The 72,089-nt window shown below is 38.8% G+C and overlaps 3 protein-coding genes across 6 annotated transcripts in view; all 3 read left to right on the top strand.

The window, feature by feature from the left end:
- Positions 1–2,585: 2,585 nt before the first annotated feature.
- On the top strand, positions 2,586–10,668 carry gorab (golgin, rab6-interacting). Its single transcript, XM_084910763.1, has 5 exons — positions 2,586–2,767; positions 2,881–3,205; positions 5,421–5,522; positions 5,707–5,847; positions 8,731–10,668. Exons 1-5 carry the CDS (start codon positions 2,713–2,715, stop codon positions 9,131–9,133), a joined length of 1,026 nt encoding a protein of 341 aa, XP_084766889.1. The 5' UTR covers positions 2,586–2,712; the 3' UTR covers positions 9,134–10,668.
- An 8,075-nt stretch (positions 10,669–18,743) lies between these two features.
- prrx1b (paired related homeobox 1b) lies at positions 18,744–32,701 on the top strand. Of its 2 annotated transcripts, XM_084910995.1 has the most exons (5): positions 18,744–19,394; positions 24,718–24,893; positions 28,704–28,885; positions 30,849–30,883; positions 31,826–32,701. In XM_084910995.1, the coding sequence occupies exons 1-5, from the start codon at positions 19,148–19,150 to the stop codon at positions 31,879–31,881; spliced, it is 696 nt and encodes a 231-aa protein (XP_084767121.1). In that variant the 5' UTR covers positions 18,744–19,147; the 3' UTR covers positions 31,882–32,701. The 2 variants fall into 2 exon arrangements, with proteins under 2 accessions (XP_084767121.1, XP_084767120.1); XM_084910994.1 differs by lacking the exon at positions 30,849–30,883.
- Positions 32,702–48,927: 16,226 nt separating this feature from the next.
- pde4dip (phosphodiesterase 4D interacting protein) overlaps positions 48,928–72,089 on the top strand; it is a 96,712-nt gene continuing 73,550 nt past the window's right edge. For 2 of the 3 annotated variants that reach the window (XM_084911194.1, XM_084911195.1), the window contains exons 1-3: positions 56,420–56,922; positions 62,453–62,496; positions 63,800–63,867. In XM_084911194.1, coding sequence (XP_084767320.1) covers positions 56,897–56,922; positions 62,453–62,496; positions 63,800–63,867 — 138 coding nt within the window. In that variant the 5' untranslated portion in view covers positions 56,420–56,896. Of the gene's footprint in view, positions 49,168–56,419; positions 56,923–62,452; positions 62,497–63,799; positions 63,868–72,089 lie in introns of those variants that run through there. The other variant, XM_084911196.1, reaches the window with a different exon arrangement.

Consider the following 72,089-nt stretch of genomic DNA (forward strand, 5'->3'; position numbering starts at 1 on the left):
TGGCATCAAGCTGGCACTTCTGACTGACTGGTGTCATGGCTGAGTGTATGTCAACAGATGTGGGCCAGGTCTGGCAATGATGGCAATATTTATGTTACTATTTACCTATTTTAGTTAGAAAACCCAAATGCCATGTTGCAACACTATAGTGCTATGGTAGCCAGTGTTTCAAATGCAGGTTTGACAGGTTTGTGAGTGTACACTTTATCCAAAACCTAGTGAGGGTTTACTCATGGCTACCACTGGGTGGCTCTAGCTCAGGAAGTAGAGCAGGTCACCTACTGATCAGAGGGTTAGTGGTTCAATCCCTAGCTCCTTCACTCTGCATGAATGTAGTTAGGAAGCACTCAGTTTACAGAAAGTGGGTGAATGTTGTATAGAGTGATCTGTGAGAGTAGAAAAGTGCTGTGTGAGATTCACTGTCTGAGTTTTGTCATGTTACTTTTGCACTATTATGTTCCGGCACATGTTGTTATTACATGGCTTGATTAAGGTACACTTTAGGCTGACATCCGGGGCCAGAGCTGAAACTGTTCTGGGCCAGCACAGGGCCAGCAGTGTGTATGAAACTGGCCCATGGCTGCACACAACTTACTCATGGCCCACATATTGCAAAGAATGATGGTCCTTTGGTGGCCCAGATCTGGTTTGCCAGAGGTAATCCACACATAGGCCAGTACAGTGTGTCTCCAACTGGCTTTGTGCTGGCCCATGTATGGGCCCACCTCTGGCAAACCAGATCTGGGTCACCAAAGGGCCGTCATTCTTTGCGGTATGTGGGCCATGTGTAAGCACATTGTGTGGGCCAGATCCGGGCCATGCCAATTTTGCTATGTGGGAGTTTGCCACGCACTCTGGTTTCCCATCAGATTACTGCCAAAGACCTGGGGTTTATCCACAACCCACATGCACAAAGTACAAGAAAGAATCTGCTGGCCTCTCCGCTAGCCCCCATTCATTGTGAGCTGTACCTGGCTACACCCTCAGTGACAGAGACATTTTTCTATAAGATTGAATTAAGCACAGCTTTCAGCGACGTGTAAACGATGGATGCACATATTAACTGAGAGGGGATTAGCTTTATTGCAGCGCTGTCTGAGATATAAGGAGAGAGATCGCTTTACTTCGGAACTGTTTCATTCATGACTATTTTTAGATTTGACGCTTGTCCTGACTGAACCTGGTTTAATTACTGCCACCTTACAAACATGTGGTATGTAGGCCATTAATAGAAAGATGAATATTTAAGATCAAAGTGCTAATTAATGGTAGGACTTCTTTGAGTGTGAGTATGATTGTTTTTTCTCTAATTGTTACATTTTTTCTTGAAGAAATGTATTAAGTCACAGCTAGTTACTGTGAGAGGAAAGTTCAAAGAGCTCTAACTCTTTGTCACCCGGGCTATAGTACTGAAGAAAAACATGGGGTTGTTCTTCTTTTCTTGAATCAGTGATACAAGTAAGATGTCCCAGCTTTAGGAAAGCCTTTGTTGTTATCATTGTTTTTCCTTTGTTTATGGAGCAACAAACTCTTTTTGTGGGCTAAATAAAGATCTTCTAATTTAGTGAGATGCCATTTCCTCTCTAGCTTACTGTTTGTCTGGCTTAAGGTGCACGTTTGAGAGTCATGCCTGGGAGTCAAGTGCTTTTAATTTGAAGCTTTATTTTCAGTGGAGCCACAGTATCAAAGGTCATATGCAGTGAGGTAGTAGCACTACTAATGAGATAACTGAGGTAGATCTGGGGTAGTTGTTCTGTACTGTGTCAGCACATGGTATTGAAGAGAGTAACAATGGAGGAATTAAACATCCTTAATATAATCCTTAATAACCTTAAATTTAGTTTACTTCCTGAAAGATGCCTACTGTACTGAAATGTATTCCCCACTGCTGTGTGAATTTTAAAATGTTATTAAGAGAGTATAGCCCTGTAGACTTGTTCATCTTGCTGACGTAAACTCTGTCTTTGAATTAATAAATGTATCTCATGGCTGTAGATACTTCAATGAAAGTGTTCTTCATTTGGTGAGATATTTTCAGGAGAGTTTTTTCCCCCATAGAAGAGAAAGGGAACCTGTAATTATCCACTTCAGTTGCCTTCCATAGTATTCCCATTCATTGAACTTGCAAGTGCATTCTTTAATTTTAGGAAGTAATCAAATTGTTGTATAAAGTCCTAAAAGTTTCTACTAGCTCTCAGTTTTCGTTTGTTTTGTTTTGTGATAAATAATGCATCCTAGGACGTGTGTGTGTGTGTGTGTGTGTAAAAAATCAATTAATTAATCAACAACACTTAATGACCATCAAGCCACAAGCACAGAACACAAGAACATTTTCAGTCTGTTGATCAGGTGTTCAGAACGTTGCCTTTTATCTTTTTTATACAAATGATATTAAGTTGCGAAGATAAATAAAATAACTCGAAGCACATTTTAAGCTCATCAACGTATAATTATCTAAAGAATATACTGCTATTATTCTTGTTGATGATCTCAATTAGATTTCAAGTTAGTGCGTTCTTCTTCGTTGTTTTAATTCAGGCGATATGTAGGACTTCAATTTCGTGGGTCTTTTTGGGGTCCTTGACGTGGCATTAATAAACAAAGATGGCGGTGGCGTTTACACCTCCGTTGAACTTTACTCTGAATTAAAAACTTTGTAGTCTTAAGTAATTTGAGTATTTCCTACATGTTTCTCGTTAGTCGAGTTGCAAAATGAGCGGTTGGGCCGGTTTTTCAGACGAGGAGCTGCGCAGGATACAGCAAAAGGGTGCGCTAACCTTTCTTGCTGCTAGTGAGAGTCGGAACACTCAGCACTTCATTCTGATATTTTATTCCTACTTCTTTTTTTTAGTAGTAACCATGGTCACGTGTACTTTTCAGACTCTACTGTATCTGCACCTCCAGTGCGGGGTCGAAAACCAGCTTCAGGTAACCGGAGTCGGCAGCAGTTGCAGCGAGAAAGAGCTCTGCAGTCAGCAGCCCAGAAAAACGTAGCAGCCGAGTCACTGGTTCTTTCACCCGAACAACAACTCACCAAACCGTCCCCGAGGGAAGAGCCTAAACCCACAGCCCCGGCGACAACACCCACTGTCAAACAAGAGGTGCAGCAGAAGCCCGCTATAATGAAGCACAATGAAAACAACCAACTGACTACAGAAGAAGAAACCCCAGTGGTTAAAGAGCTGGATAAGCAAGAGATTGAATTGTTAGTATGATTTTGTTCTCATGTGCACTGTAAAGATGACAGGTAAACTGACCAATATTTACATAGTAGGTATAATACCAGGGTAGCAAACATGCCCAAATATGTAAACATAATTGTGTGTTTTCATGCACATGCTGGGCCATTCTGTGCCCTTCTTTGAGACTGTATCACAGTGAATCTAAATACACAAATAGATCCAAAATTTGTTGGACAAAACACATTTTTTGCAGTTTTACCACAAAGGATTTTAAAACAATCAAGACGTGATTGAAGTGCAGACTTTCAGCTTTGATTAATAACATTTTTAGAAAAAGTTATCATCAACTGTTTAGAAACCATACCCATTTTTATGCATAGTCCCCCATATTCAAAGGCTCAAAAGCATTTGGACAAATTTAATTTTAAATATAAGGATAATTTTTAATAATTGGAAACAGTCTTCCTGCATATTTTTATCTGGTCGTCTTTCTGATACAAATTCATGTTGATTTTATTTAGCCAAAGAATTAATTTTCAGCAGGCTCTTTCAGATGTTTTTTTGGTAAAGTCTACTCTGGTCTTCTTGTTCTTGAATGTAATTAGTAGTAGTAAAGCTTTGCATTTCCCCACATAAAAGTACCTCTTGATTTCAGACGTTGATAATGATACCCACCTCCTTGGGAGTGTTCTTGACTTTCTTAGAAGTATGCAATGCCCCCTTAATAATGTAGTACCGAATGGGTTATCACGTACCTCCTCCGGCTAGGAAATGTTGACATTCAATTGTGACATTGATTTGAGATCATATCAACTGACTCTAGTTAATACGTCTTTAAAAATAAAAGTCTAGGAAAGTTTTTCATATATAAAGCTAACATTTCACAGCAATCATTATATATGTCATTGGGTTTCAGAGACAGTCCTGCGGAAAATGTTCCAAAAAGATTAGTAGCTGAAATTATCCTTCTGTTAATCCATTAAAATAAATTGAAGATCTGCGCTTTGGTCACATGCAGATCATTTGATCCAAAATCCACTGTGGTGTTGTACAAAGAGAAAACTGATTTTAAAAGAAATCTCACTTTGTCCAATAAATTATGGACCTAACTGTAATTCTGTATATTTGGTTTCTAGCAGTGATTTGTATCATTAATGTGTGTTGTGGTTTTGCGTGTATCTGCAGTCTATCTGGGTGAGAAACAAAACTTTAACTTACCACAGTAGATGGCTCCTCTCTGCCCCAACTTTGCGGTTGGATGCATAGCACTCATCAGTGCTGTATCAATGTTTAGTTAATGTTCTAGTCAAACATAAAAGTGATGGTTGTGGAAAATAAACGCCTGTGCTTCTGTATAGACAAATCATTGGAAATTAGTCAAAAAAAGTCGTAGTCAAAATTCCTTTGACTACGATGACCTGGATGACTGAGAACCTTCACAGACACATTGGAAATTATTGATTTCCATACTTCCAGGACACAGGACTTGTCAGGGTATCCTGTCATTGTAACAGTGGCTGTGGATCCTTTGGTTCCTGTGGGTTTCCAAAATATGGCCTCTATGGAACAGACTTGTTTCAGATTTGGAACAGATTTAGATGTGTGTAGTTTGGGAGACCTGTAAAAACTCTGGGTTCTTTGTCCTGCTCCTTTAACGCTTCCTGAGGAGTGTTTTTTGCACTGCAAGTGTTGAACTTTCTTGCAGAAGCAGGACGATTTTGCTAGGGACTGTTGTTCTCATGGAGGGTGTGGGGCCTTGGTTGGTGGGTGATGTGGATCAACGTGATATCCACAAGAATGATGCATGATTCTTTTGGTTATCTTTGGCTGTCAAAGCAAGCATATTATATGATGCATGTGATTTGAGTGATGTATAAATGACAGTACTGTCGGTCTTGTACACATGTGGCTCACATTTCATTAAATTCATGCATACTACCTCAGCACTGTCCACATCTTACTCAGTTTCTCTCTGGGATGAATAAGGTTTCTCTGATTCAGATTCTGATCTGCACCAGATACTTGGAAAAAACGGAATCAGAATATCAACACACAATGATCAAAATCTTAATAATAATAATTTGCCAAACCCATACCATACGGTGCTGTTGTGTTTGTAAATTAGAACGATTTTGAAAGACACTGCTCCTTTCATAATCCTGATGTTTTTTTTGTTTGGTCTTTCGGAGATGAAATTGCAAATGCATTTGTTTAAATTCTCATTTTGTGTGATGGCAGACGGGAAAAGACGCGTCTGGAGCAACTTCAGCAAGAGCAAAAAATCATCGAAGAGAGGAACAAACGCAAGAAAGCTCTGCTGGCAAAAACTATCGCTGAGAAGTAAGTGTATATATAGTTTCATTCTTTTGATAGTTGTTATGAACACAGAGGCTCAAAAGAGGCCCCCTTTAAATATCACTAGAGTAACAAGTCAACATGATGAATATAAATGTGCCTCAAAACTGCAACGATTAAGGTCAAGGCAAAAAAACAATATGTGTGAATGGTTTATTATTTTCCACAGATCCAAACAGACTCAGGAAGAGACTGTAAAGCTAAAGAGAATCCAGAAAGAGCTGCAAGCCCTCGACGACATGGTGTCTTGTGACATTGGCATCCTGAGAGGAAAGATAGAGCAAGCCAGTTGGGACTACACAGCTGCAAGGTAGCCTTAACATCAGGAAAAAATATAAAAGAAAGTGTCAGTAAACCTTTTTCCACAGCTGATGTGAATTTGTCACAATATTAAAAGCACAGATGTGTTTTTAATGACTTCATGGCCCACCAGTACACTTATGCCCAATTCACACCTGGTACCTGTGATCCAATCACATTAGTTAGGTCACACCTTAGGCATTAGAATGCATCCACACATACATGTCAGTTGACCAGTTGAAGTGTTACTCTCCACTAGGGATGAATATTGACAAAAATTTCCTTGATCCCAATGCAAGTGGCTGAAAATAAACATGGAAATACCAAAACTGCAGTTCCTCCATTCAGCTGTGTTTGTTCAACTGCTTATCACCTGACAGTAACTCTGTGCTACAGACCATCCAAGAATTTTGTGCTAGTTTTTCCTGAGTGAATTTTTAATGATTTTTATTAGTCTTCTACATTGTGCTGATTAGCAGTACTGTGTATGTGAACCTCTGTAGTGAATCTGCACAGTTTAAAAAGGCAGACTGCTAAATAAACTTGCTAGTGTTATCCCTTGAAGCTTGGTTTAGCAGTCCACCATCTGATCTAAATACAGGCAGTCCTGGCTTTCAGAAAAATCATCATGGAAACAGCCATAATACAAGTGTCGATGATTCAAAATGCAGAGTCTGAATCAGTGGGTGATGTTACAGTGACTTTGTTTTTCTTTTAGATACAGTATGGATATCAGTGCCATTATAGATTGTGGTTATATTTCAGATTGTTGTAGACCATCAAAGGTTGTTTTTAATATCAACACTTCATATGGGGCGATCGTGGCTCAAGAGTTGGCAGTTTGTCTTGTAATCGGAAGGTTTCCGGTTCGAGCCCCGGCTCAGACAGTCTCGGTCGTTGTGTCCTTGGGCAAGACACTTCACCTGTTGCCTACTGGTGGTGGTCAGAGGGCCCGGTGGCGCCAGTGTCCGGCAGCCTCGCCTCTGTCAGGGCAGCTGTTGTTACAATGTAGCTTGCCATCACCAGTGTGTGAATGGGTGGATGACTGGATGTGTAAAGCGCTTTGGGGTCCTTAGGGACTAGTAAAGCGCTATACAAATATAGGCCATTTACCATTTCATTTATTCTTTGCCCCGAGTCAGATCTATATATGACACAGTGATGAGAGTGGAGAAAAATGCTGTGTGAAACAGCCATTGGAGCCTTAGCGTCACGTTGATGTTCTTCCTGGAGCCTCTCCGAAAACCGTTTCTGCTGTCATTCAATTTGTTGAACAGTAACTCCTAAGGGGTGTGTTGCTTTTTATTGCTTTTATTTTCAAAAGTATAAATTCTTGCTAGTACAGGCTGTGCTTTGAAACCATAGAAACACTGCCCCCTACAGTACTCATGTAACCTTTCACAATATATGTGCCATGCTTCAACATACAGAGGACAGAACCGCTAAAATCATGATTCATTTATCATGAAATGCAGGAAGTTAAACCTGTATCTTGTATTATGGTGTTTTACTTTCCCAGTGTAAACAGTCTTCTGTCCTGTGATATGGTAACTCTGTATTTGACCTAGTTCATGAAGCTGCAGCCTGTCGTGTAGTGACATTATCCCTATATCATTACAGGTGTTTGTATAATGAAAAGACAAACCCGACCTTCACACACTCGGTACACTGGATTCTGTTATGATTATGCTGATTTAGTCAGTTGTTAAGATGTTGCTGAGATGCAACATAATAGCTAGAGGTGAAATTTGATTTTTGGAAATGTTTGCCATCATCTGGTTTGTTACCACAGTGTTTCCAAACACCATGTGGTCTTCTGTCCTTTGCAATTAAAACAATATTTCTGCATTCAAACATTCTGAGAGAATAAGCATCTGCTCTCAGCAGGTTACGAGACACTGCCAGTACAGTCGGTTTTAGTTCAGTCACCAACTCTGCATGTGATTTTTATGCATTCATTGAAGTGCACGGTGTTCCAGACATAATAAGCACCAAATGAAAGAAAATTTAAAAAAAAAAACTAAAGTATATGCAAGCACTGTTGAATTTACCTTTTTGTTGGTTGCTGAATAAGTAAAGTGTGTGTGTGTGTGTGTAGTTTCTAAACATTAATTTTAACAAACTTCATCATCAAAGAAATCACCATCTTTTCACAGTCCATGAACTCTGGTCTCCAGTATTTGTCAGTCCCAGTATTGGTGATTGCATTCTGTGAAGACATGCCCTCACTGTGCCTCCGGCTGACTAGCGTGTATTGGTACAGTTAGATGGTTAGGGTAAGGCAGAATGGAAGACGGTCTTCACGAAATGTGAGAGAGGAAAATAACTAATGCTGTGTGCTGTGACACAGAGAGCAGAGAACGTAAGCTCTGTTCCCAAAATGGAGAAACTTTTTATTAAGCAGGCTTTTGATATTTACTCACTAAATGAAGAGTTCAGTAGGAATTGAAGTTATTAGTTACTGCGTTAACTTTATTTACTTTAGTCCATTATTTAATGTCACTATTAACAATAGCAACTGTGTTTATTTGTTGAATCATTATTAATTTAAGTTTGAGTTTATTCTTATATAAATTCTCAGGATTATTTTTCTTGAAAAATGTTGTGAACTCCATTTGTGTTCCTAAGTGGTTAAGGTTTGACAAAAAGCAGAAAGAACAAATGAACACATTTCCTAACACATTGGTCATATGACCAAGGATATTTGGTCATAGCACTTATGAAATATAAATGAACAGGCATACTTGGATCTTTTTCAGCACATATTCTAAATAAAATAAAATAGTTACTTATTCGTGAGGGAAGTTGAGCTCAAAAACTGCATATCATTTCTGAGTGTACTGTTTTGAGCCTCTTCATGTTTCTTAGTCATTTTCTTCTTTTTTCTCCACAGAAAGCGTTATGAGAGGGCAGAAGCTGAATACGTGATAGCCAAGCTGGACCTTCACAAGAAAACGGAGGTGAAGGAACAGCTGACGGAGCATCTCTGCGCCATCATCCAGCAAAATGAGCTGCGCAAAGCCCACAAGCTGGAGGAACTGATGCAGCAGCTACAGCTTCAGGCTTCTGAAGAGGAGCTGGAGAGGCAAAAGGGAGAGGAGAGGAGAAACTTAGAGATGCAGAAAGACGTGGAAAAGGAAAATGGCTCTGTGGAGAGTCAGGAGGTAAAGGTGGAATCAACTAAAAATTGTGGACCTAAGCAGAAAGAGACTGTGAAGGAAGAGACTGGAGATTCTGAGCAAGACTGTAAAACACTAGAAAACTGTCTTCAGAGTGAATCTGTGGCTGTGTCGTGAGGCAATCTTAATCTGTTATGTGCTCTATAAATATCTGTTATATACTGATGGGTGACAAATTGAACAAAGATGTTGTATCAAGTGTCTGTATCAAGGTGTTGACCATCACATGTGGGCAGAACAGCTGATGAGATTGTGGCGATCACTGCCACATACCTCAGTCTAAAATCTGATGACTGTTGAGGCCAGAGCACACGAGTCACGTCATTGTTATCATCTAGTTAAACATGGCATTTGCATCAAATAACTTTGTACTGTAGCTATGACAGAAAAATATTCCCCACAGCATAGTATGCCTGTTTAAAATCAGTACTTATTTTATTTTTTATTTTTAAATTACAACTTTACACTGACAAGACCACGACTGATTGCTAGCAAAGCATCGTTTCCAGATCGACGAAGGGGAGGGGGAAAAAAGACACAATACAAAGTGAAAAACACTTACAACATGATTCTCCAGCTGACAAGTTTTCCATGTTGGCATCCTTGACAGCCTTGGTTAATACAGAAGAAGCATCGTTATGTTTTGGGTTGTATTTTTGTTTTAAAAAGTCGCAGCTCATAGAAAGCTGTATGTTACTAACACGATTGGTTAGTCTGAAAAACTCATGTTTTAAGCGAAAGCTCGCAGAGAACATCTGGTCTGATTTCTGGTGTTATGTGTTTCACACATTTTTTTTTTTTTATTCTATTTTGTGAGGCTGCTTCTATTTAATTGTTTAAACATTGAGAACTTTACCTCCTTTTGTTAAATAAAGAGTTTGTAGAATATTAATATATCGGGCTTGAGAAACATGAGTACTGTATCCCCGCTGGCTTTGAGTGAAATATTTAAAGCAATAGACTGGCTAGAGTCGTGTTCAGTTGCTGGGTAAATCGAAGGGTATCTTGTAGCTGTTATCTTCAGGTGTGCACTTTTATGTTTGTGTGTGCTTAAAAAGCAAAGTCCTCTTCTTCCAAACATGGTTTTCCATCACATCTCTGAGCATGGGTTGAATTCAGAAGATGAGTGTTTTTGATTGTTGTGTCTTTGTGGTAAAATTGGAAGGACTGGTTGTGTTTACTTTGCAGAAAGCCGGCGTTTCATGCATATGGAGTGAGGCATTAATCATTAATCCCTTTCTGTTCTGAATACAAACTGTCGTGACTTATGTGTTGTAGATGACGCTATTTGCTGGTGCTGGGCTTGTATTTCACAAAGCTAGAACTCTTGTCAGTTCAGCTAAGGAGCAGTGGGCTTGCACGGTAAGGTGATATCTGTTAATGTATACTCTCAGCTGCATGTGTTTCTGCATACTCCAAGCTTATCTTTTCTCTTAGAGTACATTTTTGACAGCGTGTCAGAAAATGTATAAGAATCTAATGTAAATGTAAATCTATGTAAGTGAAAATGACCAAAGTCTGATTCATTTGTGTGTTCAGAAAAATACATAAAGGCTATTTAAATGGGGTAAAAAAAATATTTTAAAACGTCATATTTTAGAGATGTACAAAAGGGTAATATTTTACTAAAATAAACTTTTTTAAATTGAAAATTTCCATTTGTATTTTCTTTGCGTTCATCTTTTTTGGTAGAAGGTTATCTACTGAACTGAAGCTTGCTGTGTGGGAAGGAATTTACACTGTGACCACTTTGGGTCTCCAATCGCTTTCTCAAAGTTTTTCAAAGTGCAGTGTTTTTGTATACTGCTTTGAGATTTTACAGCTCCCCGGTCACATCTGGCTGTCTGAAGGGGAGACCGTAAAAGCAGCTTTTTAATTAGTCGGAAGGTTTAAGTTCACAGAAGGAGAGTGACCACCGTCCGTCTGTCCCTGTAGAACCTCTAGGATTCTGTTCCCAATTACCCAAATGAACTAAAACAGATTATTATGTCATTTTTTTGAGCATCCATTTAAAAATAAAATGTAATCTAGTGTACTCTCATATAGGCTACATAACTCGGCTATTTTGAATTGTGCATTTCAGGAGTATTGTAATTTTATGCAGCTTCATACATCTATACCGATCTTTATACTATATTTAAGAGGAAAACATTGTCATTTTTAATCCACATAAATGACTCCCCTGATTCACACTATGTACACATAAAAATGTCTGTCATGTCACTTTGGTCTGCAGTAGAATCTTGAATATCCTTAAAGTAGTGTTTTCAAAGTTAATCGCTAAGATAAATGCCGCTTTCAAATATGTCCTAAGTCACAGCTCTTTATCTGTAAAACATTCTGAACTGACTCTTACACACTTTAGAAATGTAGCTCAACTTGGACCGGCTGCAACATTAAATGCTGCTTCCATCTATATGAGTAGCTGTGGCAACATGAGAGGGTTGGTTAGTATGAAACGCTGTCACATACCAAAAGCTTGCAAAAAACATCCGGTCTGATTTGTAGTTTGTGTAGTCACTCAGTCAGATCGTTTGATCTTTCCAGGGTGGGTATTTCACACAAGTAAAAATGACATAAATAACCAGAATATACAGTAACTTTAGCAGCATGAATGCAACCATTTGGCATGCAATGCACAAGTCAGATTTAGATGACTTTATAATATCCACTTGCTCTGTGTACTGAAGGAATCACAGCACAAATATGACCCTAGTTTAGTCACACACAGAAACATGAGAATCGGAGCACACCTGACACAAACACGGTCCCTGTAGAATCTCATGACTGTTTTAAATTCCTGCCCTTCCATCTTTTAACTAATATTCAATAAGTTTTGCACTAGAAAGCAACTATTTGATAAAAAAATAACGTATGTTAACACGGCAAAATACTTTCGTTTTCAGCTATTTTATTTTATTCTGCGGCTGCTGTTATTAACGTTTCTTCTATTTTTATTGACAATGTTAGACTTTACATTCTCCCATATGCTCAAAAATAAGATTGTTTATTCTGCATTCGATTCATCACTGCTGCAGTTTTAGTCTAAAATTGTTGCAGTCCTTCCAGATAACTCCGAAGGGGACTCCCTGTGAAAGGAAATGTGTTCTAAATTATGACAAAGAAAAATGAGAAGATACAGGCAGCGCAGATTAAGCCATCCAACGGGGCTTCAATCTACAGCAATCGCTTGTACACTGGAAATACATGTGTGTGAGAGAGTGTGTGTGTTGGGTCCTGAGTCGGACTTCAGAGAGCAGAGGGTTTATAAAGTAAAGTGTGATTTATGTGGCGCTGCCGTCCCTCGACAGGTCGAGAAAGACCCTGAAACCCGAGAAGTCCGGCAGCCACAGAGAAACGGGGGGTGGGGGGTGGGGGGAAATCAAGTTTTCTTAAAAATATCAGCCATCTGGACGAGCCGGACTTCACCTCCACGCAGAGTCAACTCTGAACTCAACCTCAGTACCACGGCACAAGATAAGCATGTGTGCCATCAACGTTTTTGAGCGGAAACGGTGTTTTATACGGGATCTCCTCCTTATTCTGTTAACGGTCTGCTCTGGAAATTAAGAAACTAACCAGTAAATGAAACAAATGTCACTTCTGTTTCTGATTGAATTTTAAATACTTGAGCCGAATTAATGCTCAGGATCCCGCCAGTAGATTCAATCTTTGTAAATGTGAACTATAGAGTTGAAATCGTGCTGTGCCTGTTTCAGCTACACTTTCAAAGAAATCTTTCGACAAGGCTGTTTTACTTTAAAAGGAAAATAAATTTATTTCAGGGGAGAAAGAAATAAAAATAAACTCATTTATTAAAACAAATAGTCATATACATTTATATATCAAATGAAATTAGTCACTCTAACTTTAAACAAAGACGAATTAAATCTTAAACACATAAATATCGGACCCAAGACTTTATGAGGAGAAGTAGTTATTTATTTACACAGTATGTCTTATGATGATGAGTTCTAAAGAGTCCCTGGTTGCAGGCTGTTCCGAGCGGTTTCTGGGGCTTTGTAATAATGAGAATCAGCGCGGCCGAATTAATCTCACACGGCCACTTGTTCTGTAAACTCTCCGTGTTGTTTTAATCAGGAGCAGATTTGCTTTTTTATGTCGGAACACCACAGACCGTTTACAGTTACAACAGTGCTGCATGTGAGCCGCCTGCAACAATGGAGAGAGCAGCGGAACAAAACCAGTCATAAAATATAAAGAGGGGACACATACATGAAGTACATTTACTCGCAATTACGCGCAATTACTGTTACACCGCGTTTATCTGACAGCTGGAGTTACTTTGCACATTCCAAATGGAGATAAAGTTATTTTATATGCCTGTTTGTGCGCGAACGTCTTTTATCGCCATCAAAGTTTGGAATATTCTATATTTTCATACAAAGCTCGCGGTTTTTGCCGTCTGTTCCTCACTAGACACTTTATGTTGTATAGTTGTGTTTTTTTTTTTATAATTTAAACACATTGCTTATTTAAGCAATATTATCCATTCGTGATCTCATAATAGGAAAATCAGCATTACGACATATAAACGCATAAATGAATAGAATGCGTGAAGTTCAGCCTAGTAGGCCTAAATAACACATTTTCCTTATTTTCTGTGCGCTTAAGACGATAACAGGGTCAGATGATCTGCACAGTTCTGGGGTCTTTGGTTAGTGATCTATCGCCATTCCTACTTAAACCCCGATAGCTGTCTCTGAAAACTGTAATCAGTTTAGAATCTGTGTGGGAGAGCCGCAGAGCTCGGTACGCGAGGAGAAATCCCGGTGCAGCCGCTGCAATCAGGCGGCGTGCAGGGGGTGGGCGTGTGTGCAACATATGGTTCCCTGCACAGGATGTAAAGAGTCAACAAGGAGGCCATTTACTCCCAATTAGGGAAATAAAACAGGACAGGGGCCAAAACGCTACTCCAATCAGCACCAGGGGTCACTGGACAGCGGCGGCGGCGGGCCGGGCCCCTCATCATCATCATCATCCTCAGCCCGGGGCCAAGGCTACACAGAGGGACTGAGCTAATGCACAATGAGCAGACAAAGAAAACACATTACGACCAAGAGGGAGGTTTTGGTTTAAATTTGTATATTTTGACTGGCAAGTAGTGGAAGAAGTGCATGGGCCCAAAATGACAGAATACAGTATTAATATTATTACTGCGCATTCTAAGTACATGTTGCAGAATTCACACAGTGCACGAGTCATTTGATTTGACTAGCTGTAACTGATACATTTGCATTTAAATTGTTTCTGTGCACATAAAGAGAAAACATTTGTGGAATGACACTCTTATGAGACTGTTCGTTTTTGTATAAGGTGCAACATTTTCCATGTTTGATCTTCGAGTAATCCAAAAGTATTCAGATGATCTTTTTTTGGTTGCTTATTTTAAAAACATTTCTACACTGTAAGTGACATGATGCACTGTTTTCTCCAAGTTCAATAACAATCTAATGAACTAAACAAAAGCAGCAAAGTTCAGTTTGGAGATATGACTTAAAATATAAATGGAAAAATCACAAAACCTGAAAAATAAATCCAATACAAAACCAAACTAACATCAGCATATAAGTCACTGTATTTTTCTATGCCTATGTATTTACAATGCATATGCATTGTAAATATTTAGGTCGTGTCATCTGTGAATTCTGAAAATTAATTTAATGGAATCCATCAATGTACAGCTTGCGGCTCAATTCGAACTATTATAGAAGTATAATTTCTTTTTGACATTAATTTTGGATTCTGAAAGTGGTTGTTTTTCACATTACATATTAAAAAGTTCATCAACCAGAATCTGTCAAATTTGTTCTACAGTCTGTATTTTCTTGTGTGTGGATGGAAGCCTTATAGAGTGCATCTGCAGGCTGAAGATTGAAAACTAACAAGTCAAACAAAAAATATGATAGAATAGTTCAAGGGAAAAAACATGTTTAGACATGCTTCATAAAGACTTTTTCACTTTCCCTCCACCAACTGCAAAACAGTGCACACTCTAATTATCCCTCTACACACTTTCAGTTCTGACATAAAATAGAGAGTAAAGTTTCAGGAGTCTGTGATCAGGTTGCACTCAAAAATCACCAAAACCCGTTTTGTGAAACTTTGCATTAATTTATGACCATTCCTGTTTTTGGCTTGTGCACAGCCCTAAGATTTGTGAGATGCACTTTATTGAAGTTAAATCTGAGCCCAGAAGTTGCCTGTCAAACTCAAACAGATGATGTAACACATCATGTAAAAAAGCACACACACACACACACACACACACACAAAACCACTTGAAGCTTGTAATTAACTGTTGGTTGTGATTTGGGGAATAAAGAAAGTCACATTAATGTAGAATAAATACAAAAAAGCGTTGCAACAACAACACTGAAATGCATAGCATACATTTTTTGTATTCATATGGTAATGTTAAACTTGGTTAGGCATGTTTTTTTTTTTAAACAGTCTCATTAAAGCAGTGCTTATGTTACTGGTATGACGTGATCACAGCACTTGGGCATTTCTACATCTTGAAATTCATTTATGACTGAATATTTCTGACTTTGATGGCCTATGTTCCTGTTTTGGGCTGCTCTGTCAGTCTGTCAGCTATGTTAGAATGCACAGACTGATACAATGATATTTATTGGAAACATTAAATATGTGCAAGCTATTGAATGAAGCTGAAATAAGTGGAATACTTATTTTTGTATTTGAACCATGTTATCATTTGTCTCTGAAGTGCTTTAAATGTGTTTGAGGCTTGGTGTTTTTAGATTATGTTCCATTCATAAATTAAACCCATATATTGTAACAGCAAAATAATGTGCACAAATAAATCATTTGCAAAGTACTTTTGTGCAAACCCTGATACTGATTTCTAAACCATTTCAGCCACATGCACAGATTTTTCCTGCTAACATCACTTCTGCAGGATGGCCTATTCGTCTCAGAGATGTTTGGACATTTCGATTTGCCACAGACAAACTGTAGCAGCCAGGGCAAACAAGTCACTTTCACATTGAGCTCAGAACAAAGAATAGGGGCCCTGAATGAGAACACTGAGCTTGAGTCATGGGGAGGCCTTTTCCCCCCATTTTTCATTCTTTCTTTTTTTTTCTTCGTCTTCTTTTTTTTTTCCTTAGCTGGCACCAGAATCGACTTGTAGCCATGAAAAGCGAATCTGGGGGAAAGCTAATGATGAAAAAGTCTACTCTATCCCTGTGCCTTCATTAAATACATGGAAAGAGCGAGTGAGGCACATCTGGATTCAATCGGTGGCCCTTTGATGGCATCAAGTGTTCTTTTCCCAGATCAGGGGCTGGAAGCTACAGGACGTCTATGGCACCTCAGAGCCTAGAGTCAACTCTTGCCATCTGAATACATGACCCCACTGCCATAACTGGGTGGCTGTGGTTCGTGAGGTAGCGCAGGTTATCTACGAATCGGAAGCTGAGCGGTTCAATCCCCCCCCCACTCTCTTTTAGTCTGAAGCTTCCTTGGACAAGAGTTGCAAAAAAAACACTTGTATATATATAAAAGTGTTTTTAATGCTGACTTAGTAGAAAAATTAAGTACCATTTCATTTACAACAACACTAGCTCCTTCCATTTCATCCCTCAACCTCCTTCACTCAGCTAACCTCTAGCTTGTGTATGAGACAGGAGTCAATACATAATCAAAGCATTTCATGCTTTTCTAGATTTCACTCCACTATATTTTATCTAGCAAAGAAAGAAAGAAAGAAAGAAAGAAAGGAAAAACTGGCAAATGTGCTGGTAATCCCCTACGATTCTAGTACCAGTATAAATGATTCTTACTGCTTTTTTTCATACTCAGGCTGTTTCATCCTTAGCTGATTTGAAACATGGAAATCCCCCCAGATCTCCAGTTTGAGGAAATTCAATAAATTCACATTGTATTTCTTTCTTTTTTGTTTGTGTATTTGTTTGTGGCCTAGCTATGCTCCTGTTTTTTCTCTGTCTGTCTCTTATTTCATCTCACTTCTCTAAAAAAAGGGATTTTTTTCCTTCTGACCGTTGCCAGGTTCTTAATCACGGGGGATCATTTAGACTCACGCTTTGATACTTTTATGGTCTTTACCTTTTCATATAACACACCTCGATATGTCTTTTGGTCTGTATCCAGCATTTCTGACTTTAATTTTCAATGCTTTGAAAAGATTACAGCTGATAATCAGAATTTTTGCCTTTTATTACATATCAAAATTTTACTGGCACCAGTGAAACTGAAACTGTTTAAGGCCATCAGTTCAACATTCAGCTATGGACAGGAAGGGGAATTTGTAAAAGTACCTGAAAATCCTAGTCTGGTGTAATATTTTAATGGTGTGATGACAGAGGTAAAACTATCATGAAGCTATCAGGGGACGGCTGTCAGGCTCTGGTTGGCTGGTAAATTAATATATTAGATCCTGGACAATATTTGTGAACAGGATGTCATGTAAGACAATTCATCAATTTATTGAATGGGATCTGCGTTTTTTTTTTAAGTGCAGCTCATGTAGATTTTTGCATATTTTGCAATTATAAAGTTTAAAAAAATGTGAAAAAATTCCTTTTTTTTTCCAATTTCTTTAAAGGCCAGACAGTTCAGTGCCTACTCAAGTGCCTGTATATAGATAACCAAGGATTAGACATGGTGCCCACTAAACACATTTGTAGATGCATCAATGATGCCATAAAATATATGTGTTTTTTTGTTTGTTTGTCTGTTTTTTGGCCTTTAATACAGTTTACTTTGTTTTGAAGACCATCCATGAGATATTTTACAAACTTTAAAAAAAAATTTTTTTTTAAAGTTTGTTTGTTTTTTCTTTTGTTTTTAGAATGTATTTAGTGGCAGGAACATCACATGTAACATACAAATAAATACACTGTCAAGAAATGTAAAACTCGTGCGTTTCTTTTTCGCAATCTAAAAAATGAAGAATAAAACATTGTTAAAAATCACGATAAAATACAAACAACTATCACTATTATAAAAAATACACTTTCGAGTGATGTTTGTGGGACCTCTCGCTGGCCTTGGTAATTAGTTTGTAGTTTAAGGAACGGTTTTCAGTTTCAAATCTAAATGTAAAAGAATGGATGGTTGGTGCCATAGTCGCCCTGTAATTTGCTTCTATCATTTCTCCGTTAGGCTGGCAGCTCAGCCAGCACTCATGCGGACAATCCTGTGGATAGACTGACTGGCACTGGTTATGGTTGATTTAACTGGTGGCACACCGCAGGACATTCAGAGTGGGTTTATCAGCACACAAAGATAACAGCGTGCCTCCCTTCACACTCTGCTGCCTCCTGCATCCCCCGTAAGGACTCTCAAGCTGAGGTTTATCAGAGAAAAACGGCCAACACCAGGCGGGCTGTCGATGCTGCTGATGTGATGTTTTCAGCTGAAGGGGGAAGAGGGTGGTGGGGTCATGAAAAACGTCAGACACAGCAAAAGCGTTAGCACGCAATTACGGACTTCTTATTAAGAGTGCGGTTGAAAATCGGCCCACTTTCGTAGTGCAGCAAGTCTCTCTTTCCAGCTCTGTGTGTGTGTGTGTGTGTGTGTGTGTGTGTGTGTGTGAGAGAGAGAGAGAGAGAGAGAGAGAGAGAGAGAGAAGCTAGCCTGAAGGTGAGGCGGTAACGTCCTGCCTCCGTGCCTCTAGCAGCTGAGCCAGATTTGTGCGCACACAGAACTTTACGCATCTGGTCGTCATCAGCAGCAGCGACCACTCTTCCTGCTCATATGTGGCTCAAACCGAGGAGGAAGAGAACGTCTTCTTCTTCTTCTTATATGATTTCTTGAAATTGAAACAAAAAAACGCGACTGGACGAACACGGGTCGGTCATTTTCTTCTCTGACTCGTACTGCTGGATGTATTGGCTGTAAAAAGATTTAGTGGGGAAAGCAGGAACAAGTTCGTTTGAGAACTCCGTTGCTGATTTGGATGTGAACAGATCCACCCTCTGCTCGGAAGTCCCGAGTTTTTATCTGGCTGTGTTTTTCTAGAGGCGCTGCTAGTGCTTTCTGCATGCACGGATCTACTTGGCTCACTTGCGCTTCTCTTTCTTATTACCGCTCTCTTTTTTTCCGCTGGTTCCCACTTGCGTCATGACTTCTAGCTATGCACATGTAATGGACAGGCAAGCTACGATACCAAACCGCCTGGAGAGCCCAATCACGTCTAACCTGGACAACTTGCAAGCCAAAAAGAACTTCTCAGTCAGCCATCTGTTGGATCTGGAAGAGGCCGGGGAAATGGTCGGTACCCAGGCAGACGAGAGCGTCGGGGAGACGGGGAGAAATATGCTGGAATCTCCGGGGCTGACTAGCGGGAGCGACACGACCCAGCAGGAAAGTAAGTGAAATGCTGATGAAAAGATGTTTTAAAAGGATGGGACGAAGCCGAGAAGCTCAAAATAACACGTTTTTTTCTTATTATTTGAAATAATCCTCAGCGAACTGTTTTAGCCCCTGTTGATATCCCAAGTTATCATTCATCATTTCTTGGAAACAAATCAAATCGCAGACAAAAGTAGTTCTCTTGACAGGCTGAAAACTAAACGTGTTTCTTTTCATGATTTGCTGGCGAGTGTCCGCGCGCAGACCACACGAACGGAGCTCTGCGAAAAGCCGCGCGCATGGAAGGAATCTTCTAGTGAGTTTTGGCAATGCATCATCCCTGACGGTCTCCCCCTCAAAATGACCATTAATTTACCATTAACACTCTGATGTCAGTGAAGTATGATGCTGATGGTGGACATGGTCAGTGAAGTCTCCTTACAAGTCTAACTTCGGAGTAATAAATCTTTTCCCCACGACTGTTGACCTCAGCAGGGCGCTTCTTTTGCCCTACATTTAAGAAGAAAACACCAATAATGAATTTTGAAAACAGACTGAGTCATGTAGACGTGCGCAGGTGTGACTTATGCTTTGTGAATATTTGCATAGCCCTATCACAATTTTTATTAGAAAACATTTTAAACAAGGCCTCATCCCCGCTGGGTGTGCAAAAATGAAGCCGATATCTTTGACACTACAGAGGCGGGATCTAATCCCTGGGCTGCCGTTGGAATTCCACTGTGAGAATCGAGGTTAACATTTCCAACTTTTCTTTTGGTATACGTCACTGCCGAAGCCGACAAGAACCTGGATAAATTCAGCGCAAACAAACAAATACAAATAGATAAATAAATAAAAAAAGGCCACTGCACGTCCTCTCCACCTCACCGCTGAGAGTAAATAAACGCTCCCTTCTTCCTCCCCCTCCTCTTTTTCTGCTCAGAGGGCCATTTGCAGAAGTTGACACAAACGTTATAGCCTTTAATGAGTGTTATTGTTATTTTTAAAGGCTAAAAAATCGTCTGTGAGAAATATGGAGGAGGAAGTGGCCGGGTCACGTCGTTAATCTACGGTTATTTTCAGCCTGTCAAACACTTTCAGAATATCGGAGCCTAGTCATTTGTCATAATTACCGCGCGTGTTAAAGAATCAAATAACAGCATCTCATCATCTCTTAATTTGTGGAAACGTGACTCTGACAAACCACAGAAGGAACGAATCGATCGGATTGAGAAAACAAATGTTTTAGAGTGATGAGTAAAAACTGTAGAGCTAGTTTTCCGGCTTTTATTGCATTAAGCAAGAAATCAGACTTGAGCAAGTTTAACATTATGATCTGAATTATTACGCAAGTACATTATTATTATTATTATTATTATTATTATTATTATTATTATTATTATTATTATTATTATTATCATAATTATAGGCAACAACTGATTCAAACATTTGAAACATTTTTAGTCCACGTTTAAAAAAAAAAACTTTGTACAGATGTCCATTATTTGCTTGGGCGTCCACAAATTTTAGTAAAAATCCAAATAAAATAACAAAAAATTGCCAACTACACTTTCAGTTAGGAATCAGGTGCCCTCTAACGAATTTGTCTTGGCAGCAGGACTAATTGACTTTCACTGATCGCTGCTAATGAGATCAATCTATAGTCCCACGTGTTGACCACACTTGAAGCTGCCAGAAGGATGATGATGGTGCTGATGATGGTGATGGCTTTGATTTGCTGTTTTAAACATCACCCTGGAGGGTTAATTAAAAGCTGTGCGACACCAAACCGCTGCCCAGGCGCTGCACGATCTATTCAATGAATGAGTCTTTTCGGGAAGCTGAGTTTTTTAAAAAGCTATTTGTGCCTGCGTTCTCAATAAACCTCTACGTGACGGCATTTGGACCCATGAAGGTTTCCAAATATTTTATTCCACGAAGAAAACTCGCGTGGAATTGATAGTTTTCAAATACGCTTTTTTTATTTAGATTTTTTTTAAATTTACAATTGTATACAAGTACTGTTAAAAATACCTGCGTGGATTCCGTTTTGTGTGGACTGTCCTCTGTCCTGTCATATTTTTTTTAATTTAAAATCTAAAAATGAAGTCCGATAGAATACTGTAAATAAATACCTTTTTTATACAGGCCTACAAACCTTTTGATTTTATTTTTTTTATTGCTGAATCGCCCTAAAAGTGTCATTTAGCAGTCAAAATGTTTAATTTAAATCATATAATAACATTTAATTCCTATATGTTTAACTGAAAGTTTAGACGCACTTTTAAGTTCTGACAGATCTTATTTGCTGTCCGCTTTTCTCCGGTTGTAAAGTCGGCGGGAAGGGCGTCACGATTCGCTCCTTAACTCCCAGGCTGGAGACGCGCAAACGCTGGTTTCTGGTGAGAAAGCTGTATGCGGTCGTTGGTTTGCCATGTGTGGCCTTTACAACTCCAGTTTACTGCAATTTGTTCTTTTCCATTTAATAAACAGAGTTTCAGCCCAAAACTGTGGACCGTGGTGTCTGCAGAGCTGCTGTAATCACTTCTAAGAAACGTTGGTGCTGTAGCTATGTTAAATATTTTTGAAAAAAGAAAGAAAGAAAGCAGGCACACACATTTTCATGTAAATTAATGAGGTTATTTGTTTTTGTCTGTGGTACTGCAACATGGTCATTGTTCTTTGTGAGATTAAAATGTAAAAAAGCAAAAAACAGGCCTGGAGAAGTCATGAAACTACTTATACTTGCATAAACTACTCTCATTGTGGATTCAGTCCTTCCAAGATTTACGTTTTATTTTCAATAGAAATGAAATGAAGATGTCATTAGTAAAATCTATTGGCTCAAACCTCATGGTGGCAGGATGCCCACAAAAGGTCACAAGGCCAGTCTGATTAACTGGATTATGAAGAAGAAGAGCAAAGGATGGGGGTAGTTGTAGTTTTAGGTTTAAGGTATTTTTAAGGCATTTAGCTCATAAAATAAAGGCAAAAATATGAATACAATAGCTACTGCCTTTTATTACTTTCAAGCACTTAAGGAATAAAATATCACTTCATGGATTTGTTTTAGTTAATGAAGCATCTTTTCACTCTCCTCCTCAGTTTATGGGTTGGCCTCAAATGTGAAGTAGAACCAATTTAAAGGGCTCAAAGAAACCAAAATGAACATTGTCACTCCAGCCCTTCAGCAACCCCACCCCACCTACACACACACACATCTATTTGTGACTCAAACTGTCTTACAGCCTGCAGTAGCAATTGTGTTTAAACGCTGTGTACTGCAACCATAAAAATCATAATTATTTGTACTTATAACTGTTCATGGTTTCAGCTTCTGAGTCTCGATCCAGAAATAAAGGTGAAGATTCAGTCAAACAAAACAAATGAGACATTTGGTTGCAGCAGTAAAACAAATAATCGGGTCAACAGCAGCACACGATCAAAATCTGAAGCAAATAAAGTGAAAAATATGGACATAAAAAAATCATGAATTCACACAAGAATACAATTTTTTTTTTTATTTACAACAAATTATTTTTCTGTCTTTGCTTTTTTTTCCTCTTGCTATTTTTAATGTATAGGCCTGTAAAAATCCTTTGTATGGAGCAGCAGAAGAAAACACTTTGTGGTCAGCTTGACTGAAATACATAATAAGAGTTACAGACAGACATCACTTTTTATTTTAAGGGCTCCATTTTCGATTCCAGCAGGTAAACAAGTTTACATTTGGTTTTCTTTTTGCCAATCGACTAACTGACAGCAACTCTTAAAAGAAATGTTGACAGCTAAACAAACAGGTTACTTGACGATCGAGTAATGTTTGACACACTGCCAGGAGTGTGTGCGAAAAATGAATTAATACAACAACAATATCCCGTGTTTGGCTGAAGGTTCATATTTCTACTAACAAACATGCTCCAGAAATCTTTTTTTTAAAAAGTGCATAAAACTGTAAATGAGCATGAAAGTTGAAGTAGTTTGTATAGACTTAAATAAAGATTCAAAGAAGTGGAAATTTTCAAAAATAAAACTTTTTCTCCATCAGGTAACACATTACCCGATGGATGAATGTTGTGAATAACTTTTAATTTTTAATGTATTCCACAAAATTTCCAGAGCATGTGACTGAAAGCTCAGAGAAAAACTGGTCTGTAAAAAGTACTGCAATAAAAGGTCTACTTAATGATTTTTACACTAAAAAAATACACACAGATGTTTCTAGAAACACGGTCAATATTTGCCATTTTGGTTCATTAGATAAAGTTTATGGATTTCGTGTAACCCCAAAATAAAGAATAACACATTTAAAAAGAACTACTATCCCAACAAAACGAATGTGCTGAATACAAAATCCCAATCAGAGTCACAAAATCTGTAGCAGCAAAAACCCAAATGATTATTTTTGTCTCAGTTGACTGAAATCTCTCAAAATGTTATTACTGCTAAGTAGCATGAAACACTTGAGTGTATTGAGCAACGTCCTACCTTTGCATATGTGTGTGCACATAACTACAGACTGTGTGTATGTGTGGATGTAATTAGGAACACTTTAGATCACAGCCTTATTCTGTGTGAAAGTGTTAGTTTGTGGTCCTGTTGTGCAGCCACAATTCACCAACACTGATTTCACCCAGTGGGAACTATCAGACTGAGCACATGGAGCTCTTCCATAATGAATTACACATTCACCTTTGCCAAAGTGATTCTGTTACTTTTGTTTTTGGCTTGTGTGCTAGTTAGTTAGGTGAAGAGCCAAGTGACGTGTTTCTGCAGATCCAGAAATTATTTCACAGCTTTTTTAAACAAATCGTACTTTCTATGAGGGTAAATATTCATATATAATATATAGTTTTATATATAAATATTGTTTGTTTACAAGAAAATAACGATAAGGATAAACCACAAAAGGTACTGTTAACAAGTCAAGTCTTCCTCTAGTAAAATGCAGAGCTATGATACGTTGTGTCGTTCTTTGTGTATTAAACTTATTAAATGACCTTCTGCTCTAACTGGGCAGAAACAAACCTCAACTTGTTGACCTCAATCATCAGTCTTTAAGTGGTAGTGTATCTATCTGGCTATCTATCGATCGATCGATCAGTTTTATTAATTTTAATTTGTGACTCAAACTGTCCTACAGTCTGCAGTAGCGGTTGTGTGTCAATGCAGACAATGCTTCCTGCTGTAATTATATAACAATATAACAGTTACAATTACACTTATAGTTAATTGCAATTATAACTGTAATTATATAGTCGTTTGATTTTTTTGGTAATGCTTGAGCAGAACGAAGCTGTTCCTCTGATTCATAAAGTTCCTTCTTTCTCTTTGTGCAGATGAACAGATGAACACAGAGGAGAAGAAGAAGAGGAAGCAGCGCAGGAACAGGACCACCTTCAACAGCAGCCAGCTCCAAGCTCTGGAGAGAGTGTTTGAGAGGACACACTACCCCGATGCTTTCGTCAGAGAAGATCTGGCTCGCCGGGTCAACCTCACCGAGGCTAGAGTGCAGGTACGAAAAAGGTATTGCCACAGGAAGGTGGCTTCAATGCTACGTGGCAAAAAAGAAAAAAAGATGTTTTCCTGAGATTATAAACCTTCAGTAATAATTCCACATTCTGATACTTTTATTTCGACATACTGATTCCTTGACATTTGATTCTCCTGTTATTTGAACATTTGATTGAACTGTTAGCTAGATTCTAACTTAGGTAAAGAGAGAAACAACAAATGCACTTATAAGATTTGAAATTAGTGTTGTACCAGAATAAGTCAGATATAATAAACTTTCTGTTAATATACAGATATAAACTTATATGATACAAATCTTAAAATAGAACATATTAAATGAATATTTGACTAAGCTGAAAAGTTTTAATAGGAAACTGCAGTACACGCGGTCACACAAACAGCACGACTCCTCACAGCGTCAAATCATCTGTTAGCTTTTAACTTAGTATATTTAGTTATTAATCCTTCCTAATAGGCGAAAGTCATTAACAGCTTTAGATTTTGTGTTGAACTAAACTGATAAGAGCTGACAAATATCTCTTATCATGCCAGAGTGATCTTTTAGATAATTACTGATATTGTAAAGTCTGTTAGCAGTTTGCAAAAACTCCCCAGTGAACCGACCGTGATTAGAAAAGTGGATGTAATGATGTTTAATTTCCTCAGTTGTTTACAAAATGTGTAAAACACACAAGTGCTGCAACAAAAGGGCTGCTAAATACGATGCTGTCAGTGGGAGAATGAACTACTGACTTTGATATGAACGCCGCAAAAACAGATACAAACTGTGATGTATAGTGTTCTGAAATGGGTCTCGTAAAATTAATGTTTCCAGTTGTTAGTAAAAGTTTTGAATTCATGAAGGATTTTTCATCCAGACACACACACTTGCGTGCACCGAACATCTGATATTCTGCATTTCTGTTCATGAAGCATGTGTTGTATTCCAGCGTGTCATATAAATCTAACATACTGAATCAGAAATGATGTGTTTTATTATGTTGCGTTATATTTTTTTTGTTATATATTTCACCACAAAATAATTTGAATAAATGCAATAAGAGAAAAAGCGTTCAAAGATGAACTACAATTTGAATTATTGTCAGTCAGTCCTTTGGTAATAGATTCTGTCCTACAGCAGTTTGACTGATATTATGATTTGCATATTTAAAAAATGGTACTGTGGTTTAGTGGTTAGCAGGTAACCTCACAAGCAAGAAGGTTCTTGGCTTGAACTTTGTGGTCTGCTGGGGCCTTCCTGTGTAGACTATGAGTGTTCATCTAGTGCTTGCATTGATTGCTTCCCACAGACCTTAAACATGCATGTTGAATATGATAAGATGGTTCTCATTTGGGCATAGGTGTGAAAGTGAGAGCGGGTGGTTGACTGTCTACGATGGACTGGAGATGGGCAAGGCGTATCCTATCGCTCACATTATGTCTCCTTCCTCTATGTTCTTTAGCTGGAAAAGTAGTAAAGAAAATGGATGGATTTTTAAAAAAAAAACATAATTATAAATGTTTTTATTAATTACAAAACATGTAAATTCATTGAGTTTATAGCTGTCACACAGGCGATCAACTTTAAGGTAATTAGCAGTACCTTCAGCAGCCCCAGTTCAGACAGCAGACTCTGAGATGACATTAATGTAAATGCAAAAGTCACACTCAGCTCATTCTTTGTCCTCACAGCTTTATGACCAGTGTTTGTTGGTTTTCTCTTGGTTGTGCTGGATAATCTGCAACTCTTCACTTATAAACAAGAAAATATTTTTTCTTAAATGCACTCAGGTTTGCCCTAGAAACACGTGACTTATGACTAATAATTAAACACGTGCATTTCTTGCAGGTATTGATATATACAGTGTCTATAAACAAACCAGTGCTATCTTTATACAAAACAATGAAAGTATTTATTCTGTGGCCAGAGTGAGAGGGAAAGAGGAAATAGTGATCTGGGAGTGAGACAAGCAGCACATCTGTGATTAATGTGTAGCAGAGAGCAATGCAGAAATGCTTTGATAAAAGACTTTGGGTAATTCCTGAGGCAGTGCGTCAGCAAGCCCCTCTGAGTGCATACAACTTATAATAATGAACTCAGTTTCAGAGTAAGGAAAAACATCAGCATCCTCCACCTCAGTCATCATCTACTTAATGAGATGGTTGTGCTGGCGGGGGGTGGAATTGATAAGGACGGAAAGAGGTGAACTATAGATGAAGCATGGACACACGAGCGAGAGCGTGTGGACGCATGGTCATTTTAGACGTTAGACTAGATATTTGGATTGGAGACAAGAGTTTAGGTGGTCTTTATGGAGCTGCTCCTTTATGGGTAAATATTTTACTACAATTTAATAGACATGAAGCATTTCTTTTATACTGTGTTTATCTTTTAATTGACATTAATTGCTGTTTTTGTACAGAATGTAGAAAATGAGCTTTCTTGTGTTTAAAATGTGTTGAAGAGTGAGACACAACTATTTTAAAAAAATCCATAATAATCGATCGATATTGAAAAATATCTGAAAATATCTGTTACACTGACCAATCGTAGCTTCAAGGGATTTCTATAGATCTTCACACAAAATCAAAACGTTGATTATCCCTGTAAATAATAGTCGAATGTAATATGGTCCATGGAGTGCATGTATGAAGCACTTGTTAGGCCATTCAAAAAGCAAAGTTACTGATTTGCCATTATATCCTGATCTGGGTATGAGAACACATGTCTGAGGATGACAGTTCACTTTCTTTATTTTAGAGCTTTTACCAACAGCTCAGAATTTTCCCTCACAAGTGAAACTGTGAGTGTGAAACACCATATAAAACCTCTTTTTCTTACTGATGTCATACGACTTAATTCAGTGCTGACTGAGAAATTTTAGCATATTTGACTGCAAAGTGTTGTAGGATACCACAAAAAAAAAAAAAAAATCTTACTTCGGACACAGTGAGCACGAGAAACATTTAGGGCTTCTATTTCACTGCATGGTTAGAGATAAAATGCGGTTTGTTGAGCAGGCCACAAAGTTGGCAATTACATGGAGAATTATGAAATTCTATGAATGTGCCCAGACTATAAAGATAGAGGTTTCTGACACATTACCAGCTTTCAAGGTCAAAACTTAAAGTATATTAAAAAAAACTTCCTTGCTTAATTGACCAACATTTTGGTCAATACAAAAAAAAAATGACCAATGAGTCTGGAAAGACTCACCATAGTTCCTCATACTTCACAGTGCTGTGCCCGAGCTATAAATATAAAAAAAATATGAAATTTTGGCATTTTGGGCATCACCATGTTGTTTTATTGGAGTCAGAGTTTACTTTATATGTGGATGAGAAAGTGGAGCTAAAAGTATATTAGGGAAGGCTTTCTTTAAAGCCTGATATCTAATCAGTGTCGGAAATATTTAAGCAGGACCACTGGTGTGTATTTAGCTAATGAAATCATAATAACCTGTTGAATAAATCTATTAACTATGGTGGAAATTTTGCTGAGAGAAGTTGAAGAGGCAGGACCTCCAACGAGACTCTTTCAGTTGTATTCAATTGAGTTTAGCTTTATTTATATAACATCAAATCTCAAAACCAATGCAAAGGAAGAATTCTCTTCTCATTGGTTCTTTAACAGGAAGAGACTGCAGTATGACTCTTCAGCAATAGCTTCATATCTAGTGGCTACATCTTATTTTTGATATACATATATGTATGTTATGTTTGGATTAAAGGAGCAGTGCTTTCATAGTCATGAAGATTAAAAAGCGATGACTAAAAGACAAACAATGTGCTCTGTCCTTTGACTTTCCAGGTGTGGTTTCAGAACAGGAGAGCTAAGTTCCGCAGGAACGAGAGAGCTATGCTGGCCAGCAAAAATGCCTCGCTCCTCAAATCTTACTCAGGAGATGTGACAGCAGTGGAGCAGCCAATTGTGCCTCGCCCTGCACCCCGCCCCAACGACTACCTATCTTGGGGGAGTGCTGCGCCCTACAGGTATAGTCCCCTCGAACATCACCTAATAACCTTGCAGCCACATTCTGTGCACAAAGCCTACTTTGAATACAAATGGAATTCATTTTCTCAGTTTAGAGAAGGACTTCCATTTATTAGCAATTTCCCAAGAAATTTTTCCTTTTTCCCAGAAAAAGGGAAGAAAGAAAGGTGGGAAAAGTATAAAAAGCCAGAAGAAATAACCACTAACACGAACAGTAACATCACCGTAACAGTTCTCTCTCTCTCTCTCTCTCTCTCTCTCTCTCTCTCTCACACACACACACACACAGATGCTGCGTTCTGTTATTGTTTAATTTCCTCCTCTCCTACCTGCACATACTTTTCATTGTTCCGCTAAAAGTTTTCATCTCCTGTGATCCTGAACTCAAACAGACTTATACCTCAGACAGTTTACACACACACACACACACACACACACACACACACACACACACACACACACACACACACACACACACACACACACACACATTGTCCATTCAAACTATATTTCTACACCAACAGCAATGCCTTGTGCATTTCGAATAGTAAAACAATGTTATTTTTCTTTTTGTCTAATTGTCCGTGCAGACAAACCAAGGCTCACTGCTGCAGCATATTCTGTGTATCCAAAGCCGCATGCATCTAATGCCTCCATGCCACAGAGCTTTAATACAAAACAGTTAAACGTCCCATGTCCTCTTGTGCAGCCTTAAACAAAATGATGCACATCTGCACCAAGTTTCAATTAATTCAGTCTGATTGCTTTTGGGTAAGCTTGCTGACAGACAAAACAACAAACAGATAGATAAATAAACAGCAAATAAAACAGCTCTCCGCTTTTCAAATGTGACATGTTCCTCTATTACAATGAACATGCACACTTTATTATGACCAAATCACACATACACGAGGTCTCAAAAGCTGATTAATCACTAAAATTAATTTCTAATTAAAAGGACTGAATCACCCAGTGCACTTGTTTGAAATTTGAGCTTTAGGTTATTACAAATCCTTAGCAAATGTGAACCAACGTGGAACAATCTAGAGATAAAGGAAAAGTTTAGTCTTTAATAATAAAAGCAGACTAAACTACTGATGAGTTTAATCTTCTTTTTAAAGGATTTGTTAAAAAATAAAAAATAAAGTAATGGCAGATTAAAAATAAATACACGTATTAAAAAAATCACCATTAACCCAAATTTAATCTTCATAAACACATAAATATTTACCTGCATTTTACTTCCAAATTTACTTCTTGAAAGTCATTTTCTTTTTATAAAAAAAAAGTCTCTTCAGCTTAAACTATTAGACGTCTATACATCCCTAAATGTCTGGCCTGTCCATTTATTTCTCGTTGATGAACAATCAGGCGGAAAATTTTTCCACTTCATTTCTATAGCACTGAATATGAAATAATATCGCACAATAATCTAAAGCCAGATTGTGTTGGCAGTGCCGTGCAGACTGTCTCTGAACGATTACACTGTAAACCCAAATGTTCAAATTCATTAGTGTAAACCTTCTTTAAAAAAAATAAAATAACGTTTTTTGAAATAACAAATTGTATATTCAAAAAATATTATACTCAAACATTTTATATATTGTTCTAGGTATGTGTAGACTAATGTTTTGTAAGTGTCTTACTGACACCACTCAAAAGTGGAAAATTTTGCAAGAAATGAATGTAGTGAATGTAAATGTCTCGACTGCAGCGTTTAATTTGTGATGGTATAAACTAGATGTTCCTGACTAAAGTAAAGGACTCTAGACTGCTTTTGTAGAGAAGAAAAACTTAAACCAGAGACTATGACAATAAAGAAATCTCAAGTGAAAATATTGGAGTTATATATATACTTAAAAATACTTAAGTAGCCAAGTACTACATCTTGCATGTAATGAAAATATTTAAATGATGAAAAAAATGTTATTCACAATGACAACTTGATCTATTTGTTTTCAGGAGAAACGACTGGCAAGCATGTATGCCTAAAATAGGTACATGTAGTCTTTCCATTTTAATAACTGTAGTGAAAGTTGAGTGAATGTGACCTTTAAATGCTGTAATACTGAGTTAAAGATCAACCTCTGTTCCTCCATTTTCATTCTGCCTTTTAAACTCTCTAAATCTTTGCCTTCTACCCTTCATATGCAACTTTAATCTGTTGCACACATCTAACTTTAAGCTAATTGTGGTGAATCAAAACACGATTTTCCTCTCCCTGTCTCTCATCTAACCCCTCTGTCAGCACTTGAGGGCTGGGGATAGATCCTGTGACCCTCCTGAAGAGGTGATAATGTGAAAACAAACCATATTAAATCCACTACTGACCCCCATGACCCCTCTGTGCTACACTACACGAGATAATGAACATCGCACAGAATGACAGCGCTCTCCTGGGCAACATTTTTGTGACTCTGGTTACATTGGTTATGATTTACAGTAATTCTCAGTTCTGAAACTGAGTATAAAATGTCAAACCCTACAGCTGCAGCCAGGGAAATCTTTGTAGCAATAATGCTTTGTAGTGCCAAGAGTTCACTGTGCATTATCCCTAAGCTGGTATCCAATGGTGGCAGCGTGAGTGCCGCAGAAAATATTGCCCACAGAGAGTCTCTTTCTCTCATATATATATATATATATATATGGGTCATTATCTTTCTGCATATCTTTCTGCTTATCTTTCTGATTTCTGCTGATTAGGTTTCACATACTGCTATTAACAGACAATGTAACCACCAGCTTGGTGCCTAGACAACAAACATGCAAAAACACCGGTCATGTTCCTGTAGGGATTTTAGCTTTCAGAGTAGTTGATGTCACATTTAGTTTCAAAGGTTTTTTTGTTTCTTTACATATTTACATAACATAGCTGCAGGTGATACTGTAATCCACAGATGATGTAACTTTTCACCTATTCTGCCTCCTTCCTCTCTCAGTGCCATGGCTACCTACCCACCCACCTGCTCCAACACCAATACATCCCAGGGAATGAACATGGCCAACAGCATTGCCAATCTGCGGCTCAAAGCCAAGGAGTACAGCTTGAACCAGGTGCCCACAGTCAACTGAAACACTGAGAGGCTAGGGGATCCCAGGGGAAGGGAAGGAGCCCTCTCTACTACAAGACCCCCCCGACCCAGAGAAGGACATTGTCTCTGGGATGAACATTATTCCACATACTCTGGATCAAGAAGTATTCTTTTCTTTCTGGAGCAGCCATGATGGTATACTACTATCAATGTACCAATGTGCAAAAGTGCAAAACGGTGTGATGGCAGGATTTTCCCCAAGCCAAGTTTTCTTTTTCTCCTCAGCATCACTGAATTCTTGTTCACACAAAAAGACATCTAGACTGGATGCTGTAGCCAAATATCTGCACAGTTTTGCATTTGTGATTGTGACTTAAATGGAGGGTTAGTTCCAGTCAGAGAACTTGCTTAAATGGAGACTCATATGGACTACATGGAATCCCACTTTTTCTATGGTGTTGGATAAAATTACACACCATAATTGGGATCATCTACTTTCTTTCTTTTTATGTCTTCAACAAAATGACAATGACTTCCTCTGACATTTATACAATTTAATTTTTTTTTTTCACATTTCTTTCCATTTTATACCACTGACAAACAAACATTTTCAACACATTTTGAATTTCATGTAATAGTCCAATATAAAGGAGAGGCTAATGTATTTCTGAATCCAAAATCAGTAGATAATTTCATATGATATCCTTTATTTGTAACAGAATAAAAACTTGTATATGAATAAACATGCGTTTCAAGCAATAAAATTGCAGTTTCAACACATATCAGAAGGGAGAAAACAGTTGTTTTCCAATATTTTCCAGGTTTCCAACACTTTCTTTAAACAGTCCCTGACTGAGTCTTTACGCTTGCAGATTATTATAACAAAAATATACTGCCTACGATCAGTCAGCCTTGAATTATGCTTCAAGAATTATAAGGAATAAGTGTGTTTATAGATGAGACCATTTGGAAAGTAAACTGATCACGGACCTCATGCACACCCCATAAAAAGAGAGATTTACAACCAGAGAACAGATGCTCCTTCAGAGAAACCCCAAGGTCCTCCTGCTTTGTGTGGGGGATAGGCTTGGGGGAGGGGTGTTTTCCTGATTACCACAACCTGAAATTTCCATCTTAAAAATAGGATATTTATGAGCGGCGAAATCTTGTCCTTTCTATGGAGGCCCTCGGGTCTTGTTTAACTGTATGACTCTTAAACAAGGTGTTTCTTCTCCCTGCCCCTCATAACCTTCACTGTCAACAAACATAAGTTGATACTGGTCTTTGAATGGTGTTCCCAGACTGTAAAAGCCAGGTTGAATGAAACCATAGCTGATGAGGAAGTGTTTTAATTTGGTGGACTTAAAAAAAAAAAATCGGCATGCGCACCATCATATGAAAACACGGCTCAACGAATTGTCATTTGCATAAGTTTACACTTTGCCTAAACCTTTACGTTAGTGGTGTCAGCAACATTACATATGTGTTGAACGGTGTTGAACATCTCATTCATTCCTATAGTTATGCATGAATCTGTAGAAAACTCAGTGGTATGCAGGCCTTAAACTGTTTATAAGAATGAAAATCTTCATTTACACACAGTAATTTGGGTAGTTTTTCATAATTCAAGTATCTTCAATGCAAGCCGGCACTGTCAAACAGTTACAGAGCAGAGCAAATGTTAGTCATAAGGAGAGAAACGGTTCACTGATGAGATTTTAGGGTTTTTCCTGACTTGTATGTCACTTTTAAGGAGGGGTTTTTCTTTTTCCTTTTCACCCATTTCATTTCTTGCTCTGGGTTGTTTTCCTGATCACTGATCCCTGACTTTGGGATGTCCAGTGTCAGAGCCCTGTCACCCTCTCCCCTGCCAGGCGCCCAGGCTCACCTTTCACAGCCAGGGCCTGGCTGCCCCGAAGTAATTCCAGATGTGGAGATCTTTTTGACCTCCCAACCCACCCCCACCTCAGCTTCCCTTCTTCATCCTCCTCCCCCAGTTTCGCCTCCAGGCCCTGGACTGCAACTCCATCAGGGCTGACAGCGTCCCCTCAGACATCGTCTCTACTTGAATGAGCACATGACATACAAGGCAGCTCCCCCATTACCACCGCTCCCCCTCCACCCGTCACCCTCACCCACCCACCCCCACCCCCCCCCATCTTAGCAGCACATCTGGAGCTCATTACAGAGGAGACAGTAAGAGCGAGGGAGGGGTGAGGAGTCTGCATGCAGAGTGTGTATGTGCAAGAGAGCGGGAAAGAGAGCGTTACTTAACTCGGCTCCTTTGAAACATCCATCTTTTTTCTTCCTTTGTTCCTTTCTCCTTTTTTCTGCTTGACTTTTGCATTTCACCTTCTTTTCTTTGCTTCCTGCCCCTCACTCTCTGCCTGGAGTAAGCTTTGTTCTGCCATCAGTGCCACATGATCACAAATACTTTATTAATGAGTGGTTTTGGAAAAGAGCTCAACACAAAAAATAGAAAATCTCCAAGCAGTCTGAGTGAAATACTGCACAGCTGTTAACAGTGTGTGGTTTGGGTGAACAACCAAAAGAATGTCCTGAGATGTGGAGTTTCCACGCAAGTCAAGTTGACTGAGAGGTTGCACTGTTTGTGTGATTAAGTCACTATTATTACACACTTTTCATAAACACAGATGCAAGCTCGACTACACCCTCTGTTGGATTGGAAAGGAAACATAATTAACTTCAAGCTGCCATCCCAAGGCTAACATTGGTGAGCATATGAACTGTTCTTGCATTGCCAACGAGTGGTTGTTTTCCTTTTCTTTACAATCTGTCTGCTTTTTTCCCATAAAAACGATGCTTGCTTTTACTGATTAACACGTGCTATTTCTGAAGCCTGTGCTTCCACCAGAAGGCATTTAACCTGAAGAGGTAGCCCTCACTTTTGCACATTTGACCATCATTTGTATTATTTGCAATAACTTCAGGATGGAGTTGATGGAATGTAACTTCAAAATTTTACTCAAGTACCTTATTCAAATTGTACTTTCTGTTACTACATGCCGGAAAATTGACAGCTTTGCTTTTATGCTCAGCTCTCTCTTAAACACAACAGAGCTTTGAGTTTTCAGTATAGGTTTCTGCATCTCTCTGTAGTCTTATCCATCTCAGAGTTTTCATGCGAGTGCAGGCATTTAGCTTTTTAAGTCACCGAGCATAATACGGGATGCTGTTATGTTTTGGGGTTTTTTTTACATTCAAGAAGAATTTCAGCCGAGTGAAACTGTCTGGACTAATGGTAGTTCTCATTCTTTCTTTCTAGGTGGAGAAAAAGAGAACATGAGCAAAACCTTTGGCTTGTTTGATCTGACGACGAGTAAACAAGTCAAAGGTTTTTGTAGCTCATCTAAACCTTTTTATGTCTGGAGGGCAAACTGAGTCAGCATGCCTGAAACATTTCCAATAATTCCTGTTTTCTCATGAAAACTGTGCACACACAGGAGCATGAGTCATACCCGATACAAAGGGTGGTGGATGTTACTTTGTTTTAGTTAAGATTGTTGTCCTTATCTTCTGGTATCTGGCACATCTAATCATTTGCTCAGGCATCTTGCACTGTCTTATTTCCTTGTAGTGATCACAGATTTGAACTTGGGGATTGCAGTGTTATTGTTACATACAGGGGTGATGGTCAATGCTCCAAAAATAAGAGTTAACCTTTAAATCCAAAACTCCAAATGAAAGGCTTTCTGCACAGATCCTGGGTTTTCCCATGCTGCAGTTAACATAGTAACAAAGATAGTTTTTGTCTCCTCCTGGATCTAACTTAATTATGGTGTGATAAATGCTTCTGGCTCAACTTAAATAGCTGTTTGGACTATTTTGGTCCTGGATGAATTAGCATTTTAATTCTCTAAGCCCTTCTGAGGTCCAGCAGGGAAACAACCAAAACAACAATTATGGTGAGTGACATGACGTGAGCTCTGAGACGGCATCGTTGTATAATCATCGGCAGAGCTCATATTCCCTTATGGCACATGAACTATTTAAAGGAGTTTGTCAATTACTTACAGGAAGTTCAGCCTCTTGCAGCTGAACAAATGTATGACCTGGGAAATATGACAGAAGTCTCAAGAGCACAAACATTTACTGAGCACAGGGAATATTACATTATTCATCGAAAAGGCCTCGTAACACATTTGTGTTTTTACCTCTCGCTGCCTTTAAAACCGTCTTTCATGATAGAAGTAAAGCAGCTAAGCACTTTAAAAGACAACGTTATCAGATTATATCAGATTGTAAGATTACAAACAGAAAGAGGGAGTGGGCTGTGTACCCACTATCTCATGTGCATGTCTGCGGGTGTGTGTATATGTGTATCCATATGTGTAAATGCATCAATGTGATTGCATTTTCAGATCACTTTGCATGATGGCATAAAAAAGTTGTGGTTCAATGCAAAAAAAAACCCCTTCAAATTCTAATATATAAAAATTTCACGATTGGATTTGTTTTAGTACTTTAACTTAAAAAATGCTACAGCTGCCATAGTTGCACCTAAACAGGAACTCGGATTATTAAATGTCTCACTCCCTCTGCTGGACAATGAGAGAATGCACAGCTGCGACACAGCCAGGAAAAAAAGTAACGTCAGCTGCTCCATAAGTAATAAGTGTTCGTGCTGATATAAACACATAAATCAAAACATTAAATTAAATCTAAAATCCGAACCACCTATAACTCAAAATAAAAAACAGGTTAATTTCTTAAAATAAATATGGTGCATTTTGTGTATTCTCAACAAGGTTTTTTAAAAAATGCAACGCAAAATCAAGGATAATGAAACTAGAACATTTTAAATGTTTGTACAGTTGTTCAACCATCAAATTTAATCGCAGAAACTGATTTAAAGTAAAGCTAATTTAATTTTTCTTAATGCTCTTCAGAAATTCAAATCTAGCTTGAATCAGACATAGATCTCCACAAGAAATCAGAAAATTCAAGTGAAAAAACAAAAACTAAAAAACATGAAAAATGAGCACAAATTTGGAAGCATTGCAGTATAGTGCAATCAATACACTTTTTTTGTCTTTTGGGCTGACTTAGCTGGGCTAAAACTAAGAAAGCTGTGAGGAGACGTGCACCCCGTTCTGTGATTTTTCCGATCACACCCAATCCATGTTCCTCTGTGTTCTTGACTGAAATAGAGAACAGTAAACCTCCTCAGCTATCTGTAGCAGTTTTCTTTAATGGGCCTCATGGTGGCCAGTTAGAGATGATTTGAAGAAACATGATCCTGGAGCTGGATCACATCAACCAAATGTTGGCACATCATTTGGGTCTGGGCACGCATGAGGATGTAGGAGTAAGCGATAGAGAAATGTCGGTGTGCGTGTATGTGTGCGCGTGTGTGTGCAAATCAAAGTATAAAGAGAGCTGCAATTTAAGCACAAGTCTTTAGATCTGTGCCTGAACTTTAGGCAAGGTTTCTTTTTCTCATTGGAAGGCAGGTTTAGTTTTCTGTAATAGTTTGGCTCAGCTTGTGTGTGTATGTAGGTGTGTAAGTGCAATCAGCACTATATAAATGGAAGTGAGCTCCAAAATGAATATCATTGTCACATCTCATGCCAGAGCAAATTCTCCATCCAAAACGAACAATTTGGAGCCTACGCCTGCCATGGAAAATCTGCCTTCAATTTTCCCAGTGGTGGCGGTGTGCGCAGTCGCCCCTCAGACTCTTTTTTTCCACTTTCACACACATACACTGACTTCACAAACCAAAGACCAGGCTTTCTTTTCCCTCACACACACAATGACTTGGAGATCCAGTTGGCCTGCAGCAAGTGGACCTCACAGTTTATTTTTTTTTCAATTATCCATTTAGCGTAAGTGGCACTCGGCTGATGGGCAGCACGCCGAGAGGAAATGTTTGTATTGTCCGTATTTAACAATGGTGTTTAAACTAATACCTGATTAGCAAGAGTGAATCACCTTTGGGAAATAAATTTTTAACACTGCTCTGTTTCTTTTCTTTTACTTATAGTAATGACCCATCAGAATTTCTTCAAAACAATGTATACACTTTTTCTCTTCCTGACATATGTGTGTCTATGTGTGCTGGCCTGTCTTGTATCCGATTGTCACCACTTAATCCAGAATTATTGGGAGAGACCGCATTAATGCCTTGATGCAACGTCTTCTGAAGCCCTGTTTGATTATGAAGGCTACGCAATCCCCCCATTTACAGCACAAGAGGGCTCGAGAAGGGCTCAAAATGATGTGAATCATATCCTATGGCCTACACAATCACAAGATGAACTCCATTTGGAGACTGTGGGTTAACATGTTAGACAGCACCATCGTTAAAACAATAATTGGAAGAATGGTTTCCATTCCACGAGTTTAAAAAAAAAGGACTGAAATCGTTCATGAGCAATTTTTGAATTTCACTTCAAGTATTTATCATTAAGTAGAGATTTTCTTTTTTAGTTTGGAAAATAGTGTTTTAACTTAAAGGCAATTAAACGATGAGTTTATGTAACTCAAATAGTGTTTGCGAAGAATGTTGGAGTCACTCCAGTGAAACGCCAAATACAGGCAGATATATGGAATCTCTACTTGAACTTTTTTTTTTGAGCGACTGAGCAGCTATGTAACATGTGTTTGTAATAAGGGAGCCACCTGTGGGCCGGCAGAGTTGAGGTGGTGATGAATATCAGTGCCAGGCTGGGACAAGCAGCATATTTCCTTCAGCAGTGAAGCTTTTGATCACTCCATCAGCTCTGGGCGCAGGAATGAGCTAATATTAACAGTCAGCTGAAATGTCCTAACGTGAGTAGGAGCGTCACACGCAATTATGACTAATTCAAACAAACAGAGCAGGAAACTGCAGAAAGGTCCAAATATTCTCTACAAAAGAGCAAGCAGACGTAAACGTAACGTTACGTCACTCATCAACACTTCTACACACCCATTTACCTCACACAGCATTTGAGTTTCCCTTAAATAAACCTCATAAGTAGCTTTAAATAAAAAAAGACTAATTTGCAGATTACATTCATATATTTTGTAGTTGTCTGTTGACCTCATGGATGTAATCACCGAGACCATGTAAAACAGGCATTCCACAAGGATTAGTCATGTTTATTGTTTAAGGCGTCCAAGTATTTGTCCCCCTTCCTTTTTTGTTACGTATTTGTCACATACATGGTTCAGATCATCAAACAAATTTTGACAAAGATACAAAAGAATGAAAACTGCAGTTTTAAACCTAATGACTGGTTGTGCCTCCGGTTATTGCTGCTTGACAGCAAGTACTGCAATCAAGGATTCGTGATAGCTGGCAATGAGTCTTTAAGATCGCTGTCGAGGAATTTTTGGCCACCCTTCCTTGCCGAATTGTTTTAATTCAGTCACACTGGAGTTTTTGGGCATGAATGACCTACTTAAGGTCATGCCAAAGAATCTCACTCTGATTTAAATCCAGATTTTTATTCATTTATTTTATTAATATATTTAGCCATTCAGAGGTAGACTTTTTGGTGTGATTCAGATCATTATCCATCTACATAACCCATCTCCGTTTGCACATCAGACCACAAACTGATGGTCAGAAATTCTCCTTCAAAAATTTCTAGTAGAGAGCAGAATTTAACCATTCTTTAGCCACCACCACGTTTGATTGTTGGTAGGATTTTCTTATCATGAAAAGCTGTGTTTGTGTTCCACCTTCCACCAGGACAGGACACAAACCAAAAATCTCAACTTTTGTCTTGTCAGTCGACAGAATATTTTCCCAAAAGTCTTTGTCATGATCTAGATACTTTTTGGCAAATGTGAGGCAAGTCTGTGTTCGTTTTGGTTAATAGTGGTTTAAAGTTTAACATTATGCAATTTTTGCCCATTCCCTTTCTTGTTGTTGAAACCTGAACCTTAACTGAGGCTATTCTGGGTATTTTGGTGTGACCCCCTGGATGAGTTGTTTATGCCCTCTTTTTTTTTAACTTTGATAGGCTGGCCACTAGTGGGAAAGTTCACCACTGTTACAAGTTTTCTCAATTAGTGGATACTGGCTCTCACTGTGTTTTTTTGGGGGAATCAAGAAATATATTTTTAGCCTCTTTAGATGTCAATGAATTTGTTTCTCACCTGTTCTCTGTTTTCTTTAGATCGCAGGATAATGTGTTGCTTTTTGAGATCTTTTAGTCTACCTCAGGTTCCTGGTTGTGTTCGAATGATTTCTTGATCAGCAAACAGACCTGGGTGTGGCTAGTGAAACTAAACTTTCAGAAAGTTTTGTTAATTACAGTTAATTCATGATTTAGATTTGGATACCTTTACTCCCTTAATAAATAAAATCATGTCCTAGATTTGACTCTGGACCGCTCTAGCCCAACACCTAGTGTGCCAAGTAAATCTGCTCAATGCGTTAACTCCTTTTGTGAAACATATGGTATATTCGACCCATGGAGATATGCAAATCCGACTACCAGACAGTACTCCTTTTATTCCCCGCCACACCAAACTTATACTAGAATTGATTATCTTTTGTTAGACAATAAATTGACCCCAATGGTAATGAATGTAGAATACCCTGGAATAGTACTATCTGACCATAGCCCGGTCACACTGAAACTTAAATTCCCTGACTATACACCACCTCAGAGGATGTGGCGTCTTAATAGTAGATTGTTGGCTGATGATGATTTTAAAGAATTCATCAATTCGCAAATAGTTTTTTTCTTGGATCTTAATGATACTCCTGATATAAGCAGTGGCACTTTATGGGACTCATTAAAAGCGTATATACGCGGACAAATCATTTAATACAGTGCTGGTGAAAGGAAAAGAAGAATGAAACGTACCACAGAATTAATGAAAGCAATAAAAGAAGTTGACCGGGCAAATTCTATGACTCCATCTGAGGAGCTGCATAGAAAAAGGATTTTGCTCCAGACTGAATATGACATTCTGACAAGTCAGCGCGAGGAGGATTCATATCTTAGGTCAAGACAAGATCTCTATGAGTATGGTGAGCACGCCGGTAAACTCCTGAGCTACCATCTGAAACAATCAGCAGCTGCTGGTATGATAGTAGAGATAGGAGATAATGTGGGTAATAAAATTATAGATCAGAAGGGGATTAACAATCAATTTAAATCTTTTTATGAGGACTTGTATACCTCAGAAATAAATGATAGGGACCGAGTGAAGAATTTTTTTGAAAACCTTGAAATACCACCATTAGAGGCAGCAGATAGAGATAGGTTAGAGGGACCCATATCTGTCACGGAGATAGACAAAGCAATTCGGAGTATGAAGACAGGAAAAGCGCCGGGCCCTGATGGGTACCCAAGTGAGTTTTATAGAACATTTGCTCCCGCACTGATTCCCTTGCTTTGCAGAGTATTTAAGGAAGTTCTTGATAAAAAAGCTCTGCCCCAAACAATGTCACAGGCCTTGATCTCTGTACTCCTTAAGAAGAATAAGGACCCACTTAAATGTGAGTCATATCGCCCAGTAAGTTTACTTGGATGTGATTATAAAATACTGACCAAAGTACTGGCAGCTAGAATTGAGCTTGTTATAAGTAAGATAATACATCCTGATCAGACAGGGTTTATTGCAGGTAGACAACTCTCCAGCAATCTCCGCCGTCTGTTCAATGTAGTATATACTGCTGAAGATAACATTATGCCAGAGATTGTGATATCCCTAGATGCCCACAAAGCCTTCGATAGAATAGAGTATTACTATCTGTTTACGGCCCTCGAGAGATTCGGCTTTGGTCCAACATTTTGCTCGTGGATTAAAATAATTTATTCGAGTCCCCAGGCTATGGTGAGAACGAATAATATCATATCTGAACCCTTCTCTCTATTCCGGGGAACAAGACAGGGGTGCCCTTTGTCACCCCTGCTCTTTGATGTGGCAATTGAACCCCTTGCGATGATGCTGAGACAGGCTGCTGAATTGGTAGGGATACAAAGGGGGACACAAAACCATAGGCTGTCCTTATATGCTGACGATCTCCTCCTTTTCCTGTCAAACCCTGCCATTAGTATCCCGGTGGCCCTTGGTATTATCAAAGATTTTGGGAGGGTGTCGGGCTATAAAATTAATTTAGACAAAAGTGTTCTTTTCCCCATTAATAAACAGGCGAGGAAACTTTCTTTCCGGGCCTATCCCTTTGCAATACATAAGGATAGATTCACATATTTAGGTGTTAATGTAACTAGTAAGTATAAAGATTTACTGGACTATAACTTTAAAGTTGCACTGGACAAAGCAAAATTAGATATGGAAAGGTGGGCATCGCTCCCCTTATCATTAGCAGGGAAGGTAAATTCTGTTAAAATGAATATAATGCCACGGCTCCTCTATTTATTTCAGACGATACCGATTTTCATTCCTAAATCATTTTTTAAGGAATTGAACAAATGTACGTCTGCCTTTATTTGGAAAAAAACAGTCCCCAGGATAAGAAGGGAGTTTCTTGAGAGACAGAAAGAAGAGGGAGGCCTGGCTCTGCCGAACTATATGCACTATTATTTTGCTGCTAATATACATAAGTTGTTATTTTGGGTCAAAGAGTTAGATGAGGATGAAACCCCAATATGGGTTCATATGGAAAGGTATGTCTCTAGCCCAGTGTCCCTGCGCTCCCTGGTCTGCGCTCCTCTACCCTTGAGCAAACATTTTTACACAAACAATCCGGTGGTATCTAATTCTTTGAAAATTTGGACTCAATTCAGATCACATTTTAAAAACAGAAACGCCCTCCTATCTGCTCCCATCTATGGAAATCACTTGTTTCCCCCAGCCCTCGGGGGAACAGCCTTTAGGGAATGGCATAGAGCTGGGGTGGAATGTGTCAAACATCTTTTTAAAAATGGTACTTTTATGTCTGCTGCTCAACTGGAAAAGGACTATGGAATCTCCTCCAAGACTAATTACTTTAGATATTTCCAGGCTCGGGACTTTGTGAAAAAGTCATTCAGCCCCTCCCTCGAGCTTCCACAAAGCGGATGGATAGACGAGCTGATGGACACAGATCCGACTGCTAAGGGGACAATCTCCACGCTATATGCAAATATTCAGAATGTGGCTTCCCCCTCCCTGGACAATGTAAGAAGGAAATGGGAGGAAGAATTGGGGCTGGACATTTCAGAGGTTGACTGGGGAGGGGCTGTAGATCTAGTACACTCTGCTTCTGTATGTGTAAGACACGGATTGATACAGTTCAAGGTGTTACACAGACTCCACTTGTCAAGGGAGAAACTGGCAAGAATGTACCAGGGGGCCGATCCGACCTGCCCCAGATGTAAACAGGTGCCAGCCAACTTATGCCACATGTTCTGGTCTTGTTCCAGGCTGAAAGACTTTTGGGCTAACATCTTTAGAACATTCTCATTCATTTATAATAAAGATATGGAACCAATGCCTCTGACAGCCATCTTTGGTGTGGCACCGAGGGAAACTCAACTAACAGCCTCTCAGAGGAAGGCAATAGCATTCACCTCATTGTTGGCTAGGAGATTGATTCTATTCAACTGGATAAAGGCAACACCGCCATCCCATAAACGCTGGGTGGAGGAGGTGATGGCACACCTCAAATTAGAACATCTCAGATTTACTATACAGGGCAACATCAAGAAATTCTTTAAGGTCTGGCAGCCTTTCATTTCCTATTTTGAAGATGAGTTTCCGTCTACTCCATAACTGGCAACTCCCCCCCCCCCCTTTTTTTCCTTTTTTTTTTTTTTTTTTTTTTTTTCTCTGTCTGGGTATAGTTTTGTCTTACACTGTGTTGTAGGACTTGAGTTCGAGCTTTTCTGTATGAATGATATGCTTTCTGAAAACTCAATAAAAACACTTTGATTAATAATAATAAATAAAATCATTTAAAAGTTGCATGTTGTGTTTACTCTAGTTATCAATGTCTAATATTAAAATTTGTTTGATAATCTGAAACATGTGTGGTAAAAAATAATAAATCAAGAAAAGCATGAAATTCACAGCACTGTATATAATTGAAATTTGGGTACTGCATAGAAATTTGATGAAATGTACAGTGATGAGACCATTTATTTCTGGCAGGTCTGCTGTGACCATACCATGCTTTAGCTATGCTACTGTCATAGTTTTTGTAACAGCTGCATTCAGTAAGCAGATTCAAACAACTGATAACTGACAGGAGGAGGCGCAGATCGATCGGTTACTGCTTTAACTGTCTCTGTGTCTGTCCTCACAAGCCATCTCTCCAGAATATAAGCAAGTTAGCCGCTTGGCATGAAGTGCATTATTCTCTGCTTTGATAAAAATGTTATTTTCCACGAGCTTTTGAAGTACCTTTATGATATGAGTATAGTGTTCCCCTTCTCAAGAAGATTAGTATCCAGGTAGACAAATATATTCAGGAAATCTCTGAGAAGGTCATGGACCATGACCTGTAAGACAGCAGAAGTGTTCCTAGTTGGGGTATTAAAAGCCATCTTTCACTAGTCTCCCTCTGTGATCCACGCCAATAGATAAGCATTACGTAAGTCAAAATGATTGCTCCATGCACAGATTCATATCATGTTATCAGTGGCAAAGGAGACTTGATCTGTGATCTGGTTTAGTGCTCAAATCTATACATGGACATAATATAGCTCCCCACCTGCTGGGGAGGATGAGGGTCGGATGACTCCAGCATCAAGTGAGTCCTTGATACATGGTTAGATGTTCAGGGCCTGAAAGGATATAAAATGATTGGAGGGAATCAGTGCCCAGGAAGGAAGTCAGTGGCACAGTCATATGTCCAATGTCAGAGTAAGGCTAAAGCTTTTTCCTTGTTGAAACCTCTTTCATTATACAGCTCAGGACCAAGACGATAATCAGATGGCAAATGATCATGTTCCTTTTGATCGTTTGCCTATGGGCAGAATTGCTGACTGTAGGCAGAGGAAAGAACAGTAAGAGCTTTAGCTTTCATTGTTTTTATTTTTCCGGTTAATGTGAGTCTGAAACTAAGGATATCCAAGAATATTTTCTGCAGTGGAAGAAGCCTACAAGAAGAATTGTTGTTGAGTGTAGCAGATAGTAGCTGACAGTAGCATGTGGGGTTGTTCGTCTTTAGGAACAGTCTCACACGCACACCAGTATCCCCATGGCTTAGGCGGGAATTGGATTTTGGATGCACGGGGCAGGTGGCAACCAAATGTCCCAAGTGTTCACAGTACATTCAAAGTTCATTCTCCTCACCCATTTCTCTAATTTTAACTTGGCCCAAACGAGCTGTATCAGCTCCCCTGAGGTGTCAGATGTGGAGCTTGAACAGCTAGCAATGGAAGAAGGCAGAGATCCTGGTTTTTGATGGGACTTGTAATTCCTTCCCCTGCCTTGTTCCTGGAGGCAATTGTCAACGTGGACACTAAGACCTTAAAATCCTTAGGCTCATCACAGGAAGCTAATTCACCTTTTACCCACAGAGAATTATAGACCATCACTCTGAGAGCCTTTAACTTCCAGCCAGTCTCTGCCACAGCTACAGCTACTGTCCTGACATAGACTAAACAAACACCAGCTTTCTACTCTCGAAATAAATGATCAAAAAAGATTTGAAACTTATGATAAATTGTTTATATGATACTGATTGAATGAGATTGGTACACAAATATGATTCTCCCCACTTGACTGTCCAGCCTCACAACAGTGCAGTAGGATATTTTAATATTTTCATTAATGAAACCCATTAGCTCTCCCCCAGCAGATTGTCCCAAGCGGTCCTAAGCTGGCTGGATGATGGTGAGGATGACACGTATTCCTAAACAGAAGGGCCCAGTACACCACCAACTCATTCAGTTCTGAGATATGTGAAGATAGAGACACCAGCAACTATAGTCTTGTCTTCCAGGGGCCAGAACAGGTGACACTGAAGAAAATGGCTCAGGGTAAATGAACATTCTGTAAAATTATAGTTTACGTCGGCAGTAATGACAATCGAAACATGACCAATCGAAAAATCAATATTGAATTGGTGACAATACTGACTAAAATCAATATTGAATTGATGTGTGACTTTGCAAAAACAATGTTGGACTCTGTAGTTTGCTCTGGTCCCTACCCCAAACGGACCAGTGACATGTTTAGCCTCATTTTCTACTTAAATTGCTGGCTGTCTGAGTGATGTCCAAAAATGACGTGGGCTTTTTAGATAAATGGGAATCTTTCTGGGGAAACTTGGTCATATTAGATGGCATCCATCCCAGTTTGGATGGAGCAGCTCTCATTTCTAAAAATCTGAACAAATGTACTAAACCACGAAGCAGAGTTGCAGTCTTACACGCCTCTCTGCAGCATCTCTCTTCTGGTTATCCCACCTAAAACCCCATCCCCTTAGACTGTGTCTGCTCCCAAACAGACAAAAAACAAACTAAAAACCAGCAAAAAACAACTTAAACATAAAAAAATCAAAAAAAGAACAATACAACATCCACATCTGCACCAAAGCGTAAAACAGTGAAATGTGGATTATTAAACATCACCTCTCTCTCTTCCAAGTCCCTGTTAACACATGTTTTAATCACTTATCAACAATTTTTTGGCAACAATCTCCCACCTCAGCTTGTAAATCAAGTAAAGAAGCAGAAAGAGTTATAATCCATTTAAAAACCTGAGACTTAGCCTTGTCCACTCCAGCTGGAAAACTCAAAATCCAGTTCTATTTGATATTATCTATCGTCCACCTGGGCCTTACACAGTTTTTGTCTTAATTCTCAGACTTTTTATCTGATTTAGTGCTCAGCTCGGATAAAACAATTATTGTGGGTGATTTTAACATCCATGTAGATGCTAAAAATGACAGCCTCAACATGGCATTTAATCTGTTATTAGACTCAACTGGCTTCTTTCAAAATGCAAAAGAGCCCTCCCACCACTTTAATCACACTCTGTCCTGTTCTAACTTATGGCATAGAAACTGAACATTTAACAATATTTCCTAAACTGTCTTTGTTCTGATTATTTCCTGATAACATTTAAATTTACAATATTGGATTACACAGCAGTAGGGAGTAGATTTCATCACAGCAGGTGTCTTCCTCAAAGTGCTGTAACTAAGTTTAAGGAAATAATTCATCCACAGCTCTCTTCGTCATTGCTTTGTGCCAACACAGTGCAGAGCTACGCTACTCCCACAGAGGTTGATTATTTTGTGCCACACTTCTTCACTGTTTACAACTCTAGATACTGTAGCTCCTCTAAAAATTAGAGCCTCAAATCAGACGTACTTTACTCCCTGGTATAACTCTCAAACACACTTTAAAGTGGAAAACTGGTAAGCTGGAGAGTAAATAGTATCTCACTAAATTAGAAAAGCATCATTTAGCACAAAAAGCCAGTTTGCTGCTCTACAAAAAGCCCTCTGTAAATCTGGGACATCTTATTATTATTTTCTAGCTTTAATATTGTTTTCATTCATCTGTCCATTCATTTTTATCACACGCGTTTTGAACTATAGTTTTGTTTAGCTATAGTTTAATTCAGTTCAGTTTTATATATTTATTTATTTATTGTTAATATACAAATTTAATACATGTATTTAATTATTTGTTGTTATTAATCTTTGTCTCTCTTCAACAGTATGTCTTTGTCCTGTCTTCATCTACTCACCCCCAACCGGTCACACCAGATGCCTTATTCTGCTGGATGCTTCTTCCTGTTAAAAAGGAGTTTTTCCTTCCTTCCTTCTTTCCTTCCTTCCTTCCTTCCAACTTTTGCAAAAACACTTGCTCATTGGCAGTCATGATTGTTGTGGTTTGCTCTATTCACTTTATAATATTGTGGGGTCTTCACCTTACACCTTCAAATTACAATATAAAGCACCTTGAATTGTTGTGATTTGGTGCTACACAAATAACATTGAATTGAATAAAGAGAAATGGGTGAGTCACTTCATCTCAAGTCAAATCAGATTTTTTTGCTCAACCATCTGATATTTGCTTAAAACTTTTATGGTCTTGAGTATTGGCTAATTAAAATATGAAAATAAAAATAAAATAAAATTCCTGCATTCCTGTAAAGCTCCATATTTGAGCAGACCCTAATTTAAAAAAACAAAAAAACAAAACCTTCACATTCCAAAATATAACTTTTCTGACAATTTCTGAATAATATATATAGTCATATTTAACAATAAAAAATATAAATAAAAAGGAAGAATGGCGTCTGTAGCTTGAATTCATGTGGCACATGTGGAATGTATGGAACACATCCCTTTTTTCATCTGAGCACATGTCATGAAATAAAAACACATTGAGGAGTAACTGAAAGAACATATGTGCACATAAACACCACACAACGGAAATACACGATTTTACATGACTGTACATTAACTGTGGAATGTAGTGCATTATTTGGCCACTAGGTGACATAACATCAATGGCTCGCACAGACTAGTTTGAAGCAAAAACCAGGACCGATTTAAAGGAAATTTCAAATCAAAAAAGGGAAATTCACTCATATAAAGACACAGAGGGAAACACATGTAATGACCTTGTTATTTTATTGTGGAGATGAGGACAGGGCTGATGGCGTAATATCTCCAGCATTCAGTTTGCTAACTCAATAAAAGAAAAGCTCGGTTCATACTCTGTCTGTTCTATACATTTAGTTTTACCTTTTACGGTGAATTTTCATTTTAGTAGACTTTTGGAAGTTTTGTAACATTTAATTTCTGACAGCTGTCTCACTTATCGATATCTCACATGCCTTAATAGTATTCAGTTGTAATATGCATTTCCTATCCTTATTCAATTTCCAACCAATAGCCAAACTCTGTCTCTTATGGTAATAGCGTGCCTCTTGACATGCTGCCAGTCTGTCTAAAATGTGTCATCTATCCAAGCAAAGCATTGTTTTTTTGCACACGTTTTACCCCTCACCTCCCAACTCCCCGCATTGACGAGCCGGTCACATGGTTTCCTTGGACGTCTGCGGGAAGAGGGGACACAATCTGCGTGCATAAAAATGAAAATCCAGAATACCCTAATGGAGGGGGCCGGGTGTGTGTGTGTGTGTGTGGGGGGGGGGCGCTTAACCGACCAATGAGCTGCAACGGGAGCATTAGTGGTGGCGTCATAGCAGCAGCATCTCTGACTCCAGATTGAGGTGACTCCTGCAACCATGACCGGATGATGAAGGGGTAATAAACGGATACCGGCGATGATGTGCTCGTGGAGATGAAGAAGAAGATGGCTAAAGAGAGATGCTGCTGTCACCGCAACATACGACTTACATACGAGGTAGTCACGCATCGTCTATTTCTGTTTGTGCTGTAATGTAGAACCGTTTTGGCCGAATAACAGCAATAAAGATGGAGACACTTATTCTCGTGTAACTGAAAACAAATTTAGAGGAAATGCAGTGCATAAGAACGCAATGTGTTGTTATTTACCCGCCCAGCAGGCATATTATGTTGTAAACCAAAATCCAGTGTTGATGCTGTCAGGTGGTGATAAGCATCTGATCCGCAGGAGGTCTGGGACTGTTATTAGTCAATAACTGTTTCCTGTTCCTTAGTGATTTATTGATTTCTGAGCTATATGATTTTCATTAGCAGTCTCAGCACAGAGCTCTTCCTCTACTGTAGCTTTCCATCTAAAGGGCAGTACTTGTGATTTTTCCATCTCTTGAATGAATTACTTCTCTCGAACAAGTTTCTAGGCTTTCTCAAGTGTTTTTACATAGAAGACAGAGAATAAAGAAAATTCACATAGACTGTTCTGACTGGCAGTGCTGATGTAATTTATGCAATATTTTACATTTATATCAAAATATTTAGACAATAGTTTGAAAGTTAGATTGCAATTGTACATGTATGCAGATCTCATTATATATAGAATGTGGTCACTCTGATTAGGCTGAATATGCTACATTCTTTCCAATCACATGACAAAGTCCTTTTTGATCAGGCCCTGTGATGTGTTAAAGATCAAATGCTATCATATTATCCCAATAGAATCCTTTGCTCTCCAATTGCAGGCCAGCGTTTCTAAACGTACGATTCCAGGCACTCGAACAAGATATCAGGCCCGCTCCTGTGGAACTAGCTCCCAGTCTAGGTTTTGGAGACAGACATCATGTCTGCTCTTAAGACAGGGCTTACAGTTAGTTTTGGATTAGGTGACCTGGAACCAACATTATTACAGTTTTTGTTTTCTCTAGATTATAGGATCATTACTTTAAATATAACACATTTAAAATTCAATTAATTACATTTTATTTATTTTGAGCAAAATCATGGCAACAGCCCCTAAAATGATAAAATGCTTTAATTCCACACATTTTTAATGCAGGTTTTTTTGTTCAACCCACCGAATTAAAGCTGAAAGTCTGAGCTGAGTTGTTTCATTTAAAATTCATTGTGGTAATATACAGAACCAAAAAAGTTGTCTCTGTCTGTCCAAATGTTTATGGACCTAACTGTAAGTAGAGTTTTCAGGTATCTGTACTTTACTTTAGTAGTTATTTTTACTTTTTCCTTTAACTCCCTACATTTTAAACAAATGTATGTACTTTCTACTCCATATATTAACAGACTTCGCACTTACATCTACTCATGTTGTCATTCAGTGATTCAGGCATAACATTCATTACTTTAAGGACCACTTTTGTGTGTGAGATGAAGATAAACTCAAGCTGTACATTTACTGTAGTACTGTGCTAAAGGTAATAAAACTTTTTCACTGTTGTAAAGGGTAAAAGGATAGGATAAAATACCTTTTACTTTAATTAAATTAATTAAAGTCATTAATTAAATCAATTAATTAATTTATTTTCAACATTTTTTTTGCATCTTCAACTGAAAACCCCCCAAAACTGCAGAAAGTTCTCAGTTAAACAAATATTTACTATTCATGTACTTTGTTAGGTGTATTTTACACGTGTATTTCATTTGCTGACACTTCCATGTATAAGTGGGATGCATTTATTCAAAAGTCAGTTTTGCAAATAAGAAAGAAAAAAAAACTGTCAATTTTGTATAATGTTTGTTGATGTTTAATGACTGAGCATTATGTCACTTGTGGCTTAGATTTGTGTTATTTGAGCCAAACCATCACACTGAGTTATTGATTATTTATAAAGTAGTTTTTCACAATATGCGCTTTGGATGGGGGAGGGCTAATAAATGCATTTGTCGTCTGGCTAGATTTGAGTGAAAACACCTGGGAAAATTATGTCCACATGCTCAAACTGTTGTTCAGCCACTTTATGATGTTGATTTCTATCGTGAAACATTCTTCATTTTTTAACAGTACACACCAGTGAACTCTCTTGGATGAAATAAAAAGACAAAAACAAACTGTCATTCAAAGTCTTTCTGGCAGATTTTTGGCTTTTAAACACTCTTCAAGATCGTCATTCACAGCTTGTACATAAACTGCTGAATTAACTGGACAGCAACATCCTCCCAGCACAGTACACAGACCCCACATCTAATAAGACAGAGAGTGAAGGTCTGTGCCTTATTCTAACTCATGGTGGAGAAAGATTCACAAAACACTAATAAATCTCTTGTGAGGGACTAAATATTTGCATTCATTTAATAAAAAAGAAAGATGTTTACATACATCACCAGAGCATTCTCATTCCCAACGCGTAACATACAGACGATTTGTCGCATATGTATCAGATATAGATAACAGCTCAAATGGAGTCCTGACAAACTTACTCAGGTCCACTGAAGATAAAGTTCTTAAAAATAAAACTTTTTGTTCATATTTTTTCTACATACTTCACTACTAAAAGTATTTTTGACTGTGTTGATGGTCAGTTTTGTCAGTCACAGCTCTAGTTGTCTGAGCACTGTCCAGCATTGGGGTGGCTGTAGCTCAGGAGATAGAGCAGGTTATCTACAAATCAGTAGGTTGGTGGTTCCATCCCTCACTGCTCTGTGTGCCTGATATGCATGGGAAAGATGTTAATGGCAAGTTGCTCTCTGATTGCTGTCTGCTCTCGGCATGAGGATGTGTGTAAATGTTAGACAGAAAGAATAGTTTGAATGAGACATGTTGAATAAAGCACTTTAAGTACTGAGGTGGAGTACAATATGCAAACCAGTTCATTTCTAATGGTCCAGTGTTTCGAATTTTTGTTGTGGAATAATGAAATATTCTTTTGACATGTTTTTATTGGAGATTCAGTATCGGAATTTCAGGAGCGTGACCACGCCTCCAAACACGCTCCTTCCAGTTGTCATCTATATATGTTTCCCCAGTTCTACAAACTGTTCATTCTCATTTGCCCCACCATCCTGCCCCTTTTCAATTCTTTAACTTCTTCACTTCCATTGGTACATGGGGACCTGCCAGGCCCCTTCGAGGCCTTCCCCAAACCGCAGCTCAATTCATGTCCAAGCCATTCACCTTTACCTACTAAAATGCTGCCAAACCTAAAATGAGGATGTGGGCCCAGTGAATTATAACATATGTATATTATTTTCTAGTGCTTCTGAGTTTGGTTATTTGCCGCTCTTGATTTCTTGTTTAGTTATGTCAGTTCCCTGTGATGTCCAGTCTATCCGAGTCTCATCTCTGTGTCTTGTCCTCAGTGCCTGCTGTTGGAATTCAGTATTGGTTCAATGTTAGTTTATCTTATGTCAGTTTGCTTCTGGTCTTTGTTTCATCTGTGTTTTTCTCTGGTCCTAGTTTATCAGTCTGTTTTGCCCATCCGCTGCTCTGTTATTATTTTTGTTAACTCAGTCTGCTGCCTGCAATTAAGATGTGTTTAAATTTAGTTCTGGTCTGATGAGTCCTACATTGGGTTTTCTATTTAATTACTTTGAACATCTTTCAAATAAGTATGAAAGAACAAATCGAGTAACACACTGTCAGAGGTTTACTTGCAAAAAAATAGGTACAATACAAAATACATACTTCCAGCCTTGATCACAGGTGCATGTCATGGCAAAGCCAATCACATGTAAGCATATATCATAGTAGTAACTAGTAACATGTTGTATCACATAGTTGCTGCTTATACAAATGTCACTTTCAACAACATCCCAAATATGCTCCACTGGACTGAGATCTGGTGATTATGGAGACCAGTAGGGTCGTGTTTCTCCAAACTTCTATTGTGGAATTTTGGTGAAAAACCTGTGCAAAATATAGCCTCCGTATCCTGTTCTTAGATAACAGTAGTGACCAACAGTGTGGTCTGCTGTACCAGTCTGATTCACGGTCAGATACTTTCAGAAATGCTCTTCTGCTTACATTTTTCTAACAAGCGACTGAGTTACTGTTGCCTTCCTATCAGCTCGAAATTCTCCACTGAAAAAATGAGAGCAGCCCATCTGGCATCAAGAACCTTATCACTTTCACTCCCCGTCCTTCCTAATGCTTGGTTTGAACTTCAGCAGGCTGTCTCTGCCATGTCTACATGCAATTTAGTAAAGTTTAAAAGAAATCCTTCACATTTCCTTTTTGTGTTTGAACACTTTTTATTTTTGCAGTACTCTTTCTAAAGTCAGAAAGGTTTTGATTAAAGTTAAAAAAAAATGTATTCACTGTAAACAGAGTTGAGGTGACTGGCTGACATCAACCTGTTATAATTGTTAGCCAGCAACAGCAGTCTAAGCACAAGAGCACAGATACAAGATTCAAGGTGGAAAGCTGAAAGTTAACGAGGAAAAAAAAGAAAGAATGTACAAGTAGGAGGGTAAAGGATGTGATTGGGTTAATAACAGGGTGTAGCTTTCTGTCAGGAGACTGGCCCTCGTCTCTCTTGTTTCATGTCTCATGTCTTTCATGCCTGTCATCACCTCAATCTAGAATAACAATATCAGATAACATTATTCATAGTAGTTAAATTTAACACCGAATTTCTACATCTAGATCTACTAAATAAACTGTCCCGTTCTCGTAATTTCTCTTTCAATCTTTTTGGAGCATGAAGGTCCGACTCAAGTTCTATGATCATAGTTTGACTGCCAAAAATAAAGATGTGAGCTCAGTCAAGGGAATTTGACTGATTCTTCTAAACCACAGGAGTCATGTGTGAAATATCTACGTGCTTACACAGCAACAACTCAGTCAAGAGAATAACTAAACAGTGAAGAAAATCGAAAAGTTACAGACTGATATGTTAAGCGAATAAATTCTTCTGTTATGCAGTAATCACAGCTTGTCAGAAGAGAATAATACGCACACAGAATTAATATGGAATTAAAAGAAATGAGAAAAAACATATAATCTTAGATGAAACTGGTAACTTAATGTAGTCTCATAAACAAATGTCAGTTCCTGTGGTAATAATATTCTGCTAATATGCAAGTTAAAGGTAAATGATTGCAGGCGTGTCACACCACCTCCTTCCTGGTATCCATTCCTCAGGGATGCCCCCTCTCTCCAGGATTGTGTTAAACAAAGACCACTTAAAAAGACCACTGCCCTCTCTCCTACATATCCATACTGCCACAGGTATGTCATCTGGATGCAACCTACCTTCACACCTGCCTTTCCGCTCTTCTTCCTCTTCCTAAGTGCCCTCATTACTAAATTTTCTCCCGCCATCATCTTCTTTTTCATTTTCCTTATTCTTGTTTCTATAATAATCTTTGAAGTTTACTTTGAAATTGTTTTTGCCCTAACCCCATGGATTGGGAACAATAGGCCTGATGTAAGGAATTATGAATACACAGTAACACCCAAGACTCCAAGTGACCCAAGCAGTAAATCACACTTGAGTGAAGGGTTTGTTATTTTGGCTGATTGCATTTGGCTCAGTTGAGGGAAGCCTCTCAGTTCAGCCTCTGATTTTCTGTCTCTTGCCCCGATAAGGCCTGCTGGCCAGCTGCACGCTACGTGCTATGTGTGGAATGTGAGGATATCTATGCTTAGGTCGAGATGGAAGGACAGTGAAGGTGAGGAAGAGAGGAGAAGAGACATTCCCTGTTCCTTAACCCCAACCCTACAGGTCATGTATCTGTATCTATCTGGCAGATAGCAGGTTACACTAAATTATGAATTGACCAGTTTTAGATTTCATATACGCACATAGATCCAAATATAGCAAGGTATTTCTTTGTCATGAATATTAAGTGTTATATACATACTCAGTTCCTATGAAGCTGTTATTACATGGCAGTAAATGAAGTAGTAGAATTTACTACTAAAAAGGTCTTGTTATCTCAATAAAATTAAACTGTAGTGAGTTATGATCACTATAATCTTTCTTTTCCCCATTTTGTTTGGCTTATTTTAGCGCGAATCAAAAACAGGTGTCAAAAAAAGGTGCATGAACTCTTGGTTTATGGCCAGCATTAGCACATGTATTGTGGTTGTGAATAAAAACAGTCAGCAAACATGAACATCGGGTACAGCTGTCTGGCAAATGTGAATCTATATAAAAACCTGTGGGAGTTTAGAAAGCAGAAAACAATTCCTGTGTCTTTCCTTTTTTTTTTCACCAGTTTGTTACCACTACTGTACTACTTTCACTTCATTTCCAAGATTATTTTATACAAAAACATTATTTATCTAAAACGGTGGATCATGACCAAAGGAGGAGACAATTTAATTTTATTTGGATCTGGGAATGTGTTTTAATAGTATTATTATTATTATTTTCTTTTTAATTATTATTATTGTTATTATTATTATGAGTCAAGGTTTTCCCCGTGCATGAAAACACGTTTTCTGAGTGCCATTAAGATTTGAATTCAAATACAATTTTCTCGTTGCTATACACACACTTTTATAAAGTAAAGTAAAACAAATGATAAATAACCATTAATACTGTAACCTGGCACACCTTGTCTAATTGTGCTTGCCCTTCGTTTACTAAGTGATAATTATCATTATCTGTGCACATTAAACTGAATATGCAATATTAAGAAAGGTAACAGAAAATTAAAACTCCTATGACCAAAGAAGAGGCTTCTCTCTAATTTATAAAGGTCTGGTTCTCAGGTGAATGAATATACAATTTGATCCTTTGTGTTAATAAACTGCCACACCCAAAATTGCCCATAGGAGTTTTTCTTTAAACCAAACACAGTTCAAATCTGATTTTTTTTCCCCTACATACAGACTCACACAGACCACACCCTCCTGTTTGGAGAAACACTGAATGAGAATTTCCACAAACGTTGATCCAGACCACTGTTTTTGACTCCTAGCCTAAAGCTGTCTAGCTTTGATCCTGAGCTCCCTCGGCCAACCTCAATGTGCTGCTTGTTTGTTCAGATCTAGTCGGCACAGCTATACTGTGATTCTTTTAAACTGATTTTCAAGAGGTGCTTAATGCTGCTTTTATGTGACGGATCTGAACATTTTCTCCAGGAAAAAATGTAAAGCAGTTCAGTGTTTTGTGTTGGAGGAAATTAGTGTCTAAATGCCGCCTTTTACCTGTTGCAACACGTTAGACACACCTACAGGGAGAAGGAGGTGTGCATAAACACACATGCACACTATCAAACACACAGGTATCCTCCTTGTGCTCCACCTGCCTTTAAAAAGTACCAGAGGCAAATAGTCAATAGACAGTGAGTATTTTATTAGAAATGGCTGGAAAACGTTGGTGTGGTTTATACACCCACTGACACACACACGCACACATACCTGGTGAAGCGGCTGTTGTGGAGCATGCTGAGACAGATCACTCTTTCATGGTGAAGCAAGCAGCCTCTGTGTACCTTTGCTCCACGGTGCTGTTTACCACATCTCTCTGTGACTTTCGCTGCCACGTCAAATGACTGCCTGGGTGCTTGGCTCGCTCCTCTGGGAGCCTCGTGGCCGAAGAGCCTGACTGTGGTCACTCTGCTTTGACTCTGAAGATTCTCTGCAACTTTGCTATTTGCAGCTTGTAATATGCCTAGGTTTGAGTGTTTACTGAAACTCTAATGGCAGCTAGGAGGTAATCGGATATCTTCGGGTCTCTGAAGGCTGAGGCCAAGGACTATTCACCTGACAGATGAGGACATACTTTGTACTGAGCTTTTGTGCTGTTTTTAAATGATACAGCTGAAAAATGAGTGGATTTCTTTATAGAGGAAGGTAAGCCTTTGCAACAGTGCTTATGATGAGTCAGTTTGATGAATGTGCATGGTTTGTGAAGTGTGAGTGTGTTGTATTTCTTTGTTCTGTATAGGCATGTGTGAGTGTGCTTTTATAAATGTAACATGTAGAGAAAAGATTTTGTTCTGAAAGCAGATAGAGTAAAAGTCTCATTTACCTTTCAGGAGAAAAGAGAGCTTTACATTGAAATTAGCTCAGCCAGCTGCAGTCATTTCAACGGAAACAGCTGAATTATCTGTGTCCACTGTTGTTATTTTAACCCCTTCAGGCATGTGACAAAACATTAGTCATGTTTTATTTCTCATATTAAAAGTAATTCATGCTATTACACTAACAGTGTAATTTATTGTGTCATCCAGTTGGAACTTATTCTTAAAACCGATGAGATGACTGAAAACTTCACGATTTGGTGGCTGCTGCGGTCCAACAAATGGAAATATTCTACATGTTATTGTCTGGGGTTAAAGTGGAATTTGGCAAGGGGGACGCTAAGTTCAGGGCAGCCAGGGAGCAACTACATTATATTACAATTTAGAAGCCTTTGTTACATTTGCCACTATCCAACCCTTGGCCACCTTAAAGCTGAAATTTGGCACCTGTTGTTAAAAAGCTTAATACCACTTTAGATTCAGATTCACGTTAAATTGAAATTGATGACATCCTCAAGAACAAACTTCTGTTACTTAGTGAAAAGTTCTGTTACTTACTTATTGAAAACTTAAATTTGCAATTGTTTTCAAGCATTATTACCTTTCTTTTCATGTACAAAATATTTAGTCAAATCAAATGCAAACTACCTAAAAGATTGCTGACTTTACAAACAAATACGATTGTAAAACCTTCTCCCTTGGTAGTTACACTTCCACCGCTATCTTTCTATTGAGAATTTGCTCAGAAATTACAATTCAGAATTGAGTGCTTTGTCTCTTTCTTAAAATGTATCTGTTGCTAACCACGGAAACCGCCATATGGATTAATAAATGAACACAAACAGAAGCAGAGCAAAAGATGAAGGTTTCATCCACCCTCTCCATTGCTAAAGTCCCTTCGTCTAACCTCACAATACAAGAAAAGAAGGCCGTTGCATCACTGAGCAAAAACAAAACATCACCATATTACCAGCCGACAAGGGGAGGTGCACTTTTGTTCTAAACACAATGGATTATCACACAAAAATTATTACACTCCTTAGTGACAACAGTACCTATGAAGCATTAAAATGAGACCCCACAAGCGACTACAAAAGTCAACAGTTGCCTGCAAGAACTTGAATAGGATAAAGTCATTGACCGCCCTACATACCGTCGTCTATACCAAGGGGATGCTATACCCTGTATTTACGGACTTCCAAGGATCCACGAAGAAGGACTCCCACTCAGACCCAGTGTTAGCAGTATGAACTCAGCTACCTACAACATTTCCAAACACCTTGCCACCATCCTTGTGCCCCTTGTGGGGAACAACCCCATCACATCAACTCCACTGACTTCAACAACAAGGACCAGAAACTTGCACTGGATCCAGATGAAACCATAGTGTCCTTTGATGTGGTTTTACTCTTCACTTGCATACCTACAAATGAGGCAGTGGAGACTCTCAGAAAACGACTACAAGAAGACAGCTCCTTGGAAAACAAAACCAGCTTCACCCCCAAACAAATTTGTACACTGTTAGATCTCGGCCTTATCACCACATATTTTAAATACAACAAGGGTTTCTACAGACAAAAACATGGATGTGCCATGGGCTCCCGAGTGTCACCTATTGTAGCCAACCTTTACATGGAGGAAGTGGAAAGAAAAGCTCTTGTCTCTTTTAAAAGGACAGCACCTAGCCATGGGTACAGATACGTGGATGGCACCTGGGTCAAAACTAAAACCCAAGAAGTTGAATCCTTCACTGCTCACATCAACTCATTAGACAGAAATTTAAAGTTCAACAGGGAAGACACAAAGGATAACAGTCTGCCACATTGAGGAAAATGGAAACCTTAGCATTGCCACAAGACCACACACACAGACCAGTGCCTACTCTTTGACACCCACCATCCTCTGGAACACAAACCTGGAGAAATCAGGACCCTGTAACACCGGGCAGAAAACATTCCCTCTATGCCAGAAGGGAAAAAGAAGGAACACACATGTAAAGAAAGCTCTTAAAACATGTAGTTATTCTAATTGGGCTTTCATAAAATCACCAAAGATGCACAGAAAAGAAGGTCAGACACCAACTAGAGAGAATGGAACTATACTGTCATCCCTTTTGTAGCAGGTTTATCAGAGAAACTCAGGAGAGTCTTCTCCAAGCACGAGATCCCAGTATACTTCAGACCCAGCGGCACCCTCAGACAAAAACTGGTTCATCGCAAAAACAAAAATCCCAAACACAAACTAAACAACATTGTGTATGCTGCACAGTGCAGAGAAGAGTGCTCAGACCTCTACATTGGACAAACCAAACAGCTTCATAAATGCATGGCACAACATAGAAGAGCCACCTTGACAAGACGAGACTATATCTGCATCTAAAGGTTAAAGGTCACTGTTACGAGGATGCAAATGTTCACATTTTGGACAGAGGAGACAGATGGTTTGATAGAGGAGTGAAAGAAGCCATCTATGTCCACTGTGAACGACAGTATTTGAACAGACGGGGTGGCTTGCGACACCAACTGTCTGCCATCTATAATCCAGTTTTGAGATCCCTTTCCAGACACCTTAATGCCCACTAACATCTTGCTTCATTTGATCTCGGTAAGTCACATGATAGGGTCAGGCAAGGCCTCATGGGTTCACCCGAACCCTTGGTTGATCAGGGGCGGATCAGGAGAAATTTTCTTAGGTTGGCATGGAAATCAAATGGGGAGGCCAAATCAAAGCCTTTAAAAAAAAAAAAAACAACGCAACACATATTCCGGTGTTACATATGGTTAAAATGATTCAAATGCAGTAGGTATACGTTTCATATAAAATCACACAAAAAACATAAAATCCTAGTAGTAGTTATATATTTTTTACTGTAAAAACCACAGACATGTTTAGTAAATTATTTTCATAACTTGAAATACAAATATAAATTGTACATTTTGAAAACTTATGCTCATATTTTGTAAACAATAAAGTTATATACAACTGTTTATCTAAAAATGCAGCCAATGCAATTACACATTATCCTTTTCTACTCTACTTGAGCACTCAAAGCACATTAAACATCATGCCCCATTCACTCAATCACACAAGCACTTTTTCTATGCTTTGTCTCCCTAATATTCACAATAATTCACACTCAGATGCATTAAGCAACCTTCTGATTAGTAGATGCTCTGCTCTACCTCCTGAGCTACAGCGACCCCACTTCTTAAGCAGTCTTTAACTTAGAACAGAATCTCTAATCTTCCTCTCATGTCTCCTCTTTCTTATATTACTCTCCATCGCAGAGAGTAAAATGATCACGCATTAACATTTTTTCTTCCCTTGGAAATACAGCCACTTCACCCATAGATATCAAATTATGTGCCAAATTGCACAGAAACAGTGTGTGTGTCATATAGCATATATTGAGCCTTTTAAAATGATGAATTTGAAATTACCTGGCATTTCAAAAAAGTTGGATTTTGTTCACTCCACTTCTGTGGTGCTAGCTAGATGCTGAAGTACCTTGGACACAACTTATATAACTTATGGTTATATCTTAACCATGAACGTATCAAAAGAATGAGATGAGAAAAGGATGTGTGCATATGGGATTATTTAGTGACTTAATTGTCTCAGAAAAAATAGCTAAAAGGACCATTAGACTGCAGCTCTTAAAAAATAAAATTGCTTGACAGTATTTTGTATTAAACTGCCAATCAGATTTATTTACTCTACAACTAAAGGTGTTGGAACACCATTCCTCAGTGTTCCAGGCTGCTTTAACCCCAGGGTATAATGGTATAATGACAGCAAAATTGGCTAGCTTGCTTGATGCTTCACATGAATTCAGTCTTTGCGTTTGGCTAATAAATGATTTACTGATGAATAAATATCATCGTCATATCAGTTATTCTAACAGATCATATTAGCTGGTGAAGTAATTTGGCAGTGTTACAGGCAGTGTTGGGAAGGTTACTTTTAATATGTATTCCACTACAGATTACAGAATACATGCCCCAAAATGTATTTTGTAACGTATTCCGTTACATTACTCAATGAGAGTAACGTATTCTGAATACTTTGGATTACTTAATATATTATCATGCTTTTACAACTACATGAATGTACTATTGCTGTGTGATTTACTACTATTACTGAAGGTTACATGCCATACCAATACCAACTAGATGTTTAAATCTTAATGTAAATGAGTAACAGTAGGTGGACATTAGGTAAAGCTGCACTTTTAGCAGCGAACGCGTATATAGAACAGGTCAGCGGCTCCAAACCGTAGTAAAGGGACCTCTGGCTAGTACGTCAGGTTCCGTGTCGGGCTCGTAGCCGAAAACTAGCTTTACTTTGTTGTCTGGGTCAACTTTGCTAGTGAGAGACAGAGAGAGGTGTTGAAAGGCTGCTCCAACGGAGCTTATTGTTTTGGAGGAAAACACAAACACAGTGTACAGTCAAGTCTTGATAGCTTACTTACACCTACACTTGGGCTACACTTCCCATAAGGCTACATTCTTTAGGGCTATGCCTGTAACACTATGCCTATTGCCTTCATATTAAATAATTTTTTGAAAAAATATTTTGTCACGTCATTATGCCGCAAGGTTGAGACACAGGCATTAGAGCCTCTTAATGCGTGTTTTGTTTGGGTTTCCACCGGTGTGGAATTAACAGAAATAGAGAGGGGACAGCCTAACATATGAAACAGGAAAAGACTGCCGTATAATCCCTTTATTTCAACAAAGTAACTGTATTCTGAATACCACCTTTTAAACGGTAACTGTAACGGAATACATTTACTCATATTTTGTATTTTAAATACGTAACACCGGTACATGTATTCCGTTACTCCTCAACACTGGTTACAGGATATGTCGCAGGAGTGTAAATGACTTAACCAACCTCACCCAATCACAGTATTCTCCTATATATGGCGGCTTGTAATTCATGTATATTAGCAGGGGTGCACAGGTTAGTTAACGTTAGGTCCCAAAAATGAGGAAGTCTCTAAGAAGCCCCGTTAGCGTTTCACGGCCAGTTGGTGGAAGGAGTTCTTGGATTATTCCATGCTGTCTTTGTTTACTGTTTCCCCACTGGTGACTGATGGCTGTGTGACTTGAAGCATTTGCTGACTCATTTTCCACCAGCAGCATGTGAGTGTCAGCTTCTCTGACATGGCAGTGTGAAGCAGCTCTGCTCATTCCTACTGCTTTGTACGACTTACTACATTTTCACTCATACATCATGCAGACAGGACTCCAGCAGAAAACAGGTTTAGTGCAAAGATAAGGATCATTATGCGGCTGCTGGTGAAGACACATGGGAAAATGTTCAGGGACTTTACTGATAGCTGTCTCTGTTTTCAGGCACTGTGGTGCAGATAAACGGGCCAGGCCGAAAAGCATGATGGGTAAGTGTCTCCTAATGTATTACAAATGCAAAGTGGTGCTTGTCTTATTTTTTAAATGTGCATTTTCTCCTGCTTCTAAAAATTAGACAATGCTCATTTCTTTGTAAGTAAGCTGCCTTTATCATTCAAACTTGGGTCCTATAACTTAAGAATACCCCTACCTTGGCAGCTTGATGGCCTGTGAAGTATCTTTGCTCTTCCTAGGACAGATCTCCAAAGTGATTTCTGGGATCTGCTGGATCCATTCACCCAGTTTGGTGGTTACTGCCCTGAGTGCTCTGATTACCTCAGGCATCACTGTTCTCTGGCTTCTAGCTTCATCATAGTCCTGGGTCAAAGACCAGGACAATGACATGAAATTATTTGTCAAAATTCACAGTATTAAAGTGTGATTTAAATGTGATGAGGATTTGGACAAAAGTAATGTATTATGTTAATGATGGTTCTGAAAAGTCCAATCAAACAAAATGTGTGCTTGCATACTTCTACTATTATGTCATTCATATCGGTGTTCTGTAGTGTTTCGTAGCCTGGCTTGCTGCAGGCACTGCAGCAGCTAACATCTCAGCACTTGATCCAGGATACCTTCTAACTTCTTACACAACAGCTTTGTAATAAAATTTAATGTGCTGCAATTTTAAAGAATCGTTATAAATATAAACTCTGCCAAAACTAACGTGATTACACCCCTTGGGATCTTGCCCTTCACTACCACCACCCCCTTTCTCCTGCAGATAATTGGCCCTGCTTTTAAAGGAATAAAATTCGAACTATTATACAAATCGAATTCTAAGTATTGGATGGAGTTTTCTTGGAAAACTCCTGGCCTCTTATAGGGGATAAGCATGGCTTTGTGATGTCTTTAGACTTCTGGAAATATTTCAATTGGACCACAATATACTATATCAATTCTATGAGTGTGTGTATAAGGACACACACAGCCCATTTGTATCTAGGTTTAATGGGTTTATAACGAGGTGATGATTGATCACACAGTCTCAGAGACGTTGCTGAGAAAACCCTGAAGTGTTTAAATTTCACCCGTTGCTGTTGCACTGATAATTCTCAGAAACTAGAGCAAATTTACTGTAAATAGGAAGCATTCATGAGGAGATTTAAACAGCATTTTACAGATCAAATGCTTTTTGTTTTTTACTATTAAACACACTGTATACAGCAGACTTGTTCTGTGTTATGAAGCTATAAACATAGAAAACCCTAAGGGTATTAAATTCCTGCAGCAGAATAGCTCCTCTGCGAGTAATGTGTTGATGTGTACATGTTTCTTCTTCTACCTGTGCAGATTTCTCAGGTGACGAAACAGACAAAGGACCCCCAGTACAGATGCACAGCCTCAGAGAGTTTGAACAGGTAAGGTTATCGGCTCAGATACAAACCTGTGCAGAAAGCAGAGAATTCCTTTGATACTGACCGAGGCCAGATATGTCACAGTTTGGTGTAGATAGAAACAAGCTGATAGAAACAACAAATATCTCCTAGTGTTGCAAGAAAATAACTGTTGAGTTGTGAACTTGATGAGACTACACTAGTGTTAGTCATCTACTGTGTGTCAGACAGGCCCAGGCTTGCCTCTGCCCACTGTTAATTACTATTTAGGTGCGTTCAGGAAGTTGATGTGGCAACCGAAAGTCCTCATGACTTAGAGAGTTCCCTTTACTAAAGCTGGTTTTCCACAGTCTTGCCACTTTTAGACAGACTGTAAAACTATTTCTAATTTGTGGATCTCTTACTCAGTCGACCACTATTTCTGTCAGGTTTGCTGGTGTGCCTCATTAGTGCACGAGGTGTCATTTGTTTGGAGTATGTGATTCTTGTGTTGGGGTATATTTTAACTGAAACTGAAAAACTGCAGACTGTGTATTCACTGCCTACGGTAAGGTCCAAAAAACAAAAACAACAATAAGTGTCAGCACATTTTTAAAACTGTGATATTAAAAGGTATCAAACGTATCCCTGCTGGTGATTCTTTGGATGTGACGAGGGTGCTTTTTGAATGATACAGCCACTATTTTTTCTACATTTAGTTTCTATACAGTTTAGAAATTGCCTGACAAAATGCCACTGCAATGAAATCATTATTTTATAACGTGAAGCATTCTCTGCTCACATTACTTACTGCAGCTGATGCCACCAACACTTCATGTGTTCTAGCTCATTTTCATTTGATATATTTAACAGCAATGTCAAACGTTTCGGCCTTGCTGTCCACTTCCATGATCAGATGGTTAACACAAATACAGACTCACATATAAAAATAGAGAGATTAATGCATTTTAAAAGCTTGCATATGCAAAATATTTTTAGAGGTTGGAAATCAAACAGTCTGTATGAAACACCAATGAAATGGGGGCATGGTGCTCCTCTAGGTCTGTTTCTACCCCACAGTAATGAATTCTGGGAACTCTGCCACTAGCATTATGGGTGTGATATAACTCTGTAGGTGCTTGCTGCAATTACCCCATTTATTGAAGGACAGAAGTATAGATGAAAAACAGGCTGGGCTTGCTGGTTGTAATAATGTTGAACGGTGGTGAGTTTGGCCTGAAGTGAAGTATGGTATGAAAGTTGAAACTACAGCCAGAGAAGATCGAATCCATATTTTTTCACAGGACAAACTGTCTGATTAATTTTTGTTTCTCTAAAAGGTTATTTCTGAATGTATAAACAGGCGGTAACAAATAAACAGTTAATATTTTAAAAGATTTGTTTCACACCTCATTTTATATTTTATGCTACTGATTTTTTTTAATCACAACTGTGTGACAGTGACATCGGGTTTTTGACCCAAAAGAGATGAGTGGGTGGAATCTTAAGTTTGTCAACTAATGATTGCAAAACTACTTCCATAAACTGTATGTGTGCAAAGAGCACACACAAATACCTGCAATTAAATCCTAGATTTTTTACCAAAACTGAACCACCGTCTCCTTCTATGCTTTATCCTTCACAGTAAATCCTAATATTTATTAAATGATTCCATACAAGTACCACAGATAGGGTAGAGCAGTCTAGTTCAGTGAATCAAATTAGGGCCTGACAGACAGCTGGCTGGCTATGGGAGAATCATGCTACTTCCAGTGTTGCTGCTTTCTTTGTTTGGCTCTGTTCAGGGATACCAGATTACCGATTAGGCCTAATTATTATGTTAAAACTGTACCAGATTGTCTCCTTTTTAAAAATAAGAAAAAATGCTGTTCTGTAGGAATGGTTAAAATGAATGGAAAGGCAATGTAATGCAAAGAATTGTAGTGTAATGAGATAATTGTGATTATTCATGTTTAATTGTTGTTTATATTTTTCTACTTCTAAGCAAACTAAAGTACAAAGAGAAATCCAACATTTTCAGATAAATAATATGTGACTTAGTGGAAGTGGGTTGTCTCTTTATCACTGCTGTTTGCTCGATTTATGGTTCAAGCTTTCGAAATATCAAAAAAGTCCTTGAGCAATACACTGCTAATGAGATTAGTTCTAATAGCATTTATGGCAGCTCAGACCATACCATAATTATGTCTGAATAACAGGTACAGAGTAGAGAGCAGAAAAACCTCAATTATGTCTCAGATTTCAAGAAGAAGAACGTCACCGCTCCATGGTAACTGTCATATTGTGCATTTCATATACACTGTGTTTTCTCTGAAGCTACAGGAAGAGGCTGGGCTGGTTGGTTGGAGGCCACATTACAGTGTGTGGGTAGCTTTGAAGTTTCACTCTGACGGTCCCACGAAGGGATGAAAGGTTGAGTCGGGTTATTTGTACACACATAGTACTGCATATAGAGCAGACTAGGAGTCAATTTATTACTGGTTTTGTTTGCAAAGATGAGAAAAGTGGGATGATACTACTAGTGCTTTCCATTGGAATTAGAACCAATGTGTTGCAGACCTTGTTTTTTTTTTCTTTTTTACATTTTTTACACAATCATCTAAATTTGAACCTGGTGAGCACTAATTGAAGTTTTCTTTTCTTTTTTATATTTTCATCTAAAATAATTCCAAAATTTAGTCAGTAACATTTCTGCTACTCTAAACGAACAATTGTGGGCACTACAAAGGGGGCGAGAGGATTGCATAGTGGAAAAGTTAAAGATAAACACAGTAGTTTGAAAACAGATTTAGCAGATTAAATATGATAATATGATTATGGTAAAAAGTAACTGTACTGAAGATGGTAGAATTGCCTTTCAGGTTGCTTTATTTTTGATTTGATTTTGTTTATTTTAACACAGACATTTTGATTGGTCATTTTTATAGTGAGCCAGAAAACAGATTTTATACATATGTTTATTTCCTTAAACTGCTGCCATGTAAAGTACCAGGCTAGTTTTATATATCGCATATATTATATAATGCCAGTACCTAAAGATTTCAGGTACTGCCATTAATAATGTATTGCTTAACTTTACTCAAACTAGAGTAAACAGTGAAAACTTTTGAAGTGCCTTGTTTTGCACACGTTTATAAAAAATGTCTTTACAAAGCAGTGGTTTGGAATCTGTCTTGGCCTTTCAAAACAACTGGAGTCGCCTACCCCTGCTATATAGACTACAGACTTTGGATTTTGCCATATTTGGGGCGTTATTCTCTTTCACTGGAACTGATAATGAAATCTGCCTTTGCAGAGATATTCCTATTTGTGTGCAAATCTTTAAAATTGTGAAAATTGTCCCACACTTTGTGAGGACTCTGCAATACTTTGGGATACATTCATATTGATTGATAAATTGTGAAACAAATGTTTTGTCTGTTATTTCTATACCTTTTTTTAACAGTGGGAATGTCTTTTACAAAAAATGTTGACGTTCCACTCTTACGCTAGTCTAGTATGGATGTGCAAACAATACAATACCACGCGGAGGTTTCATTGTACTGGATATTTTCAGATGTGGTAAATCTCAGAAACCTGGCATAAAACTGTAAAAGTCACAGTGTAATAATAATAATAATAATAATAATAATAAACTTTATTTATAAAGCACACTTAAAAACCAAGGGTATGCCAAGGTGCTTAACAAGTAAGATAGAGAATAGGAGGAGGATAATAGAAATAGGACCAAAGCAAGTACTAAGTATGCAAGAAGATAACTGTACTGATACATAGGAAAGCAACAGGTACAGAGCAAACAAGAATTTAAATGAGCATAAAAGTGCATGATATAAAATCATAAAAGAAATATTAACTAGAGGGAAAGGCAAGATTGAATAAGTGGGTTTTTAATCGTGATTTGAACAGTGCAATGGAATCAGATGCGCGGAGGTCGAGAGGAAGGGTATTCCACAGTACCGGGGCAGCCAGAGCAAACGCACAGTCACCCCGGGACTTCAGTCGAGATCTGGGTTGGGTCAGAAGTAGTTGAGTGGCAGATCTGAGTGTTCTAGCAGGAGTATGTGGTTTGAGAAGTTCACTAAGATAACTTGGCACTAATTTATTAATAGTTTTGAAAGTAAGGAGTAATATTTTAAATTGAATACAGTACTTTATGGGCAGCCAATGCAAGCTAGCTAGGACAGGAGTAATATGGCAAAATTTCCTGGTACCAGTCAAAAGGCGGGCTGCTGCATTTTGGACTGTTTGCAGTCTAAGAAGAAGAGAAGAGGGAAGACTGTAGTACAAAGAGTTACAATAATCCAACCTGGAGGTCACAAAAGCGTGAATAAGCCTCTCCAGGTCCTCATGCAGAACATAATGCCTAGCCTTAGAGATAAGGCGCAGTTGGTGGAAGCTAGATCTCACTACAGCAGACACTTGCTTATCGAGTTTGAGCGAGCTATCCAGCAGTACACCCAAGTTACTGACATAGTCACAAGAAAAGCTAGCAAAGGAACCCAGGGCAGCACAGAGTTGGGCACGAGGGATTTTACTGTTGAACACCACAATCTCAGTCTTCTTATCATTTAAAACGAGGGAATTACTCAGGAACCATTCTTTGACCTCCCGCATGCATTCTTGAAAGTAGTGCAGGGACACAGCAAGGTCGTCAGTAAGTTCAAAATAGATCTTTATGTCATCGGCATAACAGTGGAAGGCGATATTGTATTTTTCAAAGATTGCGCCTAGAGGGAGCAAATACAATGAGAAGAGAATAGGGCCTAAAACTGATCCTTGAGGCACACCACAACAGACCGGAGCGGAGGAAGAGGAGAAGGTGCCTAAGTGAACTGATAAGGATCTATCAGCGAGGTATGATTTAAACCAGTCGAGGGCAGTGCCTCTAATACCCACAGTGTGCTCAAGTCTTAGTAATAAAATGTTATGGTCCACCATATCAAAGGCCGAAGAGAGGTCCAGTAAAACTAGGACCATAGAGCATACAGTATCAGTGATTACAAGAATATCATTAAGAACTCTAACCAATGCTGTTTCAGTGCTATGCAATGGCTTAAAGGCAGATTGAAATTTCTCAGCAATATTGTTCGTGTCCAAGTACGCCTGGAGCTGGGAGAGAACTAGTCTCTCCAGGATCTTGGACAAGAACGAAAGCTTAGAGATCGGTCTGTAGTTTGAAAGGTCATAACAGTCAGAGTTTCTTTTTTTAAGAATCGGGTGGACTACAGCATGCTTAAAGGCCAAAGGAACACAGCCTGAGAGCAAGGAAAAGTTCATAAGAAATAGGATACTAGGTCCGATTACATCAAAACAGTCCTTAGCTAAGCGAGATGGAAGAATGTCAAGCACAGTATTGGTGTTATTCATTTGAGCAACTAGCCACTTAAGAGTCAAAAGTGACACAGGCTCAAACTGGTGGAAAGTTGAAATGCACTCAGGAATGGGAGAGGATATAAAGCAGGGGGAAGGGAGGACTTAAGAGATGAGACCTTTTCTAAAAAGTGAATTTGAAATCGCTCACAAAGAGCCTGAGAATAAATTAAAGGCATGTCCGGGGAAGGGTTAACCACAGAGTTAAAAATTTTAAATAAGGTACGGGGGTTATGGTCATTGGCCAGGATGATTTTGGACAAGAAGGACGCTTTGGCCATTTTAGCAGCACTTTGGAGTTTTAAGCGGCTAGTCCATAGCATGTCATGGGAAACCTGAAGTTTATCTTTTTTCCACCTTCTCTCAGCGCGCCGACACACATGACGTAAGGCGCGCGTAGTGTCATTAAGCCAACACTGAGAGTAGGTTCTAGGGCGCTTCATCTTAATGGGGGCAACAGTATCAAGGATTGAAGAAAATAGCGATAGCAAGGAATTAGCACAGTCATCAACCGAGCGAAAAGAACAACAGTCGAGAGTGACAAATGCAGAATCCAAGAAAGACATAGAGAAGTTTGACATCGCTTCAGCATTAATTACACGTAGCGGGCGAAGGGGAGCCGCAGGATGTAGTTCATTAGTGCATAAGCCAGTATCAAATATAACTGGGAAATGATCCAAGATCCCAGCGTCACTTATATCCTTGATACAAATGTCCAGACCATATGAGAAAACCAAGTCCGAAGTATGTCCTTTAACATGCGTTGGGTCATTAACCCACTGAGCCAGGTTAAAAGAGTCCGTTAAAGCAAGGAAGTCTTGCTTTAATGTCACAGTGTAAGACTTTAAGAAAACGATTTATCAGAATTTCGTCAGGCAGAAGTATTTACAGTTCAGGCTCTCAAACTGTAAGAAATGGAAACAACTAATTTTCAGTATGGCGCAGAGACAGTACAGTTGGGTTCTTGTCTGAAATATTTCCATATTCTGATGGATCACATTAAACTTTGTTGAACTTTCATTTCCTCCGTAGTTTTACATTGAGTTTTTCTGACAGTGGTTATGTATGTTCGGCCTCTCATCTTAATAGAGCAGTCTGGATTATTGAATCCAGGTTTTGTGTTTGCGTGTGATTGTGTGTGTGTGTGTGTGTGTGTGTGTGTGTGTGTGTGTGTGTGTGTGTGTGTGTGTGTGTGTGTACAGTTTGTCTTCTCTTCACATTTGCGTCAGCTTAAAGAATCAGTCCTCTCGCTGGCTGGTTGAAAGAAATGTGAACCTGCCAGAGCAGCATTTGTAACTGTCAAACATTCACACTCTGCAGTCCAGAGGTTTTTAAAGAGAAAAAAGAGAAATCACCCAATCAAAATGCCCCTTTCTCAAATGGCCTTTATTAGTCCACAGAAGAAATTGAAAGCACATGGCTGACTATAAATGTGAATTCAAACCGACCACGGTGACGCTGAGATTGATAGAAGACAGGGGGAAGATTGCATATAATTTTGGCCATTAAAACCTCAGGACAAATTAGGGTTGTTAATCTGTTATTTTGCCCTCAGTCTCAGTGTTCACTTCCAAAAAGCCACATATGCTATGAAAGGTCTGTCAGAGATGGATTACCATTACCAGAGTGGCAGTAATGGATCGCATTCAATATTGTACAGAGACAAAAAAAAAAAGACAGCCGATCATGCAGTTGACCCGGGTCTGTGTGTGATTTAAATGGAACATTTCTGGTAATTGCCTTCATCTCTTGAGTCTTTTATCTTCTCTTTGCTTCTTGTGCTTTTCTTCTTTTTGAGGTCACTGGCTGCACTGGCAAGGTTGCTGGCTTCACTGGCGAGGTCGTTACCTGTCTCAGTGTATATGGTTCAACCTTGCGTCTTGCGTCCTGCTACTATGTGTTGGTTAGTCTCAGGGGCATCTTTGCACACACGCCACCTTGGGTCCTGTCAGCCTTGGTAAACTGCTGCCTCTGTGGATCTGGTGCTTCAGGTCTCTTCTTGTGCTGCTATCATCAGAGCCTCTGTGCTCTGATCCACTCGATCTGTTGATGGTACATGCCATGCAGAGGCTTGGTCTTTCATTATAGTTCATCTTCCTCATCCCCATCTATCATCATTTGTCTGAGGCACTATTGGAACGGCTCATCTCAGGGGCCCATCTTCCTGAGGTATTTGCGGATGCTCCATGTTTCATCCTGTATTGTGGCTCTGACACTCACTCCCCCTCCCCCTCCCTCTTTCTGTTGCTCATAGAGCCTCAGGGTGCTGGACGAATGGTTAGTGACCTCCATGCTTTGTAAGGAGTTTTCATGTCTTGACGCGAGTGGCATCTGTCACCTCCTGTGGCCAGCTTATTATTCCAATTTGGTATCCAAAGTCCAGTAGGACATATATATTGATGGGTTGGACCTAATTCCTATTGTTTAGCTGACATCTCAGCTTAATGATTCATGGTATAGGTGTTCTTTATACCAGCGGTCCCCAACCCCCGGGCCTCGGACCGGTACCGGTCCGCGAGTCGTTTGGTACCGGGCCGCGAGAGTTGAGGCTCAGGTGTGAAATGTATAGTTTTCAGGGTTTTTATCGGTTTTCAGCATTATTTTGTTATCGTTTTTATCGTTTACTCGGTTTTCCTGGGTCTTTTCACGTGTGTTATGAATAAACCTTCTTTTTTCGGTACCGGTACTAGTTTTATTTTGTTGTATTTATCCGCGACACCTTAAAGGCCGGTCCGTGAAAATATTGTCGGGCATAAACCGGTCCGTGGCGCAAAAAAGGTTGGGGACCGCTGCTTTATACAGTACACACAATGAGTTGAGATCAATAGTATCTGGGAGTGATTGATTGATTGATTGATTGATTGTGCCACATGAGC

This window comes from Perissodus microlepis, chromosome 17 (genome assembly GCF_051167445.1).
Source record: "Perissodus microlepis isolate ML-2025 ecotype Zambia chromosome 17, ASM5116744v1, whole genome shotgun sequence".
NCBI lineage: Eukaryota > Metazoa > Chordata > Actinopteri > Cichliformes > Cichlidae > Perissodus > Perissodus microlepis.

Bases quoted from the DNA above. Each gene is read 5' to 3' on its own strand.
- prrx1b (XM_084910994.1), top strand. From the start codon at position 19,148: ATGACTTCTAGCTATGCACATGTAATGGACAGGCAAGCTACGATACCA. The intron at 19,395-24,717 runs GTAAGTGAAATG...CTCTTTGTGCAG, and splicing joins CGACACGACCCAGCAGGAAA to ATGAACAGATGAACACAGAG. The intron at 28,886-31,825 runs GTATAGTCCCCT...TTCCTCTCTCAG, and splicing joins GGGAGTGCTGCGCCCTACAG to TGCCATGGCTACCTACCCAC.
- gorab (XM_084910763.1), top strand. From the start codon at position 2,713: ATGAGCGGTTGGGCCGGTTTTTCAGACGAGGAGCTGCGCAGGATACAG. The intron at 2,768-2,880 runs GTGCGCTAACCT...TGTACTTTTCAG, and splicing joins GCGCAGGATACAGCAAAAGG to ACTCTACTGTATCTGCACCT. The intron at 3,206-5,420 runs GTTAGTATGATT...GTGTGATGGCAG, and splicing joins GATAAGCAAGAGATTGAATT to ACGGGAAAAGACGCGTCTGG.